At 35.5% G+C, this 72,089-nt stretch overlaps 3 protein-coding genes across 3 annotated transcripts; 1 reads left to right on the plus strand and 2 right to left on the minus strand.

The window, feature by feature from the left end:
- Positions 1–16,708: 16,708 nt before the first annotated feature.
- Positions 16,709–21,440, plus strand: LOC136805201 (uncharacterized). The gene is made up of 4 exons (XM_067061764.1): positions 16,709–16,778; positions 17,541–17,918; positions 19,178–19,370; positions 21,155–21,440. Exons 1-4 carry the CDS (start codon positions 16,709–16,711, stop codon positions 21,189–21,191), a joined length of 678 nt encoding a protein of 225 aa, XP_066917865.1. The 3' UTR covers positions 21,192–21,440.
- A 9,897-nt stretch (positions 21,441–31,337) lies between these two features.
- Positions 31,338–37,748, minus strand: LOC136805202 (uncharacterized). Its single transcript, XM_067061766.1, has 2 exons — positions 37,522–37,748; positions 31,338–33,772 (listed from the first exon to the last, which is right to left on the minus strand). The coding sequence occupies exons 1-2, from the start codon at positions 37,577–37,579 to the stop codon at positions 31,338–31,340; spliced, it is 2,493 nt and encodes an 830-aa protein (XP_066917867.1). The 5' UTR covers positions 37,580–37,748.
- Positions 37,749–38,162: 414 nt separating this feature from the next.
- LOC136805203 (protein Daple-like) lies at positions 38,163–39,305 on the minus strand. Its single transcript, XM_067061767.1, has one exon. The coding sequence runs from the start codon at positions 39,303–39,305 to the stop codon at positions 38,163–38,165; it is 1,143 nt and encodes a 380-aa protein (XP_066917868.1).
- Positions 39,306–72,089: the final 32,784 nt, after the last annotated feature.

Raw genomic sequence — 72,089 nt, forward strand, 5'->3', positions numbered from 1 at the left:
TACTGGTATATATAAAGCTAAAAATATAATAACAACAACTTTTCGTTTTAAAAATATGTACAAAGATAAAAATGTCTTTTTTGTGTATAAAACATTCATTATACCGACTCTAAAGTAGGTTGGAACAAAAGCTAGGACAGGCTCTAGGAAGTAATAATTGTTCGGATTGTAGTAGACTGGAATCGTTTATAATGCGTGTAATACTAATAATATAATAATACCAATACTACTAATAATATACGGGATTTAGTTTGTATAAACGACTGGAAGAATCCGGTGTTCCAGCCTTATAGATACAGGGGCTAGCTACGCAGAAACTTGCGTAGCGAGAAAACAATTTATCAAGCAACAACAAACTCTCAAAACGAAATCAACTCAAATGAAAAACATTCAATACACAAATCCACACATATTCTTTTTTCTCAAGAATTATTTTGAGCAGGCAAAAATTATAATTGCAATATTGACACTTTTCTTTTGTTTGGAGTTAGTGCACAAAGGTTTCTAGACGACTAAAATTGTTCCATTCATTACTTTTTGCTTTATTTCTACTATGTATAAATTAGTCGTCTAGCTTGCTAGACTAGGATTGTAGTGGAAATATGTACCCCAGATGAGGAACAAAGCTAGAAAATGGCAACAAAAATAGGTTGAGTGTACCGGCTGGTAAAATAAAATTGTCAAAGGAATCAAAAACGAGCCTAAGGCGAGAGGAGTAACCAATAAGAAAATAGATTAAGGCGTAAAATTCCTATCAATATTTCTATTAATAATCTCCCTCATTTCATTCCTGCATTCAGCCATGTTCCAGTTAGCAATCAACAAATTTAGTTTGCTAACAAGTTCTGTATCCAACTGATCTCCCGTATTAACTTTAAACGATTTATGTCTGTTAAGGACCAAGTTACATATATCAATATCTTCACGATTGCATATGTTAAGAATTCCTGGAATTATTGAGTATTGGCGGTCAGGTGTCGCTAACAGGCTGAGAAGGTATGCAGATGTTTGATGATTCTTCATTAGCATTGTTAGAAGATTTAGTTTCCTGTTTTCGATGTACGGAATGATGTCTGCAACTCCAAAAAGTTTGTTGAGGTCATTTGTGCCATGTTTCGAGTAACCTAACATGTTTTTGAAGGCCGAGCGACATTGTCGGTTTAGATACTCAAGAAACGATTTAGAAGTGTTAGTGATTTCCATTCCATAGAGAAATTTTGGAAGGACGATTGATTTGAAGATGTTTGCTATGATGTTGGGATGCATTTTCCTGACTCCACTAGAGATGAGAGACGATGTGACGGCCCATAGTTCTTGGATACGATTTTCCTGGTGTTTAGCGAGAGTGATCTTCTTCGATTTAGTGTCCCATAAAAAACCCAGATGTTTTAAGGTTTTTTTGGGGAGATATTGATTTGTCATTCATTGAGATACTTGGATTGTCTATTGGACAATTACCAGATACAATAAATTGTGTTTTTCTATCATTGAACTTTAAGCCAATATTACCGCCTTTTTCCTGACAAAGAGATATCATTTTCTGGAGGTGTTTTAGATTAGGACTCAGGAGGATCAGGTCATCAGCGAAGGCGATAATCGATGTGTTGATGTTAGGTTTTAAGAAGGTTCCAACGTTAAGATTAGTTATCTCCTGAAGGATATCCTCGGTGTAGATGTTATATAGGTATGGGGACAGGATTGACCCCTGTCTGACTCCTTGAGATAGAGAGAATGGCTTGGAAATATTACTGTTGTATTTGATTTTTGCTTCTCCATGACTGTAAAGTTTTATAAGAAATTTTAGCACTGTATTTGGAAGTATGTTTTTCAATTTGAGTTTGTTAAAGAGTTCAAGCCAATTGCACGAATCGAAGGCTTTCTCTGCATCCAGACTACTTTAGGCGTACAAACTTTCGCGAGCAGAAACTTTTGCGATTTTCGCGAATTTTGGCCCTTTTCGCGAAAGTAAATGTATTTAAAAATTCTAGGAAGGGCCATTCGCGAAAATTTATGCTCGCGAAAAATTCTTGACAAAATAGATAATTTGTAAATCTTCAAACTTTGAATAAAATGTAACTTTTATGGCACTTTTTAGCCTGCTATAAGACTAATAAGTCAAATGACATATGTTTCAAGCCAATCCAAGAAGTATTTGTCCCTCTAAGCCATTTTTTCATGTGAAAATTCTCAATTATACGTCTTGATTCGCGAAAGTTTATGCTCGCGAAATATATTTTTCCGTTAAATTCGCGAAAGTAAATGTCGCGAATTTCGCGATTTTTCGTCCTCGCGAAAGTTTCTGCTCGCGAAAGTTTGTACGCCTAAAGTACATATGTATACAGGGGTATTTTGGGTATTATATTTTTGAATAGTTTCATTGATTAAGAATTCAGCATGTAGTGTAGATCCGTCTGATGAGAAACCGTACTGGTGGTCTGCGTGATGTTTTAATTGTGTGCATTTCTGTAAAATTACTTGTTCGATTAATTTGGTTAATATTGGGATTAAGCTGATGCCTCTGTAGTTGTTCGGGTCACTGATTGGTTTCCGGTGGGATTTGATGATAGGGATCAGGTGGGATGTGGCCAGTGATTCAGGAAAGTGTTTCGAGGTTAGAATTCGGTTTATGGTTAGTGAAAGAAATGAGAGATTCTGGTCGGAAGGGTGTGTAAAACCGTGGATAAAATGTTCAGCTTTGATACCAAAAGGGTCGTATGCCTTGTCTTTGTTTAGATTGTCTATTGCAGTTAATAAGTCATTTTCGTTTACTAGAAAGTCGATTTCATCCATTTCTTGTAAATCAGACAATAGACTATCGAGGAGGTCGTTTGTACGAGTATTGTTGATTTGTTCTGTCCTTGGTGTATTGAGCAGTGTATCGAAGTGGTTTTTGAATTCGGTTGTAATGTCTTCAGTATTGGTTTTGTTATTGATCGTATTGATTGTATCGTTGGAGAGATGTTTGTTAGTAGAACAATTCGAAATAAAAAAGTCTTTAAAAAAATTCTAAAAACGAAGATGAAAATGAAGAAGAAAAAAATGAAGATCTAGTAGAGAAGTGCTATAACTTTCATTTTCATTGGAGAGATTCTTTGATCTTAGGAGGTCATCACTGTGAAAAATTTCACTAAAATATTCATTCAAGATAAAGTTATGATACAAAGTTTATAAGTGATGGACCCCAAAAAACGGCAAGCTCGCAATGTATGGGCAGGCGAAATCGTCGGCCTTTTCAATACACGTCAGATCTGAATCTGACGGTATTCCAAAAAACATTAGACGTATTATAGAGTAGTATGGTTGTAACATGATATATGATATACAATTTAAACATATTACATCAGACATTAGGCATAGGTAGTCTGGTGTTATTAAGAGATATTGGCCGTTCTAGGGTTAGGGCTAGGCCAAAATATTTTTCTGGTTTCAATGGTTTTGTATGTACTTCAGTGTTTTTCCTTGTTTTTACAAGACATCAGCAGATTGGCCCGACTACTAGCTAAGCAAGAGAAGGGTTATGTCGAACTATTTGTCTGGTTTCACTGGTTTCATAGGTACTCCAGTGTTTTCACTTGTTTTTACGAGACATTGCCTTTTCCTAGCTAAGCAAGTGGAGCTAAGCAGAACTATTTTCTGGTTTCAATGGTTTTATATGTACTCCAGTGTTTTTGCTTGTTTTTAAGAGCTATTGGTCGTTCTAAGCAAGTAGGGCTAGGCCCAACTATTTTTCTGGTTTCAATGGTTGCATAGGTACTCCAGTGTTTCGCTTGTTTTTAAGAGATATTGGCCTAATAGCTAAAAAAGAAGGGTTAGGTCGAACAATTTATCAGGTTTCAATGGTTTCATAGGTACTCCAGTGTCTTCGCTTGTTTTTAAGAGATATAGGCCGTTCTAAGCAAGTAGTGCTAGCCCGCACTATTTTTCTGGTTTCAATGGTTTCATAGGTACTCAAGTGTTTTCGCTTGTTTTTAAGAGATATAGGCCGTTCTAAGCAAGTAGGGCTAGACCTACCTATTTTTCTGGATTCAATGGTTTCATATGTACTCCAGTGTTTTCCCTTGTTTTTAAAAGATATAGGCCGTTCTAAGCAAGTAGGGCTAGGCCGAACTATTTTTCTAGTTTCAATGGTTTCATATGCACTCCAGTGTTTTTGCTTGTTTTTAAGAGCTATTGGCCGTTCTAAGCAAGTAGGGCTAGGCCCAACTATTTTTCTGGTCTCAATGGTTTCATAGGTACTCCAGTGTTTTCGCTTGTTTTTAAGAGATATTGGCCTAATAGCTAAAAAAGAAGGGTTACGTCGAACAATTTATCAGGTTTCAATGGTTTCATAGGTACTCCAGTGTTTTTGCTTGTTTTTAAGAGCTATTGGCCGTTCTAAGCAAGTAGGGATAGGCCCAACTATTTTTCTGGTTTCAATGGTTTCATAAGTACTCCAGTGTTTTCTTTCTTTTAAGAGATATAGGCCGTTCTAAGCAAGTAGCAAGTAGGGATAGGCCGAACTATTTTTCTGGTTTCAATGGTTTCATAGGTTCTCCAGTGTTTTCGCTTGTTTTTAAGAGCTATTGGCCGTTCTAAGCAAGTAGGGCTACGCCCAACTATTTTTCTGGTTTCAATGGTTTCATAGGTACTCCAGTGTTTTCACTTGTTTTTAAGAGATATTGGCCGTTCTAGCCAAGCAAGTGGAGCTAGGCCGAACTATTTTTCTGGTCCCAATGGTTTCATAGGTTCTCCAGTGTTTTCGCTTGTTTTCAAGAGATATTGGCCGTTCTAAGCAAGTAGGGCTAGACCTACCTATTTTTCTGGTTTCAATGGTTTCATATGTACTCCAGTGTTTTCCCTTGTTTTTAAGAGATATAGGCCGTTCTAAGCAAGTAGGGCTAGGTCGAACTATTTTTCTGGTCCCAATGGTTTCATAGGTTCTCCAGTGTTTTCGCTTGTTTTCAAGAGATATTGGCCGTTCTAAGCAAGTAGGGCTAGGCTGAACTGTTTTTCTTGTTTCAATGGTTTCATGTGTACTCCAGTGGTTTCGCTTGTTTTCATTCTAGCTAAGCAAGAAGGGCTAGGCCCAACTATTTTTCTGGTTTCAATGGTTTCATAGGTACTCCAGTGTTTTCACTTGTTTTTAAGAGATATTGGCCGTTCTAGCCAAGCAAGTGGAGCTAGGCCGAACTATTTTTCTGGTCCCAATGGTTTCATAGGTTCTCCAGTGTTTTCGCTTGTTTTCAAGAGATATTGGCCGTTCTAAGCAAGTAGGGCTAGGCTGAACTGTTTTTCTTGTTTCAATGGTTTCATGTGTACTCCAGTGGTTTCGCTTGTTTTCATTCTAGCTAAGCAAGAAGGGCTAGGCCGAACTATTATTCTGGTTTCAATGGTTTCATATGTACTCCAGTGTTTTCCCTTGTTTTTAAGAGATCGCTTAAAACACAATCTGAGAGAACCCACTAGCTTCTGAATTCAGTCAATCTATATCCGCTTTTATTATTAACATCACTTTGAGTATGCTTGCAATTTTTGGTGATTTCTCATCTTAAGATATCATATTTTGCTAATCCATAATTATTTTGATTAATTTATGTCATTTTGTCATGAAAATAATGATAGGATAATGATCACGCTCGTCTTTCTAAAACCTGCCTTTCTGAGACCTAACGAGCTTCTGATTGATGCAATTTTATATCCAGCCACACTTCTTGCATCACATTCGGTATGCCGAATATTTTTACTATAATTGTCTTTTTAGGCGTCATATTTTGTGATTTTGTCAATATTTTTGTCAATAACTATCATTAAGTCATGTTAAAGTAACAATGGAAAAATAGATTAATTTCCTCTCTTGAAACCACTCTCTCAGAGACCTTACAAGCTTCTGACAGACTCTCAGAGACTATACAAGCTTCTGACAGACTCTCAGAGACCTTACAAGCTACTGACAGATTCAACTTTATATCCTTTCGCACTACTGAGATCACATTGACTATAATGAATATTTTTTATGTATTTGTATTGGTAGGTACTATAATTTATCTTTTTGTTAATATTTTTATCAAAATGTCAACATGGTCTCAGTGATTTGCCAAATTATCACTTGGCTGTATATCAGTGAAAGTTACAAGTGCAAAGAGTTACATGTGTTACGAGTACTGGTAACTAGATATGTAATGTTAGGTTTACCGACCCAGGTTACCTACAATACCGATAAAAACAAAGGAAAACACTGGAGTACCTATGAAACCATTGAAACCAGAAAAAAAGTTCGGCCTAGCCCTACTTGCTTAGAACGGCCAATATCTCTTAAAAACAAGCGAAAACACTGGAGTACCTATGAAACCATTGAAACCAGACAAAAAGTTCGGCCTAGCCCTACTTGCTTAGAACGGCCAATATCTCTTAAAAACAAGCGAAAACACTGGAGTACCTATGAAACCATTGAAACCAGAAAAATAGTTCGACCTAGCCCTTCTTGCTTAGAACGGCCTATATCTCTTAAAAACAAGCGAAACCACTGGAGTACATATGAAACTATTGAAACCAGAAAAATAGTTCGGCCTGCTCCACTTGCTCAGCTAGAACGGCCTATATCTCTTGAAAACAAGCGAAAACACTGGAGTACCTATGAAACCATTGAGACCAGAAAAATAGTTCGGCCTGCTCCACTTGCTCAGCTAGAACGGCCTATATCTCTTGAAAACAAGCGAAAACACTGGAGTACCTATGAAACCATTGAAACCAGAAAAATAGTTGGACCTAACCCTTTTTGCTTAGCTGGAATGAAAAACAAGCGAAAACACTGGAGTACCTATGAAACCATTGAAACCAGAAAAATAGTGAGGCCTAGCCCTACTTGTTTAGAACGGCCTATATCTCTTAAAAACAACCGAATACAGTGGAGTACCTATGAAACCATTGAAACCAGAAAAATAGTCCGGGCCAGCCCTACTTGCTTAGAACGGCCTATATCTCTTAAAAACAAGCGAATACAGTGGAGTACCTATGAAACCATTGAAACCAGAAAAATAGCCCGGGCCAGCCCTACTTGCTTAGGGCGGCCTATATCTCTTAAAAACAAGCGAAAACACTGGAGTACCTATGAAACCATTGAAACCAGAAAAATAGTCCGGGCCAGCCCTACGTGCTTAGAACGGCCTATATCTCTTAAAAACAAGCGAAGACACGGGAGTACCTATGAAACCATTGAAACCAGAAAAATAGTCCGGACCAGCCCTACTTGCTTAGGACGGCCTATATCTCTTAAAAACAAGCGAAAACACTGGAGTACCTATGAAACCATTGAAACCAGAAAAATAGTCCGGACCAGCCCTACTTGCTTAGAACGGCCTATATCTCTTAAAAACAAGCGAAAACACTAGAGTACCTATGAAACCCTTGAAACCTGGTAAATTGTTCGACCTAACCCTTCTTTTTTAGCTATTAGGCCAATATCTTGTAAAAACAAGCGAAAACACTGGAGAACCTATGAAACCATTGAAACCAGAAAAATAGTTCGGCCTAGCCCTACTTGCTTAGAACGGCCAATTTCTTGTAAAACCAAGGGAAAACACTGGAGTACCTATGAAACCATTGAAACCAGAAAAATAGTTCGACCTAACCATTCTTCCTTAGCCAGCAGCAGGGCCAATCTGCCGATGTCTTGTAAAAACAAGTAAAGGGAAAACTGATCCGTCTGATGTAATATGTTTAAATAGTATATTATATATCACGTTACAACCATACTACTCTATAATACGTCTAATGTTTTTTTGAATACCGTCAGATTCAGATCTGACGTGTATTGAAAAGGCCGACGATTTCGCCTGCCCATACATTGCGAGCTTGCCCAAAAAACAGCAGAAAACAGGAGAAAACAGCGGTTTTAGACGTCAATCAGCTTATAACTTTGTTTGATATCTTCAAAAAGACAAAGGAGATGGATGTCCAGTCGTTTATATGTTCATGGTGCAATCAAGCAGCCATTAAAAAGTGCTCACGAAGAATGTTTACAAAGGCTTGGTTACACTTCTTGCACTAGCGTATTTTATTTATTTAGAAAAGCCCTGTTTTTTATCACTTTTTATCTTTGTGAGTGAGTCCACCTTTAGAATATTGGCCGTAGTACGCCCACAGCCAAACGCCCACGCCATAATTTGCGCCCCAACAATTTTCTCGATACATACATACATAGAAAGACTATCGTAATACTTTCGCTAAGGTAAAATTAATAAAGACGTAAATTTTGTTTTTCCTGTTTGTGTAGACTACCTCCTACCACTATGCTTACTCATTAATTGAAAATGAAAAATTACTCATTCTCATGGAATCATTATATAGACACTGGATCCATTGGATTAACAACTGACTGATTTTTAATTTTAATTACTAATTATATGTCGTTATGACGTTTTAAATTGCGAGAAAGATGTATTATGACGTTTTAAATTGCGAGAAAGATGTAAAAAGATGTTATGTATTTAAGAAATTGAATATTGACACCAGAAATGTTTAAACTTCAACCTCGAAAAATCCACCGTGCCACCAAAAGATTTTCATACCACAGTGGAGCTATGAGACTCATGTCTAATATATATCAATCTCAGCTCTTCTCGGAGAAATATAAGAAAGATATTCCCAACTGAAAATTCCGTGTCATTATAAGCATTTTGTTTGATTTTACTCGTTTGATTATGTTTTTCTCACACCACACCATAAATGCATCCACTTGTTATTCTAGCATGTATTTTCTAACTTTTTGCCATCGAAAGTACAAATAGAAAAATATAGCGATCTGAAGAGACTCTATAATAAATCCATGGCTTACTTATAACAGCAGATAGGTCAAACCCTTAAGATGTCAAGACATTCTACTATTCTACCATCAATCATTTATTATTAACAAAAACTACACTACATTATAATAAAAATAAAACGTAAACACGTGCGAATTGCACGTGTAATCTCATTAACATTACAGTCCCGTTTGTCTGCGATTAATCCTGCTAAACGTTTGTAGAATACCATGCATTCTTTTCCCTTTGCTCCATTCGTGGAGAAGACTAGGGGAGTGAATGTTCCATTTTCAACTTGAAGTATTCTTTCGTTGTAATGTCTTTTCTTCTCTTTCTCGTTTGTTTCATAGCACTTTGTAAGCTCTTGGCTTCGGTATCTCTGGGCTTGTAGGTCAAAGACCCTTATGTCAAAAAGTGCCCGTTAACCCCTTGTCCAAAAGCTAACAATGCTTACGTCGAGTCTTGCTTCTTTCGATTGGTTTCCTCTTGTTTCTTCGCCTTCCTGGATTTCTGATAGTATCGGTTCGACTTTACCGTCTTTGCATACTTCTTCTAACATCTCGGCAGTGATATCACGCAGCTCATTATGCCTAAGAGTGACAAAACCTCTTTTTTTACATGACAGAGCATGCGCAACGTCGAAGGTTGCACCACATGCACATTTTGATGGCATCTTGTCGAGTTTCCAACCGTAGCGCAATCGTATAGCATCAGTAAACTCGTTTCTAGAGAGGTCCAATCCATGTTCTTTCAATGGCAAGGTCGTCAGCCAGTTGGATACTCCTTTTTAAAGAGTGAAAGTTAGCGTTTTGGGGAAGAAGTCGTTGCATTTCAAATCTTTCGCAAATTCAAAAACCCACTTTCCCTTGGAAATAATTGACGTTTTTTCGTTTGGGACCCTTGGGGCATAAGCTACCCGTTGACCACAAAAATTTCAAAATTAGCGAATTGACCGTTGACAACATTAGGGGTAAAGGGACCCAATGACGTCACAGTTTTGGTAAAAACTTCAAAATGCGATATCTCGAGTTTGAAACGGAGTTGGGAAGTCGTTGACCCCTCATTGGATCGACAATTTTATGGAGAATAAGATTGGAGGAGTTGTGAGGCTTGAAAGTGACTTTGAAATTTGGCTGAATTTTTAGGTGTTTTCACTTGATGACGTCATCAAAACAGGAAAAATGCAATATCTCGAGATTGGATAGGAGTTAGGAAATGGCTGACCCCTTATTTGATCGGAAATTTTACGTGGAATTAGTTGGAAGGGGTTACGGTGGGTATATAGAGACTTTCAAACATGAAAATATTCAAATTGAGGCTTGTTGCGTCCGATGACGTCATCAAAAACCGAAAAATGTAATATCTTGAGTTTGAGAAGGATTTAAGCAATGGTTGACCCCTCATTGGATCGAAAATCATTGAGAGAATCTTTTGGGTAAATGATTGATTCATTTTAGTAAAGTAAAAATGTTATTACCCATTCGATGACGTCACTTAGGGCCCAAATGACTTCACCAAATATGAAATTTGCGATTTTTCGAGTTTTGATCGGTCTTAAGTGGCAATTTTTTGTTCTTTGGGCTTACAAATCAGATATTTTTACCCTCTCCACAATCCAAAGGGCTTATGATGCGTTCAGCTTATCTTTTCCTCGGCGGGTGCGACGCTGGGTGACGGCTAGTCTATATACTAAAAGTCCAATGTGAGTGAGCCGTGGGGGAGCCATTTTAGATTTTTGAGATGGGGGTTCGAAAGTTACGTGACCGATTGTGTGTTTGGATGGGTGGTTGAAAACGAAAGCGAAAGATATTGGGCATTGTATGGTTTTGGAACCCATGGTTTTGCAGGTAATACAAACATAAATTAAAAATATTTAGCCATATAGAGGCGTAGTGGTATAGTGGTTAACATCCTTGACTCCCGCCTGGGAGACCCGAGTTTGATACCCACCGTGTCTCTACGATTCACTTGGCAAGTGAATATACCTTCGCCCGGGTCAACCTATGCCATGTGAGGGGAATTTGGGTACCATTACTCTGATGCAAGAGTATGGGTGGATTAGACAGATATTTTGACGTGCCGTGGCACTCATAAGGTTCGGCCTTGCGTGAACATCGCTCTCCCAGTGTCGTTCGAGGGTCATGGTATACACCATGGCTTGGCAGTTCGCGTCTGTCAAGTCGCAGTGTCTGTCAGCGCTTTGATTCCTACTCCTTTGTGGGTAAGACCCATCCCGAATGCATTCGGAGGGCTCATATCTATCTATCTATCTATCTATAGAGGTTTTTCATGTTTTATTAAGTTACGTATTTCGACCATGTAAGGGGATCGCCTCTACGGATTGGAATGTTTGCTTTCATAATGGCGGAAATTACATAACTTAACCAAATGAGAAACCTGGCTTCAATGATGAGTAGACCTTTTCCGAACCCCACAGATACCTTTCTTTATAATGTATAAATTTTGTCTTATTGGTCAACAACAGGGAGGACCAAAAAATACGAACGAAGGAGAAGGATCTTGTTATCTGTCTCAATACATCCCTTAAAAAGCCAAATGTCATATCTTTCTGTTTCATTCTCCTTTCTTGTTTTGTTAAGTTACTATTCTGATCTGTTTGTACAGCTTGTGGCACTTCGTGGAGACAATAATTCAATTGAGCTAGAATCTGTCCCAAAACTTGTTAAGTTACTATTATGTTGTGTTTGTACACCCCCTTCCCACTGACCCACTGGAAAAATTGGCCAAAATATCGTTCCCGGTGAAATATTATACTCTAATTTTTGTCAACACTGAAAATAATGTAATAAACAAATCCCTGCAGTTTGTTTGTGGTCCTTTGTGGAAACAAGTACTCAGCTTTCTAAAGTTGTTGAATTTTTCGAAGCATGCCACGTAAAATACGTGTTATTATTGGCTCCAACCCCGTCCCCGTGTATCCCAGGCTTTCTCGTGTAACTTATGGCATGTCCGAAAAGCCATAAGTTTGGCGCAGAAAATTGGGGGCCTTAGACATGTTCATTCATGCCTTTAAAGAAGCGTATTAGAATGTAGAATTCAAAACTGCCTGTTAATAAAATTAATTTTTTCACCCAAAAAAGTTATTAGGCAAAAACCAAAAAATGCTGACGTCAGCCAAACTTGTTTTTTGAATAACTCCAGTTTGGCTGATGGTATAAACATGAAGTTTGGACCAAATTTGCACATCATTAATAGTATCATTTGGAAAATTTTTTTTGAAATTTTGTTGACATCAGCAATTTATTGCAAAATTTCGTTTTTCGCTGATTTCTGCTGACGTTAGCAAAATTTGGAGAAAAAAAATTATGGTATGAATGAACATGTCTAAGGCCCCCAATTTTCTGCGCCAAACTTATGGCTCTTTGGACATGCCATAAGTTCACGAGTTATTTACGTTATTGATTGACGCCAGAGAATACCCTAGTGTTGGTTGTCGCGGGAACTTAAAAAAATTGACGTTACAAAGTTATACTGCAATTTTTGAAAATATAAATATAAGATATTTGGACCAAGTGATATACATCGGGACCGACAGGGGAAGGCGATTGTCGTATCTGACGTCAAAAGTAATTTTATAATTTCACTTTTTTTGCTGATCTGTCCAGTAAGCATGTTACAACAATATAGGTAGTTCTCGGGGCATTTGCGCCCTTCTGTCTGTCTGTCTGTTCCATAAGTTGGCATTCACGCCCTGTGGGCTTCATCGTGTTATTAAAATATCACCTTTAACCTTTACACGCTTTTTTTATAAGAATAGTGTACTTTGGATGTGGGTCAAGTATTCTTAAGAAAGTGCCAAAATTGAGGGTGAAATTTTCTTAACGTATTCTTACTATTTTAGACTTGACTTTTTTACAAACATGAGCAATGAACGATTTGAGAGTTTTGGAGTTTTGAGTGAACCAACGATGTAAAAATAATAGATAACCAACTACCTCTAGAAGGCACTTCTCCCAAGAGAACAACCATTGTTTTCCTATTGAAATGAGCACTCTATTAAAAAGCTCTGTGTGCAGTGCGTGTTATGCTTTTAGCTAGATTTTGACACACTTTTTGATATCCACTGAATTGATAGAAAATTTGAATTGTTATTTACTGCAAATTTTGGAAGATCTCACGTATGAAAAGTGCATGAAGGTTGCATGATACAAAATAAACAGATGAATGTTTATAGAACAATAATATCTAATTAAAAAATTCCTTCTGTGAGGCTGCCTATAGGAAAATACACTTTTTCTAACCCAAATTTCGGAAAAATATACATCACGTGATCGATTCTGTCCAATAGAAGGTTGCAAATGAAGCAGGTTTTTATTTAATTGCACTTTTTACGATGTTAAATGTCATTTATATTTTTTTTCAACCGTAACACGAATGTGTTTTGAAAATCAAGGCAAGTTGGTTATCTAATATTTTTACATCGTTGCTGTATTCTTATCAAATTCTCTGAAACTCAACCCATGAGGTATTCTTAGGGTATTCTTACGATTTGGCCAATTTTCACCCTGATATTCTTATAGAAGATATTCTTATTTAAAAAAAAGCGTGTACACTGTACAAACCTTGAAAGAGCTTTGCAGTGCTGGATGTGCATTTGGAAACTATCAACTTCTAGCAATTAGAACCCCCTCCCCGTTTATTCAAATTTAAAAGATTTCTTCAACATACCCCTCTCGTTTTAATTTTACCATTTAAATATCATGTACGAGCTTTTAAAGGTTTTCTTTTTACATCAATGTTTCCGTTTCATATCAGACACATGTTACATATCAGGACAGTGTCTACCTATTGCTATATTATGCTGATATAAGCAAAAAAAGTGTTTTTCTTTTCCTCTTTCTGACCAATCTTGCTCCACATCCGTGTCAATTCAATATCAAAAAGCTTATAAATTGAAATTGATGAGTAAGTAAGCAAACGATATCACAATTATATAAAAAGAAAACATTTAAAGGTTTCAACAACATCAGTAATTTGTGGTGAAAAAGTGCTCTATACCACGATAGAGCTAAATTCAAAATTTAGCAACAACATTTTTTCTTTTCGTTATTCTGACCATGGATTTATTATACACTGGATATACAAGTACCTGATTTTTGCTGATTTCTCGTGTACTAGCTATGTCCGCAGTAATGATATTATTGTTCACCCTCCTTCGCTCATTAAATGATTTTTCGAAGCATTTTTATTGCATTTCTTATCGAAAATCACTCATCCAATTCCCAAAAGAGACTTAAAACTTTCCTGTGAGAGTCAAATTCTTCTAGTTAATTGCTAATTATAAGTCGTTATGACGTTTCAAGTTGTGAGAAAGATGCAAAAGATGTGTTGTGTATAAGAAATTGAATGTTGACAGCGGAAATTTTCAAACTTCAACCCCAAAAAAACCACTTTGCCACCACGTGCCTCCAAAAGATTTTCATACCACAGTGACACCAAGACACTCAAGTCTAATGTTTGTTACTTTTAGCTCTTGTGGTAACAGTTTTGGAAAGATATTCCCAATTGAAAATTTCGTGTTACTATAAGCATTTTGTTTAATTTTTCTTGTCTAATGATGTTTTTCTCACAATAGATCTCACAAATGTATCCGGCTTGGTATTCTAGCCTTACTTTCAAAGTTTTTTCCCTGCAAAGGTACGAAAAGAAAACGCTAGGGAACTTTTTCAAAATGAGATTAATAAACATTTAAAAAAATCAGATACCTTCGAGCCGCCATGACAGTTGTCCTTTGCGGACAAAGCTAGAACATCAATTGTTTTCTGAAACAAAGGAAATACAATGATCGCTCTCCATCGTTTTATGAGTCGTTTATCCAGTGTATAATAAATCTTTATTCTGACCAATCTTGCTCCACACCCGTGTCAATTCAATGTGAAAAAGCTTGTAAATTAGCAAACGATATCACACTTATTTAAAAACAAAACCTTTAACATATCTTTTTATTGTCTTCAAATTTTAGACGAATGGAAGTAGCGAAGGAAATGGAGCCTTTAGGCGAGGAAAATAATCGGAAAATCCAGAACGAGTGATATATTTCCAGACTGTTTTTTTGGATCGCCGATAAAATAATTGTAATATAAGTATTTTTGTACAAAAGTTTTTTATCGTGCATTTATTTATAGATTTTTTTGTGGAAGAAATACCTATTTTTGAAATTATATCTTTCCTATCTTTCCTATCTTTCCATTGAATGCTGTGTAATTCTCTGAGAAATCATCATGGAGCATCATCCCACATTTATTGTAGCTTTTAGAAAAAAATACAAATTTTTTCAAATGCTTTTAGGGAAAACGACTATGATTGCACACCCCTGTCTCACAGCCCAACTGGAACTTTTTTCCTCAGTGGGGATAAACATTCCTATTGAACTTCCGATGGGGATAGAAATTCTATTGTTTTGAGGTTAAAAAATTCAGTGGGGATGGTTTTGTAATAGAATTTTTAAACATTGAATTTCGAATGGGGATGAAATCAAAGTCATTTTCCCAGTGGGGCTGAAATTCCAGAGTATTTTCCCACTGGGGACGAATTTTTTGCCAGATTTTCCAGTAGGGTTTTAGGGTCCCAGTGGGTCTGTGACACAGGGGTGTGATTATCTGAATCAATCCAAGATAAAATATTCCAGATGGAAGATCTGTCAAAATCCATTTCCTTGACTATATTTTGAGCAGAAAAATTCATAGCATAAGTAAACATCATAAAATCCCTTTGCACAAGCTGCTGCACACGGAAAGACGAAAAAGAAAGACATAAAGACATAGTGGCCTCTACTAGTTGAATCATACACATTCCGCAGAAAGCGGGTCAAGGTAGTATAGAGAGTTATAAAAAAATCAGTCTCAGATTTAGAGACAATTTGAAGAAATGTTCAAAATGGAAAATCTCTTAGCGGTTTTTGGCAGTTATTATAACAAAGGGTCTCGGGTAGCCGCCCAGGGCTGAGAGATATGGAAAGAACGGATGTCAAATTCGTTTTTATTTAATCCATTTTCCTGGCGATCGCGTAAGCATGAAACAGTCTGCAGTTTGTTTTGATTTAAAAAAGAGAGTAAACTTTGTTAAACCTAAACTATAATTTTGGTGAATTTGGGCTAAGGTTCCCTTAAGTTATTTAAAGATTTACTATTAAGGGGCTTTGAATAAATCGATAACGGTCAGGCAATTCTTCAAATTAAAATTGATGTGATCATAAATATCTCACCATAAATATTTTAATATTGATTAATAAGTTTATGAATTAATCAAATTTTTCGGTGCAAGAAAATTCTGGTTGCCCGCTTACTTAAAACCACAGATATCTATCATATTCTTTTACACACTAGATAGGCTAACTACAGATTTCTAATAAAAGTCTGTCAAGTTTAAAAAGTCCGCTATGTTGTTTTCTGTTTACGTTAGATTTTCGAACGTTTCTACTTCAAAACATTCGATTCGAATCCCACTGTTGAGCACCGGTGTTAAAACTGGACACACTTTCTTTTATATGAGAATCCCGATCCAGTCAAGCAGTTAGAGATCAGTGTTTAAAACCACACACTTCAATATGGCGGCAATATCATATGGTTACGATTTTTTTTCTTCGAGAAAATTTTAACAGTACATTGGGGAAGTTTGAAAAATCTAACCAATCAAGAAAACTTTCTAGAAGAATTCAACCAATTATGATACATGTTGCGACCAGAGGAAAATATGATGGCTGGTTGACATTTTTCTTCATTCAAAGTTTGTGAATATACTGAAAATATGGGAGCACAAACCAAAAGGATTGTTAACAAATATTTTTAAGAAATTGAAAATCACTAAAAGCAAAATATTGTGAACCAAGTCAACAACAGTGTGCTCAATATTCTTTAGAAATATAGAATTACACGAGTCACGCTCTCAGTAGTTATACTATACACATCATGGCTAAAGATGTGTGTGGGCGTTTGTGTGTGTTATGGGCGATTTATTTTCTTCCCCCGCCCACCCAAGGTATGTCGTTTTGTTCGTGATTGTGTTAATCTTTTTATCGTTTATTTGACTTTTGAAATATCAGCTTATTTTTCTAGCCCGCCTTTTCTCTTGCACTTTTGCTTATGGCTTCATTTTTTCTTCAAGACAAATTCTCCGGGTGACCTAATTCACTTATTCACTTATTCACTAACTATAGTTTTTAAAGATTATACACTCGGCTGCTTAGCAAAATTTCATTTCAGTCTTAATTTATGGTTATTGATATGCTTAGACTTCGATTTGTTGATTTTCTTTGGGTTCATGGAAATTTCGAATTTTTAAGTCGGAACATTGATTCGGCTCAAAGAATGACGTGTGTAATAATGATGTAATTTGAAAATTGAAAATCGAAAATCTTTGACAGTTTTTGGTCTAACAAAGCTCAAACAACTTTAAAAGTGACACTAAAAAGGTCACAAAAGAAGGTTTAGAAAAGCTACACGAACTTTTTCGCATTTCAGCTTTGAGGTATGCTTAGCATTATATGTTTATTTTTTACCGAATTTGAGCCTAATAATGCTTCTAAATATTATGCTTATAAAAGAAATGAGTGTTAATTGCAAACTATTAATTAGTTTAAATGGCAAACATGCTTCTTGAACATAAAGCTACGTAAATTAGTCTTTTTTTTACATTAATTGCATTTACATCAGTCCAAAACTGGCGAAAATCGCGGACGTTTTTGCTCACGAAAATTGATACGCCTAAAGTATGTTCATTTTAAATATCTTTAAATTTTAGCTTTAGAAATCCACACATCATATCCTGGAGTTTACGAAGCTGGAAAGCCAATTATTCTGCAATGGAATGTGACTTTTTCCTCCAGACTAGATGACATCAATGTCCTTCACTCAACTAAATTAAACCTTTATCTCAGCAGCAGAAATGGAACGAAAATCCATGTTGGAACGCAAAGGGGGGTTAATGAAAACTTCGACGTCTTAACCAAAGATGAAGCTCAAATCTACATCGATGCATCTTCAGTTATTGTGATTATCCATAAGCTAAAATTCAGTGATTTTTACAACTTCACTTTGGAGGCAGTCGAACGAAAGAAAACGCCGCCATTTGAGATCGTCGGCCGACAGGAGAAGGCGATTGTCGTATCTGACGTCAAAAGTAATTTTATAATTTCACTTTTTTTGCTGATCCGTCCAGTCAGCATATTACAACAATATAGGTAGTTCTAGGGAAATTTGCGTCCTTCTGTCTGTCTGTCTGTCTGTCTGTCTGTCTGTCTGTCTGTCTGTCTGTCTGTCTGTCTGTCTGTCTGTCTGTCTGTCTGTCTGTCTGTCTGTCTGTCTGTCTGTCGTCTGTCTGTCTGTCTGTCTGTCTGTCTGTCTGTCTGTCTGTCTGTCTGTCTGTCTGTCTGTCTGTCGTCTGTCTGTCTGTCTGTCTGTCTGTCTGTCTGTCTGTCTGTCTGTCTGTCTGTCTGTCTGTCTGTCTGTCTGTCTGTCTGTCTGTCTGTCTGTCTGTCTGTCTGTCTGTCTGTCTGTCTGTCTGTCTGTCTGTCTGTCTGTCTGTCTGTCTGTCTGTCTGTCTGTCTGTCTGTCTGTCTGTCTGTCTGTCTGTCTGTCTGTCTGTCTGTCTGTCTGTCTGTATGTCTGTCTGTCTGTCTGTCTGTGACTGTCCATCTGTCTGTCTATATGCCTATCTATCTGTCTGTCTGTCTGACTGTCTGTTTATATGTCTGTCTATATGTCTATCTGTCTGTCTGTCTGTCTGTCTGTCTGTCTGTCTGTCTGTCTGTCTGTCTGTCTGTCTGATAAACGATATAAACAATTCACAAATTTCAAAGTTTCATTGTTATCACCTTACCTCTCAAGCATTAATAAAACAAACAAAACTTATTCATTCAAACCAGAAATATTTCCCCCTAAATGGTTAAGCAAGGTGTGTTGCTAGTGGTCCCCAAGAAGGTAAAGGTAAATATATTGATACAGTTGACGCTCTCTTATTGGTGTTTTATTTAATATGCTCCATTATTCGATAATAATGAAAGTCAACGTCAACAAGAAACACCCAAAAACAACGCTCTGTCTGAGATACGGAATGTTACCTAACCGTAACAGACCGAACTTTGCGTTATCTTTTCATCCAGCAAAGAAGAGTTTGGTACAGGCTAAGCGTTTTTATTCTACTTTTTACACTAGGCTCGGATAGTGGCAAAAATTCGAGTATTTGTTTTGGACTATTTCCATCATCATTTGATTTTTACCATTGGTTTTGCTGTATTTTATTATTTTTTTTTTTCTCCTTGAATTGTTTTTGCTAATTTTATTTTATGTTCAAGCTGTCATACATTTTCTTTAGGAAAAGTGGAATTTGGACTTGATCAACAGATCTGTATTGCTTTTTCCTTATTCTTCATTTCTTAGACTTGACATGCGCAGAAGGGTTCAAACTTATATCAAGTGGAAAATTCTGTGAAGAGATGTTTGATTATTCTGAAATGACAACCCTGATATTTATCATTGTGCCAACGTCAGCAGCTCTTTTGGTCATTACCTGCGGTTTTTGTTATTGGAAAAGTAGACAATTAGATCGTCTTGAAGCGTATGCGCTAAAAAGGTAAATCTTTTAATCGCATAAATTCTCGGGAGATTTTATTTCGCGAATAGACGATATCGGGCCTTTTTCACGAATAAACGATATCGGCTTAACGTGAAAACTCAGATTTGACCTCCGAGAATTCCCCACAGTGCTTTGTGCGGAAAAAAAAATTCACGGTGAACTTTTTTCCGCGCAAAGCATTGTGGGCAATTCTCGGAGGTCAAATCTGAGTTTTCACGTTAAGCCGATATCGTCTATTTGATATAATCTTTAAGATCAGATTTTCGGCTTTCGATACCCTGTAAATTTGCTTTTTGTGACAAGTGTATGTTTTTTTATAAGCATAACGTTTATAAGCCTACCGAGACCTGAATTTGTCTAATAAGCATGTAACAAGCATATTACTAAGCTTGCTTTTGAGGTGTGTTATTTCCCTATCTTCTTGTATCAAGGAAAGATTTTGGAAAATCTGAAAAATTAATTTGATAAACATAATTTGAGCCTGAGTCTAAAATATCCCTAAGCATAACTGAGCTTGTTTCCTAAAAAACATATGCTTATTAAAAAAACATGTGTGGGTGATTTCAGGACCATAGTTATCCAGCTGATTCGCAAAATAAATCAAATCCATGCAAAACATGTGAAAATGCTGCGCGGACCTGCCTGAATGATGGAAAGTTCAACTTCAAATCAATTCTCTAGAGGACAGAATAAAGTACAGCAGGGTCAAATTCCGGAAATATGCCGGAAATACTGTTTTTTTTTGGCATTTTCTCGAGATTTTATCATTAGTTTTTTCTGATTTTTTGCACAAAGATGCGTATTAACAATGCCCAAAACATGGCCGATTCCGATTTTTGAGAAAAATTTTTTCCGGGAGAAAATGCCTGAAATATGCCGGAAATCGCCGTTTTCTGGGTTTTTTCCTTATATTTCCAATTTTTTTCACACAGAAACATTATTGATAACAATGCTCACCATCAAGCATGATTCAATTGTCAATAAAGCTGATTTTTGCAACCAAAACTTTCTATTTATTTTTTTCCTTACAACCCTTTCCTCTCCCCCCATCAACAATCAATGATGAATTTTTTGCGTTATGCATTTTCGCTAAACGCTATATTTTCTGACTGATTTTTTTCATTTTTCTCCTCGCATTGCTATCTAACTTTCATCATCAGGTAGGTCCATTCAGCATCTAGCTTGTTTTTTTTGTTTCGCCGTGAAGCCCACTCGAGACTCGAGATATTGAACTTCAAAAAGCGCAAAAACTGGACAAAATAGCTGTTTCTGGCTGAAAAACACGGTTTTCAAGGGTTAATATCTCGAGTTAGGTACAGAAATCACCTATACTTGCAATATATCTCCATATCTCTAATCTTAATTTTTTGAGAACTTTCCAAAAATATACAACATACAGGTCTCTGTTTTCTCAAGCTAAAATTTTCATTAATTTTTGACCCTATGATTTTTGCCTGAGACCATCGTGTTTGTCCGAAAATGACACCAAATTTTGATTCCCCTAAGCCCTTAGCTCTCCAAAAATGTATAACATAAGTGCTTTGACCAAAACGATTTTACAAAATTCCCTCCACTTCCGTTTATTAAACTTTGAAAAAAGAATTGGACCTCCTTTTTATTCGGAGCCCCGACTTTTGGGGACTTTAGAGTAAGTCTTTAAGTGAGATGAATTTGTAAATAAAGTTTTTTAAGGAAAGGGTAGATTTATAAAGGTCTTGAAGGAAACAAAGAAAACCCTCTGCTCGATATGATTTAACTTCTTTTTCGTCCTTTGCTTTCAGGAATAACGGTGAAAATGTAAATATGGTGCATATCTGAAATTTGGAGACTGAGTGGTGGCAACCCGACTCTGAGAAAGCACCTTGTGGGCGAGCGGTCACGGCACGCACGGGGTTCTCACCCTCTATGACGTGCCGTTCCAAGCAACTTTACCGCAACCACTTCGCTGTGACATTACTTCTCGAGACTACAATTCACTGACCGCAATATCAACGCTTTTCAAGCCATTGGATGTATACGGGCATCTGTATGAAAGCCGAGGGCGGACAAGCCACTGTGATTGGTTGAAAAACTCATTTTGGTTGAAACCTTGATTTGAAAATATTCACTTTACAGAAAAAGGTCTGCGTGGTTGGCATATGTATACAAGCGTGTGTTTGAAAGCCGAGGGCGGACAAGCCACTGTGATTGGTTGAAAAACTTTGAAACTTGATTTCAGAATTATTCCATTATTGAAAAAAGTCTGCGTGGCTGGCATATGTATACGGGCAAGCAAGCGCCAATGTGCCGTCAATATTTATAAAGATATCTAAATTGCTTTCAAAGTAGTCAAGATTAACTGAAATTTGCATGATCTGATTAATAAATGGTGGAAAAGTCCATCGAACATCTATATTTTTTGTGAAATTTAAATAGAAACGCCGCTTTTAGGTTAAAAACCCAGTAGGTAGGTAGGGTCGTTTTTTATAAGAGCCAGTAAATTTTGTCAGGAAATTGTAATGTGAGTTACTGTGAGCACAAAGTTTAGCTTTCTCTGAAATTTAACCTGTGGGGACAGACTGTACGAAATTCATCGCGCATGTCTCAATCACATTACATATTATTAGTTTTTTTACAATCCTCCTGAGACTTAATATTCATCATCATCATCATCCTTCGACCGTTAGGTCGGAAATACCGAGTATCTCTCTCTCCACAGCTCACGGTCTGACATAACTGTTTTCAGTTCTTCTAACTCGAGCCCTGTTTCCCGCCTCAAATTGTCGAGGAAAGTTCGCTTCCTTGAGTGTCTAGGACCAGTAGGGCACCACAATAAGATATCTGAAATGATTTCAGATTTTGCTCTGAAACAATAGCCGGAGAAGGTTAGCCTCCTGGAAGAAAGAACAGAAGAGATTCTAGGGAGACCTTGGTAGATTTGGGCAAGGTTGGGATGATCTCTCCAATCAAGATTTTGAACCCTTTTTAGGAGATTGGTATAACACCCATCAAGACTTTTCTCCATAGATTTTGTCATGGTCCAGGTTTCAGAACCATAAAGAAGAATGGGCTCCACAAGACACTTGAAAATTTTCAGCTTGAGGTTATTGTCAAGATCACATTGCCAGATTTTGTTGAGCTTATTACAAGCTTTCCACGCAAGTGCTTTCCTGGTTTTAAAGTCGCTATCAGAACTGTTGATAAGAGAGCCTAAGTAGTTGAAATCGATTACTTTTTTAATGTCAACACCTTTCAAAGAAAATAAAGGGAGAAAGTTTTCAGAGGAGCAAAGATATTCTGTTTTTTTCTCGTTACAGTAAAGACCGACCTGACTTGCTGCAGTTTCTAAAGAATGGAGTAGACTTTCGAGATTTTGAATACTTTCTGCAACAAGTGCGAGATCATCAGCAAAATCCAGATCAGTCACAAACAAGCCAGGATTACGTGTGCCCTGGGGCGTTTTAATTTGAATTCCCTTTTTGTTAAAAGTATCAACAGAAATTCTTAAAACATAATCCAAAACAACTATAAAAAGAAAAGGAGCAAGAGTGTCTCCTTGAAGAACTCCTGCTTGAATATTAAAAATATCTGTATCCCCATCAGGTGATACAACCTTTGCTTTGGAAGAAGTATACAATGCTTGAATAGCATTTATAATTTTCTCAGGGATACCATAGAGACCTAGAATTTGAAACATTTTTTCTCGACTGATCGAGTCGAAGGCCTTTTTGAAATCAACAAAACATATAAAAGCATCTTTATTGAGTTTCCTCATTTCTTCCAGAATTCGTCTGATAGATAAAATTTGAGAGAGTGTGCTCCTGCCCTTCCGGAAACCGTTTTGGTTTCTCCTAAGGAGGGGGTCAAGAATAGGAACAATACGGTTAAATAAAAGTTTGTTATAAATTTTTGCGGCAATTGGCATCAAGGTGATACCTCTGTAGTTTGAGGCTAAGGTCAGATCACCTTTTTTGGGAACTGGAATGATACCCCCTGTTAACCATGCAGAAGGTGGCACAAAATCGTTAAATGTATGGTTACAAAACTCTAGAAGGAGGTCAAGAAAAATAGGGTCTTTCCATAAAACTGTGGGTATATTGTCTAGACCGGAAGATTTATTGATAGAAAATGATTTTAAAGCTATTTTAAGTTCATCTTTAGTATAAAAGACTCTGTTGAAATGTGTAAGAGATCAAACACTTGGTTCAGAGGAAGTTGGTCAGGTCCGAGAAGTGGGGGATTTCCAAGCAGTGACTTGAAATGAGCAAGCCAATTCTCTTTTCTTTTCTCTGGAGATCCTCCTTTGAGCTGGATCGATGGATGATCCTTGCGCCCTGACAGTTCATTGATTGTCTTCCAAGCAGCTGAGTGTTGATTGGAAAAATGAAGATGTGAAATAGAGTCAATTTTACCTTGAATAAAAGATGCTTCAGCTGTTAAATAAGCTTCATCTAAATATTTTTGGGCGTCAGCAAGGCGTTTTGAGGTTCTTCTGGTTGCGCGAGATAGGTGCCTTGCTTTGACTTTATCGTATTCATTGCGTGCTGCGATGACTAGATCATTTTCAGACAGATGTGTTCTTTTGGTTTTAACTTTTTCGGGCAAAAGAGAGAGACAGACATGTTCATTTGCGTCTACCAAAGTTTGGTATTTCTCTTCAATATTGTGATCGGGACGAGAGAGGAGGTCAAATCTATTTTTCACTTCAACCGCATAAATAGAGCGAAGATTAGAACTTGTATAAACTTGTTGCCAATCAATAGATTTCAGAGGGTTGGGTTTGCACTTTTTAGAAGATCTCAAACTTAGACAAATGTGCAGAAACGACTCTGTGGTCTGAGCCAACAGAAGAAAAAGAAAAATATGATTGAGCATTTCTGACACTGTTTTTCCATTTATTTCGGACAAGGACATAGTCTATTTGGGATTTAGTTCCAGAGGGATGTTGGAAAGTCCAGAGCTTATTAGTATTTTTCATAAAAAGTGTATTTGTAGCAACAAGCTGATGTTGTAACATAAAATCAAAGAGTTTATTACCATTTCTATTTGTCGATTTATGGTATGAAAATCTTACATTATCATTCCCTAACTGGGCATTAAAGTCGCCAGCTAATATAAGAAAGTTATGCGCAGGAATAGAAAGGATAGTTTGAGAAAGAATGGAATAGAAACTATCGACATCAACCTGTTCAGAGACTAGTTGGACTGTAACAAGCTACAAAGGTTGTTTTAGGGTTGCTATTAAATTCGGCAACAATAATTCGATTTGAAATTTTACGGAGAGATAAAAGATTTTCTGCTGCTCTAGAAGAGAGTAGCATACCAATACCCCCGATTGTTGTTCCCTGGGAATTTTTCCATGCTGAGGCGGTTACAAGCTTGTTTTTACCAAGATTTGAGTGGAGGAATTCAATGTCTTTGTGTAGAAATCTATGCTCTTGAATACTGAGCACATCGATTTGGAATTTGGAAAAATACGAAAGAAGCTCTTGTTTTCTACTAACAAGAGATAGAGAGCGCACGTTGAAAGTGCTAAAAATGGCTGGATGTTTGCAAACTAGTAGTCTTTGTGTTTTAGGTTTTGTCACAGACTCAATCCTATCACCGTCAACTCTCTCTGGTGAGTTTGGAGAAGACGGTTCATTGGTTTCGCGGGAAACAAGGTTTAAGTTTGAAACTGAGAAAGCAGGGGCTTTAACCCTGGTGCTGTTTAAAGAGTTATTCATGGTATTTCTTTCGATAGCTAAATGTTTCTAATGCTCCGCGCCACTGGATACATCATAGGGAGAATGACAGTAAATACTGTCTAAAGAGGTCAACCACCCCATGAGGCAAAAATAAAACACTGCAAGAAGCCAACCTATGCAGAGTGTGCAGTACCCAACTAACTTGGGCAAAATCCCTTTAGCCTGGAGGCCAAACGGACAGATAGGAGAACCATACTAACGGTTTCTTGTTAAATGCTTCTACCACTATTCACTTTACCTGCAACAAAGTGAGATTTAATGGTTTTCTCCAGGTTTTACAGTAATCCTTCTGTTTTGTGGAACGAAATTTAATGTTAAAACTTGATAAAATACAGTATTTGCGTGATAAAAAGTGAATTCGCAGTTATATAGTTAAAATATAAGTTGTATGTACAGGTTGAAAAATTATACGGTTACTATTCACAGTCAAAAGTCTTAGTCAAATGAGGAGCGTACTGACAATTTTCAACACCAAAGTGATTAACATTGCCTCTATGATTCTTTATAAATAATTGTTAGATAAACATACTACTGTGGACGATTTTCAACACTGAAGTGATTAACATCGCTGTAAGATGATCAATGATGGTATTTGAAATATAAGCGTATGATGGTAAATAACTATTCAATAAATGTCATAAAAATACAGCGATTTTCAACACTAAAGTGATTAACATCGTCTTGGATGAAAAAAATATATATTTGTTTTATCTAAGAATTAATATAGCAGAAAGAAGAAAGGCAAGTGTTGACGTAAACTTGATGGAAAAAAAGGGCACACTGTTAATCTGACTGAACTTTTGAAGATTGGCTCTGCAGGGCAAGGGCGCCAGACTTCCAGAAGGAAGTCATCCTTGGGGAAGACTTAAGTAGTCAACCCGCATACCCAACTTAATATTACTTAATGGGTACATCCTGTACATCCTGTGCCTAAGTTCAGGAGTTGCCATAAAGCCATTATGGTAATAACCGGGAGGGCACATTGCTATACATTGTATTACTTATGGGATAAATTTTCACCAGAATTAAATATCATGAATTTGGTTGTCATCCGCGAAAAATTTTTATATTTAATTCCAAAAAATGTCAAAAGACACTTTTAACATGTTTACAGACAGCAAATAAGCACATTAATGCGTCACAGTAAAAATGCATAGTTTGGCAGTAAATTTAGCAAAAATAGCCCAATTTCGTCTACGAGATTGAGTCCCCGTGGAAATTAATCCCATTAAAGTATCTGTGAAATTGGTATCCCTCAAAAGAACTCTTTTCACTGGCTTAAAAGTATTGAGCTAAAGAAGAAACTCTTGAATGGGAAATGAAGCGGCTTATTTCTCATCTGAAACGCGTGACTTTTATTGAAAGTAAAATTCATCGCCATATTTTATAATGTATACAATTTCAAAACACACGAGGGCGTCAGAGAACCAGATCTTGATTACAATTGTCAATGTCTCGAATCTTTCGTTGAGTCTTTCTTTGAAGATTTTGACAATTTTTGCCTCTACAACATATCTTGGTAATCTATACACCTTTTCGACCAGCCGCCAATTGCCGCGCGAGCATTTTTTTGTCCACTTTATCCTACCAACCTGAAACGCTTTCTCGTGTCTCCACTCCATTTTTCTTTTAATAACATTTGTGCTTCTCTCACTTTTGTCCCTGGGACAAAATCAGCGTGTCTTTTGGTTATTTCCCTCACTTTTTGTCCCATGAAACAAAAGAAGAAACCATGGGACACGCACTTTTTTCTTGTGTTGGTGGGATGGAGCATGCTGCATTGCACCAACGCGAAAAAAGCTCCTCGTGTTCCCAAGCCTTTAGTTAAAAATTAACTTTTTTGAGAGGTAGCTTCAAAAACACCGACTTGATTTTGTCTAAGCCATATTCTTGTTTTTTTAAGGATTTCCAGTCTCAATGTTTGTCTTAAGTATGCTCAATTTAAACGTGGCATTTTGATAGGAAGTTAATTTGGCTAAAAAATCATTACTAAAAAAACTGTTTTTATTATAAAGCCCTGAAATGGCACAAATTTGGAAAATATGGTATGAAAATTGTGTGACGAATTTCGGGTAAATCCGTAAAAATTTGCTAAAACACGCTTTTTCTTTTATAAAAATATACTTCATAAGAATATTTGATTATAAAATTAATCAAAAATTTGAGCATATGCTAAGAATACAACCATCATGGGATTTGGCAACTGAATCTAAATTTAAAGATTCTCCGAATTTGAGCTTTGGGTTCATAAGGGTTGCGAAGCAATCCAGACTCCACCTCAATTCGCAAGTTGCTAGCCAAAATAAGAGACACTCTAAAAATCCCTCTAATAAAGCCGCTATTAGAGACAGGGTCGTAAGAGCCTTAATGCCCCAAACACACCACATAATCCACGGCCGCACAACACCCGCCGTCGCTCGTGCATCGCTCTTTTTTTCCTTCTAGTTATATTCTAGTGTAAATGGTGCCTTAATTAAATCGAATGATATTCGTCAAACGATCAAACATTTTTATTCGAATCACGAATCGTCTGTCGAAATCATCGAAACATGAAAACAAAACAAAAACAAAAATGTACAAAGATGGCTTGTTGGTTCTTAGGCAGTTTTGATTTATTTCTTGACAAATTCGACAAATTTGATTACCTTTGTACTTCTTTATCAAAGAATATCCACTTGGTTTTGCAAGGTAAGTTTTGTTCAATAAAAGAGCACTCCTCCCGGCCCGCGCGACTTGCAAAAACCTCTCATTGGTTGACTTTATTTGATACTTACTACTTGCTGTTAAAAGTCAAGGGATGATGAAGATCCTTTCTGTCACCTTTCAAACTAATTCTTTTCCATTTAACAGAAAAATAAACATTTAAAACCGAAGAACCTCTGCTTAGATTGCTGCCCGCGCGGCAATTTGAGCAACTTCAGATTCTAAGTCCATGTTTCGGCTTCCGGTAATTTTGTTGCTGTTCACTGCTAGGGTACACCATTTTAAAACGGCATTTTTCGCAGTCCTAGCTAACAAACCGAGAAAGTTTTTGTGGCTTCAAGCCAAACCATTCAAGGTCATTTTGATAAAATCATCGGTTTGAAGATGTGATTTATATATCAAATTTTATAGCAAATTTTCGCTTGGGATAGAAGTTAAAGGGTACGTGCACACAATATAGCAAAACTGCTTCGCTCATAAATTCGTTAAATGGTTAAATGGTTTTTTAGCGCAACTGCGTTTTGGAAATTTTTTTTTTTTTTCAAAGCAAGTTAGTAGTGCAGTGGTAGAGCATCCGGCTACGGTGCGCGAGGTTGTGGGTTCAACTCCCAGCCGGGTCATACCAAAGATTCCCAAAATGGTACTTGATGCCTCTCTGCTAGATGCTCAGCAATTAAGAGAAGGATCAAGGGTAAGTGGAGCAATCCAGGGAGAGAGAGTGGCGCCCTCCCCTACCTTCGGGTAGACAGCTATCGAAAGAGGAGCCTTCGGGTCACTTCCGACTGCGGTCGCAGACTTACTTACTTAAAGCAATTTATCTATGAATTACCCCCAGCCATACTTAAAGATTTGAAAATGCCAAATTTTAGCTTGAGGTGTGTATTGCATGTTAGATTCAGGCTCGGTTTTGATTCTAGCCTAAGAATATCGTAAGAGTATTTCAGAATGATTTTGCTCAAAAAGTTAAGAATATTCATGATGAAATGGAAAAACACCATTCTTATAAAGAAAGCGTGAATTTCTCCCTTAAAAAATACTTTGTTCATATAAGTTTTTCTATGATTAGAGTTGTTGAAGTTGTGTTGTGTCATTTCAGGCTTGGAAATCGAGACTTGAGAAATTGAAATTGCATTTTGGGACTATGTAAGTAAGAATAGTTACCCCACATACTCTTAGGTGCCAAATAAACGCCCCCCCCCCTGCTTGTCAAATTTTCGAAAATTTCCATTCCCCCCCTATTCCACCTCCCGGACCTTATTAGGACCCCCCCCCCCCTCCCAGGACCCCCCCCCCCCCCCCCCCCCCCGTTATTATTTTTAAGAATGTTTTCAGCTATCAAAGAGAAGACCCCTTCTTTGACCCCTGATTTTAGCCTATTTAATCTTGTTTTTGGGGGGTTTCAGAAGTGCAATAACCCCCCCCCCCAACCGGCAATTTACGCCCCCCCCCGTTTATTTGGCACCTAAGAGTACACTTTATTTACAAGAACACCCTGATACTAGCTCAGGTTTTTTCAGACGCATGGGCATACGAGCACGTTTTCACATCCGTGACAGGCGTATTAAGTCTCAAATTCAAATTACAAACCTGGATACACGTTTTTATATAAGAATATATTTTATAAGAATATATATGATGAAACTGGGCAAATAAATTGAGAATATACTAAGAATATTGCCATCATAAAATTTGGCAACTGAACCTAAGAATGTTTTGTTAAAGTAAAAAAAATAATAATTGGTGAAAAGCATGTATTTACAAATCGTGAAATACACGTTTTTTTATAAGAATATATCTTATAAGAATATATATGATGAAACTGGGCAAAAAAATAAGAATATACTAAGAATATTGCCATCATAAAATTTGGCAACTAAACCTAAGAATGTTTTGTTAAAGTAAAAAAAATAATAATTGGTGACATGCATGTATTTACAAATCGTGAATACACGTTTTTTTATAAGAATATATCTTATAAGAATATATATGATGAAACCGGGCAAAAAAATTAAAATATACTAAATCTTTGCCATCATAAAATTTGGCAACTAAACCTAAGAATGTTTTGTTAAAGTAAAAAAAATAATAATTGGTGACATGCATGTATTTACAAATCGTGAAATACATGTTTTTCATAAGAATATATCTTATACGAATATATATGATGAAACTGGGCAAAAAAATTAAGAATATACTAAGAATATTGCCATCATAAAATTTGGCAACTGAACCTAAGAATGTTTTGTTAAAGTTAAAAAAAAAATAATTGGTGACATGTATGTATTTACAAATCGTGATATACACGTTTTTTTATAAGAGTAATGTACTTTGACTGAGGATGAACATCATTCTTATTTTTCTATTGTTCTAAACGATATGCTAACTCCGAATCTCACCCTGATATTCTTATAGAAGTTATTCTTATAAAAAAAGCGTGTAACAGAGAAACTGAAAAAAATTTAAAATGAACATAGTCTTTATCGTCTATGTAGCGCCGCCCTCTTATCTAAGATTTCAAATCTAAAAGGAGAGCTCCCACACCCTGAAGAGCGTTGTTAATTACAAATCACATGACTACTGCTACTGGCCATTTTATTTGACCTTAGACAAAAATACCTTATATTACAATAGATGTTCTATCCTTAAAAGTTCACAATACACTTTTTTTATATACGAAAAAAATATTTAAATACATAAAGCTTTGAAGACCAAAATATTAAGAACAAGTTAAGAACATATTTAAGACTTTTTGGACTTTAAAACGTATAAGGAAGTTAAAAGTTATTGATGAGATGATGCCAATTTTCAATGCTAAGAAACCCAAAAAGTAGAATGTTTCCTTTTCTAAAACCAAGATGTTTTTGGAAATAGATTTTTCGAACTTTCAGAAGTGCTTCAAATCTAAAATCTCGAACATATTTAAGAACGTCGCGGTGCTACGGTACGTGATGAATTGTTTTCTATTTTAATCAATAAAATATTAAATGAAAAAAAATGAAATTTCTCCATAAATTTTTAGCTAGGCTATTATATGTATAATTGGAACCTCTAATTAGCGGACACCTTTCGGGGAAATGGGTTAATATTTCCTAATTGGAAGTGTCAGCATTTGAGAGTGTCTTTTTATTAGAGGTTCTACATACAGTGCGGCCTAAAAAAACGGACACATTTTTATAGAAAGAAAATATCCTCAAAAATCATGATCTAGTTGAGCTTAGAAGAGGTATGAGATATTCGATACACGTATTTTGTAAGAACAAACTATATAAGAACATAAGGCTTCGATGACCAAAATCTTAAGAACAAGTTAAGAACACTTTAAGGGTTTTCGAATTTTTTAGGAAAATGGACAAAAATACATAAAAATGGGGAAATTAAGAACATGTTGAGAACATTTATAGGCTTGAAGCTCAAAAAGTTAAGAATATCCAAAGGCTTTAAAAATTTGGATGTTGTTATAAAAAAAACGTGTATTTCAACATAGAATGAAAATTTTATTTCTCTACAATTGTTAAATCAAACAATGATCCAACAATCATCGAAATTCACTCTCAACAAATCGACTATCAATAGTGATTGGTTTGTTGAATGACGTCAAATGGCGTAAAAAGTTTATTACGTTTGTCTCTTCAACATTGCACCGAATTTCAACATGAAACGAAGTTGACTTTTGTAACAAATCTTCTGGTATTTTGTTCAATAAAGAAGGATAACACTTCAAAGTAAGTTTTCCTTGTTCGCATTCAAAGTATGGTGGAGCATATTGTTTGATCATGATCTCTGTCTCGTATTCCTCACCTGATACCAAAGAAATGAGATACTTTTCATCCTCATCATATGATGGATAATATACTTTAAGATAACCAATGTTTTTTATGTTCAAATCGTTTATCATATCGATGATAGTTCTGGCATACGGACTATCTATCCCAATATTTGACAATGTGATTGGTGTGTTGTATGATGACAAGCGCTGAATGAATAATTTCACCTCATCACTACCTTCAATATTTGTTATCATCTGAATTTCAACATTAAACGAAGTTGACTTTTGTAACAAATCTTCTGGTATTTTGTTCACTAAAAAAGGAGGACACTTCAAAGTAAGTTCTCCTTGTTCGCATTCAAAGAATGGTGTAACAAAATCATCACCATTATCCTCATCATCGATCCTGATCTCTGTCTTGCAGATAATAATTTCACCTGATAATAAAGAAATGAGATGCTTTTCATATTCATCATATGATGGATACTCGATCTTAAGTTCAAAAATATTTTTTATGTTCAAATCGTTCATCAAATTGACGATGTTTCGAACATCTTCATAATTTGCTGTGATATTAATCGCTGCTTTCACAAATCGTTTCGAGATAAGGTTGTCACGTGATTCTTTATATAGCGTAAGAAATTCAACGTGATCATTTTCTCCAGTGTCGATGATAAGTGAGTTTTCATCTTCGATCATCGATGACGGCATCTCGATGAAGCTGCCAATAAAGTCTTCAAAGTTTGGCTTACTTTTTCCAAAAATTTTTGGAAATAGATTCTTAATGAAGGAGAGAGACTTGGATCGTGGTTTGTAGGTGTTTTGTAGGTTTTTGAAAAATGCAAGGAAGAGTTCATTCTCGTCCATTTTCAGCATCCGTTGGATTCCCAAAATGGTTGGTTTGCAACTTGATAGTTCTTTATTTTCAAAAAATGGTGTGATATCTTTTGTGATTGAGATATACAATCCTGTCAAATACTCATGGAGTATTAAGTGACGGAATTGAAAAGTCACTTCCGTTGAATTTGATCTCTGGTGCTTTGTAATAAAGCCGGTTTCCTCGAGCGGTATCGGACACCTCAACGATGCGATTTCTGCTTCACTAAAGACCACCTTGTTTTTCATATACGTTGTGACGGATAGATTCATCAAACATAACAATATTTCCGCGACGGTTTTATCTTTGGCAATATCCATCAAGTTTGAGTAAGACTGCAATTGTCTTTTGAGATGGTTTCTAATGAAAATGAGTGTTGTGAAGAAGTGAAGTTCTGTTTGTGTATTAATGGGATTTTTTATCAAATCTTCCCCGAAAACTGTACAGATTATGGATAAAAAGATCGGAACATGCGCCATTATGCGTAAATTGTATGATCGTTCGATGAGTTGATGGACAGAAAGTGCTTTGTATTTACGTTCACCGAAAAAGTTCTGAATATATTTCCAGACGTTCTCATCGTCAAACCCACAAACTTCAATGTTCTTTCGATTGGAATTGATAGGAATTTCTTTCTTCACAAATTCGACAGCTTTTGGTCTTCCGCATGCGATGACTTTATGGTTTGGAAACCAATCTGCTTTAGGATTTATCAGGTTGAAAACGGTTAGATTAAGACTGTCTCTATTTGAAGCTGATGAGCTTTCTGGAAGATATAAGTCTTTTAGTTCGTCCAAGCCATCGATGACTATCAAAACCCTCTCAGAAATCTCCATCAGATCGTCGAATGAAGTCAATTTCATGACTTCAGGATACTTCAGTTCGAAAAGTTCTCGAACGTTTGTAAATTGACTTGAAATTGTGTTCAAATTACGACATGTAAATTTGAAAACAAAGTCAATATTGACTTCTGCATCAAGCTCTCCTTTCGCCCATTTATAAGTCAGCATCTCAAGAAGTGTCGTTTTCCCGATACCTCCAATCCCCCTCACGAAGACCAATTCGTCTTTTTGAGAGAAGATGTTGTTGACTGCCCTTTTTGGTGAGGTCTTGGGAATGTATTGCTGTTCCATTAAAGCAGCACGATCGGGGTTAGACCATTTTTTGTCGAAGGTCGAAGATGGTAGCACAACCAGATCAATAAACACATCTTCTCGCAACACGGAATTTGTATCTTCATCTGCTTGAGATAAAGGTTGCTCCACCAGACAATGGATCAAATCGTTTACATAATGTCTACGTAATCCGTCAGAAGCAGCTTTACGACCTGTAAAATGAAATGATGTTAAAAACTTAAAGCATTCAATCATTTAATCAATCGATCAATCAACCAACCAACCAGCCAACCAACCAACCAACCAACCAACCAACCAATTATACAATCAATCAATTATAAAATCAATCAATTATAAAATCAATCAATCAATCAATTATAAAATCAATCAATCAATCAATTATAAAATCAATCAATTATAAAATCAATAAAAAACAATCAGTCAATAAGTCAAGCAATCAATAAATCAATCAATCGATCAATCAATTAATCAACAAGTCAATAAAAAAATAAATAAATCAATTAATCAATCGATCAATCAATCAATCAATCAATCAATCAAAAATTCAACCAATCAATGTCAATCAATCGATCAATCAATCAATAAGTCGACTAATCAATCATCAGAGGCGTACATAGGGTTGGTCAAGTAGGTCAAGTGACATTGTTCCGAGAAATTAAAAATATGAAAAATTGTGAAACAGGCTTTTTTACTCCTTTTAGTAGCAATAGCATTGTTGCTTGACCAAGATTGGAGAGGCAGATCAAAAACAGGTACAGCACTTTTTTTTAAACTCATTATTTATAGGATAGTGGATGGACTATAACTACAAAAAAAGTTGCCACTAGACTGAATAGAGGTTGACCTGTTTCTGACCCCATGCCACCACGCTACTGTTTGGATGATTTTTTGAAGTCTCTTTAAGAATAAAACAGTTCGGAAAGATTTTAAAGTACCGAAATACCGAAGTTTTACGAGTAAATACCGAAATACCGAAGCATTTTTAGGGAATTTACCGTCACCGGCAGCATTTAAAATACCGGAATATCGTACTTTTTTTCTTAAAATACTGAAATACCGGACAGAAAAAAGGCCGATACCGTGTCATCGTAAACCTTGAACCCCCCCTTTTGAGTTTGATTTGAAAGTCCAAGTTACTTTCACTTCTGAACTTTGATTTTATAGCTTTAATTCTTGTGGATCGATTGCTAAGAATTGATCGTCATGGTATTAAGCATCAGCACCAGTTGTCACTGCTTTAAGTTGAACTAATAATTGTTATTTTTTAGCAAGAATGAAGCATTTGTAAAAGTCTTTTAAAACTTTGTTTTTTACCAGCTTTTTGGTTTTGTGGGCGAAAATGAATATCTTAGAATGATTTGACACCATTTAATTACTTCCTATTCAATTCAAAACATAAAAAATAATTTCAGGGATATAAAGTAGGGGGGGTCCAAAAATGACTTTTTTTTGGAAATTTTGATGTTTAACCATATTTTTTAAATTAATTTTTCATGCTGATTCCGAATTTGAAATCCGTTTTTCCATATCTCTTACCCCTGGGCGGCTACCGGAGACCCTTTTTTCGGAAAACCACCCAAAACCGCTAAAAGTCAATTTTTTTGAAATTTTCCATTTTGAATAGCTTTCTAGTGATGTGATATCTTTTTTAAATCAGTTTTTCATGCTGATTCCGAATCTGAAATTCATTTTGTCATAGCTCTCACCCTTGGCCTAGTATAAGAGGCTATTTTTTTACTAAAATCTTCGAAACTAAGGAAAATTGATAATTTGAAAACGTTTCACTTTGAATGAACTTTGAATGAAAAATTTAATGGTAACTACTTGTTTTAGATTAAGTTTTCATGCTGATTTCAAATTTCAAATTAGTTTCTGCATATCTCCTGCCACTGACCTGCTACGGGGCCGGCTACATGAGGTTCCTTATTCATAAAATATTTAAAAAAATGTGCAAAAATCTATATTATTGAAAGGATGTTTCTAAGCTTTTAGTTCTTTTTGACACTTGGCTTATGTTATACATTCATCGTCATAGGGTGTCTTGAGTACTTTATCTTTATCCAATGAGCTAACCCTTTGTACTGCTGCTATGAATTTATCTGCTCAAATAGTCATGAAGCAAAATTCAACCTGCTTAGAATCTCTTTAAACTACTATCTTGAGCTAGTGAACTCCTTTCAAATACAATAATTCCCTAAATTAATTGAACATTGAAAAGTTGATAATTGTTTTTAGGAAGCCTTAATCATTTAAGGGGTAAGTTAAAATTAAAATCACTAGACTATACAGATAGCTAATATATAGAATTTTTCAAATAATTTTAATTCAAACAAGGCATATAAGAACAGGTTTATAGTGAATCTATTGAAAGATACCAATGTTTAAGAAATATAACCTATTCCTAAAAAGTAACTTCCAAACAAATGGACCAATATGAAAGCATTTACATGGCTGTCTCCCTGGAAAAGAGGGACGTTTTACTACTTAGAAGTTCACAAGATAATTTAGTTTCTCAAAACTTTTTTCTAATTAACTTCTCAAAGAACCCTTGTTTGAACAGATAGTCATATTTGTGGAAGTCCTTAATAATTGACACCAATAATATTGTAATTAAATCAACAGCTTAAGGTCTGATTTATTTTCAAAAACCATTAGTTCTTCAAATCTATTCAAGCAAGTATTTAAGGGATGGATAAAACACTAGCGCCTTTCGATTGGTTCAATAAACAACTATTCGAATGTAGGATCTATCTATTCGATCGGTATAAGGTCTATACATCCCTATGATTTTCATTGTAAACCTTTCAAACAATGGTATACGGCTTGTTAAAGCCAATATCAACTTTTGAATGCCCAATGCAGAGAATCATTGCATTTGCTGGCTCAAGATATTTTTAACAATTTGATTTTTACATCTTTGATTATATTCTAAGCAGACAAATTAAAAGCAGCTCAGTCCATAGGGTTGCATCATTGCATAAAGTACTCAAAACTCTTTGTAACAAGGAGTGTATAACCAGATGTTTTGATAAATGGAATCCAAGTACAAGAATCTCCTTCAAAAATATTCATTTCAGTACATGTTTACGATATTTTCTGAATAAGGAACCTCGTGTAGCCGTAGCAGGCCATGGGTATGAGATATGCAAAAACTGATTTAAAATTCGGAATCAGCATGAAAATCTGATTTAAAACAAGTTGTTATCATTAAATTTTTCATTCAAAGTTCATTCAACTTCAAACATTTTCAAATTATCAATTTTTCTTGAATTCGAAGATTTTAGTAAAAAAACAGCCTACTAAACTAGGCCAAGGGTGAGAGCTATGACAAAATGAATTTCAGATTCGGAATCAGCATGAAAAACTGATTTAAAAAAGATATCACATCACTAGAAAGCTATTCAAAATGGAAAATTTCAAAATAATTTACTTTTAGCGGTTTTGGGCGGTTTTCCGAAAAAAGGGTCTCCGGTAGCCGCCCAGGGGTAAGAGTTATGGAAAAACGGATTTCAAATTCGGAATCAGCATGAAAAATCAATTTAAAAAAGATGGTTAAACTCAAAAAGTGTAATTTTGGACCCCCCCTATATAAAGGCCTTGTTTTTGGGAAACGGACATTGCTCCACATCAGTATCTATTTTTTTACCACAAGCGGTTAATTAGCGTAAAAAGGTAGTCAAAACGTGACGGGTATTCGTTGAGAAAAAAAATTCTTATAATCTGCAAAGTACGAGTGCGATACAAACTTCGTTTAAACAAAAGTGGAATCTTGTATAGAATAACTGAGATAGCGATGAAATGAAAAATGATAAACGCGAGATGCAAGGAAAATAGCCTTTCCAAGAACCAGACTTGAAACCACTCGGCTTCAAAATTTTTGACCTACTTGGCAAAATTCCTAAATACGCCACTGCGAATCAATTATAAAATCAATTAATACCTTTAGTAATCAAAGTTTTCTTTATGATATGGTCAACGAGTTCATATTTCCCCATCATCTGGAGCTCCCTCTTTAGATCGAGCCATGAGATATCTTCCAAACTTTCTGAGAAACTTCTTTGTGAATCGTCATCGGTAATACGAAGTTGTTTGAGAAGTTTTTTGGATTCTTTTTCCGTCAGTTCTTGAGAAATGTATTCCAACACCTCGTCCAAGCAACACGATTCTGTATGAACGTCGATTTATAGGTATATTAGGTCAAATCATGGATAAAGTATTATTAATTATTATCTTTATTTTGGTGGAACTTATTTTCACGGTGCGAGCATGCTAAATTGGTGCATTTTGTGGAACTAATTTTTAAACGCTTCAAATGATTGCTACGTGTTCTAAGTAAGTCCTGAGTTTCAACGTGAGACTTAAAACCTGAGGATCTTAGGATTTAAAAGCTGTTTAGTGTTCGAATTAGGCATGGACTATTTATATAGTCCTATATAGGCTAGAAGCTACTTAAATCCTCCCAAATCGATAATCCAATTTAATAAATTCGAAGTGTTCTAAATTCTCGCCCAAAGTTTAAATTTTGATAGATATCAGGAAGAGCTTCTTCACCTGTAGAAATATAATTCATAAACATTTAAGCTAATTCGGACCTAACTTACCTGAATGATGTTTCATCATTGACAAGTTCTTGCACATGCGTTGCTGTACGTTGGCAATCTCCTCCAATCTTTTGGTCAACGATTTGATTTCCTCCAAACTGAGATTTTGATGAAGTGACAACTGTTGAGCGACGTCATCAAGTTTTTGAGTTGTTGAAATTTGTAAATCTGTAACATCTTGAGATAATGATGCTTGTTGGTTGTCGAGGGATTTGTGTTGATTCTCAAGGGCTGCCTGCTTGTCTGCTAGGGCTGTCTGTTTGGAATCCAGCGCCGTCTGTTTAGTATCCAGGGTTGTCTGTTTAGTATCCAGCGCCGTCTGTTTGGTATCCAGCGCCGTCTGTTTAGTATCCAGGGCCGTATGTTTAGTATCCAGGGCCGTATGTTTAGTATCCAGGGCCGTATGTTGAGTAGCTAGGGCCGTATGTTTCGTATCCAGGGCCGTATGTTTAGTATCCAGGGCCGTATGTTGAGCAGCGAGGGCCATCTGTTGTTTAGAAAGTGTTTCTTGCTTTCTCTCTAGATACAAATACATAGATTTGACAACCTTCTCGTACTTTAGGTCCAATGACATTGTTTTCAGCTGCATTGTGTCGTAAGTGAAGCCAAGATTGTTGATGATTTGCTCTCCTTCCATCCATTTCTGATTAAATTCTGTTTGATTGATTTTATCTGGATCTGTGTGGTGAATGTAATTTCGCCATTCTCTCGCACGAATTACAAATGCACCGATACTCAAGTCAGTTGCAGGTGGATTTTTGTTTTTCCATCCTTTGAGAGGAGCAGGAAGATTGGTAAAATTGATAATCAAAATACAGATGAGTGTAACATCAAATTGAGAAGAGTCGGTTGCGTTTCCAGTAGGAGGTAGTAATGCATCCACCTGATCTTGTTGTAAAACTTTCTTTTTTCCGTTCTTTCCATTCTTCAAGTCATTTATCGTCTTTCGATTGGCAGGTGTCGAGAGTGCTTGATATAGTTTTTGAGGGTCTTGAGGTAGACCATTGTATGAAGGGTCATGGAGTACATGAAGTAGAAATGACTTTAGAGGTCCATGAAGGAAGGTGGCAAGTCGTAACCAGAATTGGATTGCAGTGATTAGAGCAGCGATCGTCAATGTCATGGCAACAACCTCTTAATAAAAGAATTTAGAATGATAAACTAAGTAAAAAATATAAACTCGACTTCCCGTTTTTGCTTTCTACTGTATATACATTTGTTCCATTTTCAAATTTGTAAAACGATAGATATCAAATTTTAGGTATAATTTTAGTAGTAAAGGCTTTATTGTCTTTCACACCCCCTTCTCACAGACCCGGTAGGATTTTTTCATCCAGTGGGGATAAAAACAACGGACTGAAACCATTGAGTTTAAAGCCCGAATGGCTAGAGTTCAATCTCTAACCTTTCTCAGGCAAGAAAAAGTGAAGCCTTAAAAAATTAGCCGCATTTTTGACGACAGATTGAAACTAGCAATTCCTTTGTTTACGATTGATATTTTTTTCGAAACTTAGCAGTAAATTTTAGTTTCAATCTGTCATTTGTGTAAAAACCAGGCGAGCCGCTCAAGGCCGCGCAACTCATTTGTTGGCTTCAAATCCAACCAAGGAGATTGACTTCTAGCCCTTCGGGCTTATATTTCATTGACTGAAACTCGATGGGGATTGATATTACCATAATTTCTATGACAGGGGATTTCGATTCTTTTGTTTTCAAGTCAGAAAACTCAGTGAGGATGAGGATTGGTTTATTTGAGTATTTTCTTTTTCTAGGGGGGGGGGGGAGTTTTAGTTTCTTACCTCACAGACCTGGTAAGATTTTCTCAGCCCGTGAGAAAGGACTGAAAATCGATAGGGTTAATATTCGCATGTTTTTCATGTCTGGGGATTTAAATTCTTTCGTTTTCAAGTCAGAAAATTCACTGGGGATTAGTGAGGATTGGTTTATTGCGCCAGTGGGGACAAAAATTAGAGGATACTTTTACACCGGGACGATATTTTGAGCAATTTTTCCAGTGGGAAAGGTTCCCAGTGGCTCTGTAAGAACACCCCCTTTTCTCCGTATAATTGAAGAAAATTAAAGATTTTAGAGACGTGTGTTGGCCTGTTGCCTAGACACCCTGTTGTCATTGGAAGTGATCAGGAAAATCAACCTAAGTCAGAATATATCTCGAGATATAAACCAAATGAGGCAGAATGATGTCATCATAATGATAAATGTTTTGTTAAATGGTCGGAATTCAAAACCTTTAATTCTTTTGAGGCTCAACGAACAAGTTTCTGAGAGGATAAAGTTTTCAAGCTTTGTTCAATTTCTTTATGTTTGAAATAGCCTGGACGTTTGTTCTGGGTTTAAAAAATATCAGATTGTTTTAATGGTATTTTTTTCAGGTGCACTTATTTTCTTATTTATTGCTTGCTTGTAAAGAACTGATTACTGAAAGCATGGATTATTGCTCCGGCCTAGGAGCCTTTAATTCTCTCTTCCGACAACAACGACGTTCAAGGTCAAGACATTTTTTTTTGTTTATCTAATCCGATGATCTATTCCGATTTAATAAAAACGGATTTCGATAATATTGCGAAAGTATTTAAAAAAAGATGGCTGCCGAAAGTGGGCTTAAGCTGATAGTGATCATTTTCACCAGACGATCTCAATCGAACGGAATCGACGATCGAACCAATCGAACCAAATCGAACGCAATCGACCGATTGAAATTCGATTGTCGAACGCAATCGAATCTCAATCGAATGTTAAAATTCTGGGTAATATTCGATTGTTGTTCGACTGGTTCGATCGCCGATTCCGTTCGATTGAGATCGTCTGGCTTTAGTCTAGCAGCTTCCCAACATCCAAGCTCTCAAACATCACAAGCCGAATGAAATTACTTTCGATTTCCCGTAAAAATTATGCGATGAACAATCCGGGGGTCAATGAATCGACGATCGAACATCAATCGAACGCAATCGAACGCAATCGAACATCAATCGAACGCAATCGAATATCAATCGAATCTGAAAATTGCGGTAATATTCGATTGAGATTCGATTGCGTTCGACAATCGAATTTCAATCGGTCGATTGCGTTCGATTTGGTTCGACTGGTTCGATCGTCGATTCCGTTCGATTGAGATCGTCTGGTTTTCATCATTATTCAAGATGTTTTGGACATGATTTATGAGAAGTTTGATGCATACTGGTCTAACAATGTGGAAAGACTTTGGAGAAATTTTGGCCATGAATCGTCAGCTGCTCGAGTGCTTAAATCTTGCATATGGCTAACTTCAAACTTCTCTGCTCTAGTTTTATGGACGCACAAAACCATAAAACTCTGTAACTTGACAATGGAATGAAACTTTTAAACATCAAACACACATCCATTGGAATTCGAAAGAGAATACTAAAATCACAACATTACAGTGCAAATTTGAAAACGATCTGAGCAGTTTTTGTGGTGTTATGTGTATGGCTGAAAATGATCCTCATCATTTTTTGACTGGGCGACCGTTCCTTTGGTTTTTTCAAACCCGACACAGATATTTTACAAACATTATCACTATGAGAATTCAATAAAGGATACTAAAACACAATTCCTGTGTAAATTTGAATAAGATTGGAAAAATTTTCACAGTATTATGGCTGAAGATAATCGTTTTTACTACTTTGTCGTAATTTCATCGCGGCTGGCAACACTGTTCCTTTTGATTTTTCAAACCCGACACAGATATTTACAAACATATCACTTTGAGAATTCATTAAAGGATACTAAAACACAATTCCTGTGTAAATTTGAACAAGATTGGAGAAATTTTCACAGTATATGGCTGAAAATGATCGTTTTTGGACTTTGTTGTCGTAATAGACCTTTTTTCAAAGAGGCCACCCTGTTGAATAATTATGTAGTCTAGCAGAAAAACAATGATAAAACCATGCATAATTATTACAATATGCATGATACAGTAATTATGCATGGCTCTATCATTGTTTTTATGGCTGGACTACATAATTATTCAACAGGACGTTCTCTTTGAAAAAAGGTCTATTTCATCGCGGCTGGTGACCGTTCCTTTTGATTTTTCAAACCCGACACAGATTTTTTACAAACATATCACTATGAGAATTCAGTAAAAGATACTAAAACACAATTCTTGTGTAAATTTGAACAAGATCGAGAAATTTTCACAGTATTATGGCTGAAAATGATCGTTTTTGAACTTTGTGTCGTACCGTCAGCAACTGCTCCAACTTGGGACGAGTGTACGCAACATGGGACTTGTTGATATCTGGTCTGTATTTTCACTTACTGTAAAATCGAAAGAGAAATCGTGTATTTTTTAATACGCGGTTCATTAAACTCAAATCTAATGACTTTTGAGGTTCGGTGAAATGTTGGTGGAATGGCCGTCCCATGTTGCGTAAGATAGTCCCAAGTTGGAGCAGTTGACGGTAATTTCATCGCGACTGACGACCGTTCCTTTTGATTTTTCAAACCCGACACATATTTTTTACAAACATATCACTATGAGAATTCAGTAAAGGATACAAAAAAACAATTCCTGTGTAAATTTGAACAAGATTGGAGTAATTTTCACAGTGTTATGGCTGAAAATGATCGTTTTTGGACTTTGTCGTAATCTCATTGCGACTGGCGACCGTTCCTTTGATTTTTCAAACCCGACACAGATTTTTTACAAACATATCACTATGAGAATCGAGTAAAGGATACTAAACCACAATTCCTGTGTAAATTTGAACAAGATCGGAGAAATTTTCACAGTGTTATAACTGAAAATGATTCTTTTTGGACTTGTCGTAATTTCATTGGCTGGGGCGACCGTTCCTTTTGAAGATTTTTCAAACCCGAAACAGGTTTTTTTCCAAATATACCACTATTTATTACATACACACTATTGTACCATTTTATTTGGTTTATCCTACTCCCCTAAGTATTATCCCAACAGAAAAAAATAATGCTTAGCTAAAAGCCTGTGGCCTCTAATTTAGGCTATTTTTCTCCCCAAAATTTTATATGGACAATCAAATCAAGAACTTGGAAATATTGACTTCTAAATGTTTATCTCCTTTAGCTCCAATTTTGAACTTTTTAGTCGAGGATGAGTGGGCGGGGGTGGGGTTGGTTCTTTAGGCAAGAAAGGTCATGTGTAATCACTTAGAAGAGCTAAACTTCCAGCTGGTTTATTTATTCGTTAAGATTATTTCTCATACTCTCGGGTGCCTAATAAACGCACAGACCAAAATAAACGTACAGGGGAGAAAATAAAATTGGAATTAATAAACGTATAGGCTGAAATAAACGTACAGGCGAGAAATCAGAGCTAAAATAAATAAACGTACAGGCTGAAATAAACGTACAGGGAATAATCTACCAATTTTTCAAAAGTAGAACATCTAGATCGAAACGACTGACTTAAGTACATGTATCTTATAGATCAATGACAAGTACTAAATAAGCAAAACGTTCGAATTAACTCGCGTAACACTCGAAATCTCCCACGATACGTTCGAATGTAATTAACCGCCTTTCAACATATCTTATTACTTGAACAAAAAAATAACTAATTTTTGCAGTATGAATTGGGCGATATTGGGTGAAAGTAAATAAACGTACAGGAGGGAATAAACGTACAGGCGGGGAAATTCTTCAGAATAAATAAACGTACAGTTCCTAATAAGGTGCGTACAGGCGGGAAATTTGATACAAAAAAATAAACGTACATGTACGTTTATTAGGCACCCGAGAGTACTCGCTCTGCAATAGAATTATTACTTTGCTTTCTGATCTGTTCTGATTAGCAGTTTGTGGGCAACGTTCTAACACAACTAACTCAACAAGCTCATCTTTCACATCTTTTAATCTCTTAAGCCGGAGCTTCCAGCGCAGCTGGTTTATTATAGATACTCTGGATAACATCGAATGTAAAGTATTGTCGCATGGGCCCCGGCGAGCCATTTTGAGTGAGGGGCCAACATTTTGGTTGGGCGACGAAGAAAACTTTTCACTTTTACACCCTCAAAACACCTTAAAACGATTTCTAATTGGGGAGAATATTAGTTTTTGTAGTTTGATTTGGTCTCAACCAGCTTAAAATAGTAACTCTTAAAAACGTTTGACTTGGTCTACCAAAAAGTGGGGGGGGGGGCATGGACCCTCGGTCCCCAGCTGACGGGGCCCATGTGTCGTTCTATTGTTTTAGAAAACAATCGATGTACAGGCTTTGTCCGCAAAGGACAATTGTCATGGTGGCTCGAAGGACTTTGATTATGGGCTCTGACCATAGTGAATTCTCCGTAGTTGCCATTTACAAAATATAGATTTCTGAATGATGTAGCCAAAAAACTATGGCATGTTATACATTTTCTGTTAGGCCAACTATTCCTGAATCTGAAAATTAAAAAATGACAATGAAAAGTTTTGATGAAGAAGAAAATGAAGACTTTTGCGAAAGAACAGCATTTCAACTTTAAAGACCTTATTTTAGGCGAAGAAAAAATACTTTGAAAAGATTTTTGCATTAAAAGGTGTATCTTTAACCAAATTGAAAAAAGATTTTCGGAAAATATTTGTAAAAGCTTCTTCGTCTCAAAATCTTGAAAATAGCGATTTTTTGACCCATTCTTCATCCCAAGTTTTCGTACAAAAAGAGACTTTTGGGATCAATTTACAAAATTTTCTGAACAATTCCAAATAGTTAAATTCTTTGCAGACAATTTAAAAAAAATTCGATGGAAAAACGTTAAGTACTAATTGAAAGATAGCTTTTTTATATAAGAGGGTAATATGACATTTAATTAACGTCTTTTTAAAGTTTGTAACGTCATTTTTGTAATTGAATTATTAATTACTCTTGATAGAATAAATTTCCAAACAACCTGTAAAAGCAATTTTTTGCTAAAAGTGCCAAGGAACCCAAAACAAAAGTTTTATCTTCAAATATCTTAACAAATTTTTGACTATGGTCAGCGCCCTTAAAGAAAGCAAGGTTCGCAATAATGCGACAAAAATATTTTCATTCAAAGTTTGAAGTTTTACTGACTTTCTATTTTGTCAAAAAATTTTCGCGAGCATAAACTTTCGCGAATGGCCCTAGAAATTTTAAAGAAATTTACTTTTGCGAAAAGGGAAAAAAAGTTTTGTACGCCAAAGTAGTTGATTTTGTTGCTTAAGACAGATTATCAGTTAGTATATTTACGGAGGGATTGGGTGCCAATCAAAGTGATAAAAGTTCTATAGTAGCTGTCTTCCTCTCATCTGGATGTTTTGTAGTAAATTGACTCACAACCTTCGAAACGAAACTCAATGTTGGGTCCTGAGTGCAAAGCAGAATTCCATCAATTTTAATTTTAACTATGATGAACTTTTGAAGAATTCTGAATGTGGGTCAGTACATACAGATTATACTTGTTGAAGTCCACAAAAGCCTCAATAAAATTGGAAATAAATTAGGCTGAGAAGAATTCGAATTCATCCAAAATAATACGGATGAAACTGAAAACAAGAAACCCGTGGGTCGTGAAGGCCCAACAACTTAAAATTATGAATATATAGGCAGAAGAAGAGGCCAGCCTTGATGAGGTTGAAAACTAAAATCACCGAGGAATTTAGACTGTTATAGAAGGGTGTTGAAATTAACAAAATTGGTCATGACAGTATTCATAAATTCAGTAAATTCACTGAAGGTTATTTAAAAGCCATTGCCACGTCTATCAAGAGTTATTGATTTAATTCTTATAAAGTATATGCTTATAAGAAAAATAAATATAATCGTATTGTGCGCCATCCCTTGTTCACTTTGTAAGAACTAACTACCGAAAGGTATGTCACCGTCTATCATAAGTTATTGATTTGATTCTTATAAAGTATATGCTTATAAAAAAATAACTATGCTCATATTGTGCCCCATCCCTTGTTTACCTTGTAAGAACTAATTGCCGAAAGGTATATCACCGTCTATCAAGAGTTATTGATTTGATTCTTATAAAGTAAATGCTTATAAGAAAAATGAATATGCTCGTATTGTACGCCATCCCTTGTTTACTCTGTAAGAACTAATTACCGAAAGGTATGTCACTGTCTATCAAGAGTTATGAAATTGAAAAAGAAAATAACGCTGTTATCGCAAAAACTTTTGGCGAACCGAACCACAAACCACAAACCACAGACACTTCTATTTGAAAGGCCCTTTTCGCTACGCTGGGCCAATGAAAACGAGGATGAAGGTGCCAGGCACTCAAATTAAAGGAGAATTAATGTTTGAGATTAGGCATTCCATTTTTTTGCCTGGACAGGAAGAAGATTAAAAATGGAGTTTAATAAAAAAAAGAACTAATTAAAAATCTTGTTTATTTACTTAATTATTTAGCTTTAAAGATTGATCTTTTTCGGCTCTAAGAAGGAGAAAATTACACCCTTCTCTCTATTTTGTGACGTAGGTTGCACAGATGAATAAACATAATGTCTTAAAAGTCTGCAGTAGTAAAAAAGAGAAGAAGCTTGAAAGGAGTTTTTCGCAAGAATCATAATTATTAGAATACTCGTCAGAGCTACTATTTGTAGACGAAGAATCACTGGATCCAGACATTATTCCCACTGCTGAGGTCGATAAATGTTTCATTTCGTGACACACATCTTAGAACTAACTTTTTATGGTGGAAACTCGCGAATTAGTACATTTAGATTCCAAAATAAAAAAGTTTCCACGATATTATCGTGCAAGTAACGAGTAATTAATGATTTTTGGGGGGGGGTCTTCAAATTAAAAAAAGACCTATATCACATTTTCATCATGGACATTCTTATAAAGTGTATTCTTATAAAAAAAAAGCGTGTAACCCCTACCACAAATAGGCCCATAACTTTTGATCTACAGTAGAGAAGTTTGGACTTTGGTGTAATACACTTTTTTTGCTCAGTTTGAAGAGCTCTATCATGTCATATAGGTCTTTTTTAATTTGAAGACCCCCCAAAAATCAAATTTCCAGGCTTTGCAACTTTGCCTGGAAACGCAAAAAATCGCCAATTACTTGTTACTTGCACGATAATATCGTGGAAACTTTTTGATTTTGGAATCTACATATACTAATTCGTAAGTTTCCACCAAAAAAAGTTAGTTCTAAGATGTGTGTCACGAAAATTGTTTTCTAGCCACTTTTTTCGATCTCAGCAGCGGGACTACATGTTTTTCGTACTTTTCACAATCTCAGAAAACTCTTTTCACATTAAAAACTAAAAATACTCTCTCTTTGCTCTCTTTCATTTCTCTCTTTTTTTGAAAATCCAAAAACCTACTCACGCGCATTATACGTCACAAATTTTGTTGCCATGGTGATATACGATATAAGGGAATTTTAAATTGTCTATTATTCGGTATAGAAAAAGTAAACAACTATTAATTATATATTTTTGGAATCGTGTTAATGAGCTCTTTAAGAATATAATCATAAGTTTCATTGAAAATCACACATATTAATTGGCCCAGCCGCGCAGCGCAAGTGGGCCTTTAAAAAGCAACTGAACGAAAAGATTTTGGCTTTGTCGGAGCCTGTGCGCGCAATAGATTAACAAGTCCAGTAGTCCAGGCTAAACCAGCGGCCGATTTAGAATTTTTGCCTCGCCTACCCGCACGATGTTTGACGTACTCTTATATTGGATTGAATTGGTAGTAAAGTCAAATTTCATTCTCTTTATGGCAAAGTATTTTTTAGGTCAGGGAGCAAGTGGGAGCATTTGGATGTTGGAGTTTTATATTTCAAGCTTGACAGAGACTTTTTTCAAGTAAACTTATGTTGTAATTCATTAAATGATAATAAAATGCAGCTCATATGTAAATTTGAATAAGTTTGGAATGTTTTTCATGATGCTACCCGTGAAGATGGTCAGTTTGGATTTTATCGCTCTAAACGGTCGGTGGCTGGATATTTTAAACCCGACAGAGAATTTTTCAGGTAAATTTATGCTGTAACTCATTAAAGGATACTAAAATGCAGCTAAAGTGTAAATTTGAATAAGTTTGGAATGTTTTTCACGATGCTACCCGTGAAAATGATCAATTTTGGATTTATTACTCTAAATAAACTAAAACGGTCGGTGGTTGGATTTTTCAAACCTGACAGAGAATTTTTTCAAGTAAACTTATGCTGTAACTCATTAAAGGATACTAAAATACAGCTCATGTGTAAATTTGAGTAAGTTTGGAATCTCTTTCATGGTGCAACCCGTGAAAATGGACAATTTTGGATCATCGCTCTAAACGGTTGGTGGCTGGATTTTTCAAACCTGAAAGAGAATTTTTTCAAGTAAACTTATGTTTCAATTCATTAAATGAAAAAATGCAGCTCCTGTGTAAATTTGAATAAGTTTGGAATGTTTTTCATGATGCAACCCGTGAAAACGGATAATTTTGGATCTATCGCTCTAAACGGTCGGTGGTTAGATTTTTCAAACCTGACAGAGAATTTTTTCAAGTAAACTTATGCTGTAACTCATTAAAGGATACTAAAATACAGCTCATGTGTAAATTTGAGTAAGTTTGGAATCTCTTTCATGGTGCAACCCGTGAAAATGGACAATTTTGGATCATCGCTCTAAACGGTTGGTGGCTGGATTTTTCAAACCTGAAAGAGAATTTTTTCAAGTAAACTTATGTTTCAATTCATTAAATGATAATAAAATGCAGCTCCTGTGTAAATTTGAATAAGTTTGGAATGTTTTCATGATGCAACCCGTGAAAACGGATAATTTTGGATCTATCGCTCTAAACGGTCGGTGGTTAGATTTTTCAAACCTGACAGAGAATTTTTTCAAGTAAACTTATGCTGTAACTCATTAAAGGATACTAAAATACAGCTCATGTGTAAATTTGAATAAGTTTGGAATGTTTTTCATGGTGCAACCCGTGAAAATGGACAATACACCGTTTAGGAGTGTCGACTGCGCACGCGTCAATCCAATTTTCCATTGTTTTGATTTTAGCCATCACGGAAAATTCACTCTCCCCCGTAAAAAAATGGTAGGTAAACATCTGGTTCTCATAAGGAAACATAGCAGAAAAACGGTAGGTAAAGAACTCCTTTTAATCATAACTTCTTTTCCTCTTGATGAATTTTTGTGAAATTTCCAGGAGAGACTTATAAAATTATTCTTGATATCATGTTCAAATATCTAAATCATTCTCTTTAAAGGAGAGACAAAAATTCGCAATGTTTACATTCCTCTAACCTTTCACAGTACTAAAGTGCGCATTTTTACCTACCATTTTTACCGGGCCTCTGCAATGGAGTACCGTGAAATGGCGAGACTCCTAAACGGTGTATTTTGGATCTATCGCTCTAAACGGTCGGTGTCGGGATTTTTCAAACCTGACAGAGAATTTTTTCAAGTAAACTTATGTTGTAATTCATTAAAGGATACTAAAATACAGCTCATGTGTAAATTTGAATAAGTTTGGAATGTTTTTCATGATGCTACAGGTTAAATCGACATTTCTGAACTTTGACGGTCAACATTTGACATTTGAAGTTTGTGAATTTATTTAAACCGATTTTTTCTTTCATACTAGTAACAAAAACATAAAGCAAATCTATTTATTATATACATATATTGCGAATCATTTATCATTGCTGACCTTCCCCTGACCTTCCAGCGCAGCTGGTTTCTTTTTTTTCATTTTTCACTTTTTTAACTTTTTGAATGTTCAATGTTCCGTATTTCAATCTCTATCGAAAATGTGCATTAGGATTCTAAGACTCGATGTTTCCTTTAAACCCTAAAATTGCAAAAATACGATTCCGCAAACATTGATTCTCTCAAGGTACCCGTTACAGACGACATTTGGTTATTGCCACGTCATCTGGGCCTTCACGCCGCTTCGGCTTCTTGTTCCCCTTTAAACTTCCACATCCCAAGAACACAGTTTGCTTTTAATTAGATACACCCCTGTCTCTGTGCCCCATTGGGTGTTGATTACCCAGTGGGGTGAGAATCAAAAAACCTGAAATTCACTGGGGTGAAAAAAATTCTTTCAAATATTGAGTGGGGTGGCGAAAACTTCCTTGAAATTCACTGGGGTGAGAAAAGAATTTTTTGCATGAGCTAAATTTTGGTTAGCCTGTGTGTTAAACTGTAGACTGCTTGATTTTATCGTGTTTTAACGATAGAAGGTGCTGGCTAACTTTTGGTTTAGTGCTAGTAAAAATCTGCTTCTTACATGCTACTAAATATCACTAGAAATATCATCTTGATCAGGTGGATCTACTCTTACACTGTAACAGGAAATGTAATGAGGTCTGGGAGAAGGGGGCTATAGAGGATCAGTACGTTATACCATTTTTGGAAAAATAATTTCACTGGGGTGGCCAGTGGGGTAGATTCCACATGGCCTCCGTCACCGGGGGGGGGGGGCAGGGGCCATGGCCCCCCAATATTTTGCAAAGTAATTTTTTTTACTTTAAAAGATCTTACATATACCGTTTAGAGGGGTGAAATAAGGGTGAAAAGTCGAAAATTTTCTTCGTCGCCCAACAACATATTTTTTTGGCCCCCTCAAATCCATTCGCACGCCGGGGGCCATGTCCCGCCATAACCTCTGTGACCCAGGCAGGGGTGTTTAGATGAGCTTAAAATCAAAATCACGAAGGCTAAAGTCTATTTTTCATACAAACTCTCTTTATAATTATTATTGACTATATATGTAGTAAATATTCGAATGTCATGTTCGATTTCATTAGTACTTGTAACTATTTTTCATCACCAACGACAAATTATATATATAATAGTTTCATACCATTAGCTATAGGTGCGATGTGTCGTTTAGGTATGTTATGTTGCTTGTGGTATAGTACCAGTAGTCATTGACCTTGATACAGGTGACTGAGATTTCGATTCCCACTCGCAGGGTTTCACTTGGTAAGTGAACGAACGTTTGCCAGGGTCAACCCTAAAATGCAAGGGGAACATAACAATAACCAAAGTTACTCTCGTTGCATCCATTGAAACGTGGAGTTAAGTTATTGTTATTTGTGCTGAAGTATTAATAGCCCCCAGCGGTAAGTCTAATCACAATATCACGAAATTTTTTGTCTTCGATCATGATCACGCAAATTCAGCAAAAAGTTTGGATAATCACGCACTCCTTTAAAAAAGGTCCAAATCACGCATCACGGCTCAAAAACTTTTCCAATCATGATTTCGTTTTAGCCTCTGATCAAGCAATCACAAAAAAAATAATTAAAGTTCACGTAATCACGCTGGAGAATAGTCCTTATCACGCCATCACGAAAACCGCTTGACTGGTCTCTATTAATTAACCATTAACTTGACATCGCGCCTAGCATAAAGTCCATTGACCTATGTAACTAAGTCGAAAAGCAGAGACTTATGCATATTTAGTTAGGAAAAGTGTGTATTTGATATTTCTTGATATCATTTTGATGCTGAAATTTGTAGACATACAGACAAAGTGACTAGGAAAAGGGCTGTTGTTATGCTCAGATATGTAATTATTTTGCGCAAATATGTAACATCGTGAAGTAGGGTAACTTGCATCAGCGAGGGGAAAATTGCATAGACATCAAATGCCTGACCTATCAAAGCAGCAAAATTTCAAAATAGATGCTCCGCTCGTAGCTCTATTCTACCATTTTAGAATGTAATATTTGACACGCGAGTATTATTTGCGAATTACTCGCCGATAGAATCACGGGTAAATGAAACAGCGTGGTTGAATTCTAAAAAATCATGCTAGATCATAAATTTTAAGATGGCGGGAATTCAGATGTTTTTCGTCGATGGCTGCTGGAAGTATAACCTCAAACTTGATGATGATCAATGATATTAAACATAATTATGCATAACATCAGTTTTATGATTAGGAAATACAGATTTTACAACCCGCAAATTTTGTAAATCAGGTTTGTTATGTATGATTTAACTTTGTATCTTAATAATGGCCAGTCAGGTCATGCATGTGAGGGCTCTGCATGTTTCCTTCTACTGATGCAAGCTACCCGATCTCACGGTATCGAGTTGCGCAGATGTGTAATTAAATTTCTGCGCAGATATGTAAAATCTGATCTTTTGGGTTTTTTGCAAAGTTTTTGCAAAATATTGTCTCGATTTTAACAATTATTTTTCAAAGTATAAAATTGTATTGTTCATTGACTAATTCCAAACATTTACTAATTTTAGTTTTTTTGTAAACATCATCTTTATAAGAAACAAACCAATCTATTCTCATCAAAGTGGAATTAGCTTTCGGCGATTGGTTCTATGAAAGCAAGTAAGGGACTGTGCTAAATTAGGAAAGTTTTGTTTTTTTGTAAGCTTCATCTTTATAAGAAACATATCAATATGTTTTTATTAAAGTGAAATTGGTTTTCGGCAATTGGTTGTATCAAAGAAACAAGGGACTGCTAAATTAGGAACTTTTTACTAAAAGCATACTGTATTACTTCGAATAAACGCCCGGGCGTTTATTAAAATTTTTCGATTTTAGGAGGGGCGTTTATTCGAGGGGGCGTTTATTAAATGATTTAGTCTACAGTCGAATATTTAGAGCAAAAATACCCTTTGTTTTAGTTCTTTATCAGGATTTTAGTGCAAAATTTCTTTGGTTCAACGATTTAGATTGCATCGAAAACTGCTCTTGTTACAAGAAAGGACTAAAATCTTCCTTTTCAAATCCACTTAACACTGGTATTGAAGTATTAAATCACAAGTTTCTAATGAACGCCCTTCTCCTAAACGGGTGATTATTTGAAAGGGGCGTTTATTTGAGAGGGTGTTTATTAAATGATTTTTCTTTAAGGAGGGGCGTTTAAAAGAAGGGGGCATTCATTCGAAGTAATACGGTAAAACTTATCAATTAATTACGATCTAATGGCTATAAGCTCCTTAGCCTTTGATAATAGCGAAAAAAAATACTCATAGTAAAATTGAAAGAGAAATACACGGTTTTTTTGTAAGAGCATCCGAAATTTTTGAAGTCTTCGGATGCTCCAAATTTTTGAGTTTTAAGCCTAAGAATGTTCTTAACATGTTCTTATTTTCACTGGTTTTGATCATTTTTGTCCATTTTCCTAAGAGTCCTCAAAGCCTTAAAATGTTCTTAACTTATTCTTAACATTTTGGTCATCGAAGCCTTATGCTCTTATATAATTTGTTCTTATATAAGAAACATGTAAACAATTTTCCTTTTAACTCGCATGCATGTATTTACATTTGAATCACCTTGGTTATTAACCAGGCTGATTGGTTTCCTATTTTTATCTAAAAGAGTATATAAATATTTTCCGACAAACTTGTTTCGCGAGTACTAAATTTTGCTTTTACCACTTTCTTGAATTTTCGTCGTGTATTTGATTTTTTCGATTCACTAAATTGGATATAAGGTGCAAAATTGGTGTCAAAGTTGTAACAAAATATCACTGATCCCTTGAAAAATCATTCTTCCTTCTATCTTAAAAAATTTCACGATTTTGACCTATCATGAAAGTTTTCGCGAAAATTCATGATTAAAATACAGAAGGATCATTTTCACAATATCAAATGATACTTTTTAAGTTGAAAATTAGTTATAGATTGTTTTCTTATAAAGTAGATGCTTAGAACAAAAATAAATATTCCCATTAAAGGCGCAATTTCAAGTTTGCTTTCAAAAAGCCCATCACCGAATGCTAATTATTGTTAGGTCAAAAGTTCAGGATTTTTTTCTGATAAAGTTGATGCTTATAAGAAAAACAAAACGATTTGAAGTCGAAAATTTCGTCTAGAATTTAAACTACATAGGAAAAACAAGAAGTAGAGATTGCAGCTAATTTGAAATCTACTTTACATCGAGCCTTGATGGAACAATTTTATAAGAACAACGAGGCTCAAAATTGCTAAAAAAATAAGACCAATTTAAGAACAATTGTTGTTTAACTTTTAAGAACTAATAAAAAAAGGTAATACCACGGTCTATCAAAAGTTATTGATTTGATTCTTATAAAGTAAATGCTTATAAGAAAAATGAATATGCTCATATTGTGCGCAATCCCTTGTTTACTTCGTAAGAACTAATTACCGAAAAGTATATAACCGTCTATCGAGAGTTATTGATTTCATTGTTATAAAGTAAATGCTTATGAAAAAAATGAATATGCTCATATTATGCGCCATCCCTTGTTAATTTCGCCTAGCGAAAGTATTACGATAGCCTTTCGCGGCGGCGGCGGCGGCGGTGTTGGTGTCATTGGAAAAAAAATTAGAAAACGAAAGTACTCGATACGGTGTTTTCTACCTTTCCTCGATCACACTCACCATGCATAAATATTGTGGTCGTTTTTTTTTTTTTTTTTTTTAAATAATAAATAAAACGTACAATTTTGAAACAATTCAAATAATCAATAATATTATTTGCTCATCTTCATTGTACTTTAAACAAACACTTTATTCTTTTATTATTTTTCTTATGAATGTTCTACTTGACATGCGTAAATGAAATACAGAGAGTCGTTATTATGCGTTTAAAATAAAGAGGATATTTGGTTGAAAAGTTTAGTCAAATGATAAGGACAATATACCTTTCGGATATTAGTTCCTACAGAGTAAGCAAAGGATGGCATAAAATGCGGGAACGTTTTATTTATCAGCCCATTTTTCAGGTGTCCCATTGAAGCATTGTGCCCCCAACGAGTTAGGTCCCCTTGAGAAATTGCTTTGAGTTAGGTACCCCTATTCAGCCGATAATTTTTTTGAATTGACCATTTTTGTTATTTTGTTTTTTTTGTTTTCTGCTAATAAGCTTTGTTGTTATGCCATAAAGATGGTGGCTGTAAATCAAAACAATCACATTAGAAAAATATAGCAAAAGATGGCGTGATGGGAAACGAAAGGAAAATTGGTTGGGAAACTAGGTAAGGGGTAAAAAAAATCAATAATTTGAAATATTTTGAAATATTCGATTTGGAAAATATAACCAGCCCCTAGAACCTCTATCAAGACAGCTAGGTACCCTTAATGAATAGGTAACCCCCAAAGAATTGCAAAATATTAGCCCCCTAAAACCTGGCCTAGGTACCCTTCAGATTTCTGGGGGGGGGCTGAAACCAATGCATAAAGGCATCTACCTTATAAGAATCTAATCAATAACTCTTGAAACACGGTGATATGCCCTTCGGTAATTAGTTTTTACAAAGTAAACAAGGGATGACGCACAATTTGAGCACATTTATTTTTCTTATAAGCATATACTTTATAAAAAAAATCAAATCAATAACTTTTGATAGCTGGGGATATACTTTTAGGTAATTAGTTCTTACAAGGTAGACAGGGGACTACTAGTTGCAGCAGTTTTAATATGGCTCAGCCTCGCTTATTCATTATAAAAAATGACCGTGTCCGAATCATTTCTCATGACTCGACCTAAACCTTTTTTTCTAATCCACCTCGTAATTTTCTTAACAGCTCTTTCAGAGCCAGCATTTTAGCATACTTTTTGCAAATATTTAGCGAAATTTTCGACTTCAAGTCGTCTTATTGTTTACTTTGTAAGAAGTATTTACCAAAAGGTATATTACCGTCTATAAAGAGTTATTCATTTGATTCTTATAAAGTAAATGCTTATAAGAAAAATTATAAATATGCTCATATTGTGCGCCATCCCTTGTTTACTTTGTAAGAACTAATTACCAAAAGGTATATCACCGTCTATCGAGAGTTATTGATTTGGTTCTTATAAAGTATATGCTCATAAGAAAAATAAATGTGCTCATATTGTGTGCCATCGCTTGCTTACTTAGTAAGAACTAATTACCGAAAGGTATATCACGGTCTATCAAGAGTTATTGATTTGATTCTTATAAAGTAAATGCTTATATGAAAATAAATAAAAAATCAAAAACTGTATATGACGTAATCCAAAGAAAACCAGTGAAAATCGTCCGTGGTTATACGAGCGTGTAATTTATAAATTAAATTTAGTGAGTTCGTCCACCGTATCAAGCACTTTCGTTTTCTAATTTTTTTTTCGAGGACACCGCCGCGAAAGGCTATCGTAATACTTTCGCTAGGCGAAATTAATAAATATATCCACAATAGGCAGTATTTCATGTTTGCTTTGAAAGAACCTATCGCCAAAAGCTAAACCTTAATGGTTGAGAAGTTATAGGTCGTTTTCTTATAAAGTTGATGCTTATAAGTAAAAAATATATTTCCATTTTAGGCACAATTCCATGTTTGCTTGGAAAGAACTAATCACCAAAAGCTAATTATTGTTACAATCAGTGTCATAATATTGGCACTTTTGGCTAATTTACAATTTTTCGAAAATTGAAGTTGGAGCGAGAATGTCAATTTTTAGGCCTTCAACTTGATTTCATCGAGTATTTCGATCGGGGAGGGATTTATTGGTTTCTAGGCTATATTTATTTCAAGCCCTACTGGACCATTTTTGAACTTTTGGATCCTAGTGTTAAGTCTAGCGTTAAAACTCAGAGTTAAAACTCTACCCTTCGAACCTACTTTAGAGCACTTACAAATCGATTGTGGTTTCAAAACACCCCGGTGAATTTCCCTTTTGCGCCAAGTATTTTGTCCCTGATTGTAGTTTAAAAGTTATGGATTTTTTTCTGATAAAGCTGATGCTTATAAGAAAATTAAATATTTAAATTTTAGGGGCCATTTCATGTTTGCTTTGAAAAACTAATCGCTGAACGCGAAAACATATTGATTGAAAAGTTATGGATCATTTACTTATAAAAGCTGATGCTTATAACAAAAATAAATATTTTTTATTCTAAGCACAATTGCATGTTTACTTTTAAATAACCAATCGCTGAAAGCTAAACTTGTTGGTTGAAAAAGTATAGATCATTTTTTTTATAAAGCTGATGCTTTATAAGCAAAATAAATATTTCCATTTTAAACAGAATTCAAGATTGCTTTGAAAGAACCAATCATTGAAAGCTAAAACTTAGTGGTTGAAAAGTTGTAGATCATTTTTTTATGAAGTTGGCGCTTATAAAAAAAATAATGATTTCCATTAGAAACACTATTCCATGATTGCTTTGAAAGAACCAATCATCGAAAGCTACAAATTAGTTGTTGAAAAGTTATAGATCATATTATTTTGAAGTTGGTGCTTATAAGAAAAATAAATATTTCTATTAGAAACACTATTCCATTATTGCTTTGAAAGAACCAATCATTAAAAGCTAAAACGTAGTGGTTCAAAAGTTATAGATAATTTTCTCATAAAGCTGATGCTATAACAAAAGTAAATATTCTCATTAGAAACACTATTCCATTATTGCTTTGAAAGAACCAATCATTGAAAGCTAAAACTTATGATTGCTTTGAAAGAACTAATCATTGAAAGCTAGTGGTTGAAAAGGAGATCATTATCTTATAAAGCTGATGCTTATAACAAAAATAAATATTTCCATTTTAAGCGTCATTTCATGACTGCTTTGAAATAACCAATCACCAAAAGCTAATTATTGTTAGTTCAAAAGATATGGATTTAAAAAAAATATTTAAATTTTAAACACAGTTCCATAACTGCTTTCAAAGAACTAATCACCGAAAGCTAAAACGTAGTGTTTGGAAAGATAAAAATCATTTTCTTATAAAATTGGTGCTTATAACAAAAATAAATATTTCCATTTTCAGAAAGCTAAAACGTAGTGGTTGGAAAGATAAAAAACCATTTTCTTTTCATGTTTGCTTTAAAAGAACTAATCACAATATTTTCATTATAAGCACAATTCCATGATTGCTTTGAAAGGTTCAAAAGTTAGGGATCTTTTTCTGATAAAGTGGGTGCTTATAAGAAAAATAATTATTTCCATTTAAGGCGCTATTTCGTGACTTCTTTGAAAGAACCAATCACCAAAACCTTAAACGTAGTGGTTGGAAAGATTAAAATCATTTTCTTATAAAGCTGATGCTTATAACAAAAATAAATATTTCCATTTTACCGAAAGCTAAAACGTAGTGGTTGGAAAGATAAAAAAACATTTTCTTATAAAATTGGTGCTAATAAAAAAGATAAATATTTCCATATAGGCGACATTTAATGTTTGCTTTGAAGGAACTAATCACCAAATGCTAATTTAAAGTTAGTTCAAAAGTTATGGATTTTCTTTCTGATAAAGTTGATGCTTATAAGAAAAATAAAAATTTCAATTTCAAGCACAATTCCATGACTGCTTTGAAAGAACTAATTACCGAAAGCAAAAACTTATTGGTTGAAAAGTTATAGATCATTTTCTTATAAAGTCGGTGCTTGCAAGAAAAATGAATAATTTCATTTTAAGCACAATTTCATGACTGCCCTTGAAAGAACTAATGACTGAACTCTAAAAGGTAGTGGTTGAAAGATATAGATCATTTTCTGATATTATTGGTGCTTATAACAAAAATAACTATTTCCATATTGGGCGTCTTTTCATGATTGCTTTGAAAGAACTAATCACTGAAAGCTAAAACTTAGTTGTTGAAAAGCTAAAAATCATTCTCTTATAAAGTTGGTGTTTATAAGAAAAATAAATATTTCATGTTTGCTTTGAAAGAACCAATCACTGAAAGCTAAAACTTAGTGGTTGAAAAGCTAAAAATCATTTTCTTATATAGTTTTGTTTATAAGAAAAAGAAAATTTAAATTTTAAGCACAATTCCATGATTGATTAGAAAGGATCAATCACTGAAAGCTAAGCTTTGCTGGCGGAAAAGTTATAGATCATTTTCTTATAAAGTTGGTGCTTATAAGAAAAATAAATATTTTCACAATAGGCGCTATTTCATATTTGCTTTGAAAGAACCAGTCACTGAAAGCTAAAACTTAGTGGTTGAAAAGCTAAAAATCATTTTCCTATAAAGTTGTGTTTACAAGAAAAATAAAATATTCAATTTTAAGCACAGATCCACGATTGCTTTGAAAGAACTAATCACCGAAAACTAAAACGTAGTGGTTGGAAAGATAAATATCATTTTCTTATAAAATTGGTGTTTATAACAAAAGTAAATGTTTCCATTTTAGGGGCCCTTTCATGTTTGCTTTGAAAGAACTAATCAAAGTATTTTCATTATAAGCACAATTCCATGATTGTTTTGAAAGATTCAAAAGTTAGGGGTCTTTTTCTGATAAAGTGGGTGCTTATGAGAAAAATAAATATTTCCATTTTAGGCGCTATTTAATGACTTCTTTGAAAGACCCAATCACCAAAACCTTAAACGTAGTTGCTGGAAAGATAAAAATCATTTTCTTATAAAGCTGATGCTTATAGGAAAAATAAATATTTCTATCTAAACACAATTCAATGATTGCTTTGAAAGAACTTATCACCGAAAGCTAAAACTCAGTGGTTGAAAAATTATGGATAATTTTCTTATAAAGCTGATGTTTATAAGAAAAATAAATATTTTCATTTTAAACACAATTCCAATATTTATGAAAATGATCTATAGATTGTGCTGAAAAAATTGCTCAGTGTGGATTGGCAAGTTTTTTCAAGGCAAAATGGAATGGCGCCTAAAATAGAAATATTTATTTTCCCTATAAGCATCAACCAAGGACACGCTATACAAGTGTCCTTGCATCAACTGTGTAAGAAAAAAATCCATAACTTTTGAACTTTCAATTATTAGCATTCGGTGATTAGTTCTTTCCCAGCAAACACAAAATAGCGCCTAATATGGAAATATTTATTTTTCTTATAAGCATCAGCTTTATAAGAAAATGATCTTTAACTTTTCAACCATTGAGTTTTAGCTTTTAGTGATCAGTTCTTTTCAAAGAAAACATGAAAATACTTATTTTTCTTATAAGCACAAACTTTATCAGAAAATTATCCATAATTTTTCAACCCCTGAGTTTTAACTTTCAGTGATTGGTTCTTTGGAAGCAAACATAAAATGACGCCTATAATGGAAATATTTATTTTTCTTATAAGCATTACCTTTATAAGAAAATTATTTTTAACTTTTCAACCATTGAGTTTTAGCTTTCGGTTATTGAATCTTTTAAATAATCATGGAATTGTGCTCATAATGGAAATATTTATTTTTCTTATAGGCATCAGCTTTTCAACCACTAATGATAAGCCCTGTTTTATTTATTGCATTCTATTAATGGTGAAGGTGATGGAAGTCTAAGCATAAATAGGTGTCAGGTATGGAAGTTAGCTCTAATTACCTTTTTATGTTGGGTATCCAATGTTGTAAGTTTTCTACATTGCGATAGACATCAAAAACTATTCCAAACAGCAAAATTAACCTCTAATAAACAGGAAAATAAAAAAATAATCAACTAAGATCAATTTCTTTGCACATACGTGTACGGTTTTTCAAAACATTGCATATAAATGTTGATTCTGAAGCCAAGGGATGGTCAGATAAAAAAACTTTTGGGAGAAAATATTTCTCTGTTGAGTAATTTTACGAGCTTTACGTCCATTCGCTTAAGTTTCTAAGTTCAAAACAATAAAGTTGTTGTTTCATAAAAGGATTTAAAGCTAGAAAGTATGGAATACCATTAATGTAGACTTAAAGAAAATAGAGCTTCTAAATGTTCATTAAGCTGAAAGGAAAAGCATTTTGATGACTAATTAACATTATCATAATCAATAGACTTTATTGATTAGAAACGACTTCAAAAGTTGATGCGAGGGAAAATAGTAATAACAATTAAGCACTTTTTCAATGCAATTATTACTCATTAAAATTAGCAATACCTTCAGGTTATTAGAAAAAGACCCTTTTAAAGCTAATTTTAATCCTTTCATTATACGTCTCCCGTGGTTACATAACATAACATAAATATGTAAACCTGCTATAGAAAGCCTTATGGTGGAAATCTACACGCTTTTTATAAGAATATACCATATAAGAACATAAGCCTTCGATGGCAAAACTATTAAGAACAAGTTAAAAACATCTTAAGGGTTTGTGACTCTAAAATATCTGACAAAAACACTCTTAAAATGGTGAAAATGAGAACATGTTAGGAACGTTTTGAGGCTTTTTTGCAGACTCTAAAACATCCGATTTCTTAGGAAAATTGACAAAAACACTCTTAAAATGGTGAAAATGAGAACATGTTAGGAACGTTTTGAGGCTTTTTTGCAGACTCTAAAACATCCGATTTCTTAAGAAAATTGACAAAAACACTCTTAAAATGGTAAAAATAAGAACATGTTATAAGAACATTTTTAGGCTTTGAAAATCAAAAAGTTAAGAGTATCCGAGGGCTTCCAAAATTTTGGTTGTTCTTATAAGAAACGTGTATTCAAATACCCCTGTGTCACAGACCAGCTGGGAGCCCATCCCCACTGGAAGCCTATCCCCACTTGAAGCTCATCCCCACTGGAAACCCATCCCCACTGGAAGCCCATCCCCACTGGAAGCCCATCCCCACTGGAAGCCCATCCTCACTGGAAGCCCAACCCCACTGGAAGCCCATCCCCACTGGAAGCCCATCCCCACTGGAAGCCCATCCCCACTGGAAAGATTAAGAAAATCTCGTCCCCGGTGTATGGAAAATACCTCAGAATTTGAGCCCCACTAGGAAATTGACTTTTATTTCATCCCCTTTCGAAAATCAAAGTTTAAAAGTTACACTCCAAAACCTTCCCCCAGATTTATTTAACTTGAAACAATGAGCATTTCTTTCCCCATTGGAATTTCAATAGCAATTTATATACCCAAAAAAGTTCCACCGGGGTTGTGAGACAGGGGTGTATTCGAATACATATCACAAACGTTCACTAAAAGTAATCTGAATAAAGACGTAAATTATGTTTTTCCTGTTTGTGTAGACTACCTCCTACCACTAAGCTTACTCATGAAATTAATTGAAAATGAAAATTACTCATTCTCATGGAATTATTATAGACACTAAATCCACTGGATTAACAACTGACTGATTTTTAATTTTAATTACTTAGTAAATGAAGGTAATAAAGATAGATGGAGAGTCAATGCCTTTTGTTCTATTCTGATTTATCATCGGAAGCAAACAGCTGTTTGGTTGCTTTTGGAATAAGATGATTAATTTTGGGTATACTCGTGGGAATATTAAAGATGAATGAAAAGACATTACATTTTTAACAAGTATATTGAAATATAATAGCCTTGTCATGAAAAATTGAAAAAAATAATAAGCACAATACTGTAAACTTCTAGGGGAAGGTGCCCATAAAGCCATCGATAGATTTGAAAAAGAATTACGTGTTACGATTAGGAACCTTGTATCGATCTCGTATCAATCATTTTGTCAGAGTATGAAAACCGCTGCCCACTTAGACGTTAAGATTTTAAGATAAGAAACTTCAGACTTTTTCGTAATAATATTTTTTGTTCACTGGAAGGTATTCTTTCCAAAAATTTTTATTTTTCGATGACGTCATCGTTTTATGACGTCATTTTGCCTTATTACGCGCGCAGCGCGTCTCCTTTGGTATAATGTGCGCGCGGTCGACTAAGTTCCTATATATCACTCAACCACTTTCAAAATTCAAACTTCGTGTATGACTACATGACATCAATTTTCGTATCAATTTTTAAATCCTCAGATCACTCCGATCGCAAGTGAAGGATCCTCAGTGCTTTATATTTTAAATAATGAGATTGCTCCAAAACGAAAATCTTCCAACCCCCGATCGTTTATTGATTTGTAAAAATATTTTCAGAGGGAGGGAAGGCTCCTTATTTTGCTCTATAAAGCCTGATTTTAGCTTATTTTTGGCTTTTTAGAATTAAAATTAGCCAATTAGCCCTCCCCCCCTACTAAGAACCTAATAAGAGTAAGATACAGTTTGTTTGTTGGTTCTCGGTTTTAACCATAGACATTACTGTGGTTTAATTGTGAAGACAAAATTTCAAGGTAAAGAGTTTCATATTCAAGTTAAAATCTTCATACAGTACTCAACAACAACAGACAGGCCTGTTTGAGAAAAATGAAATCAAAAACAGTCGAAAAGATGACTTTCGGAGTAGGGAGTGTCAAAGACAAAGGGAAAGGGGGAAAACGCAACAAAAATATTTTCAGATGAATTTTTAATTTTGAGTTCTTCCATAAAATACATTAAAATCAAATCTGATGAACTAAGAAATTTATAAAATTACTTGACATGATCCAAATATTTTCAGCTTTTGGTATTGTCCGTGTGAAGCCAAACAGTTTTTCATCACTGACTGCATACAAAAAATTTGAGATTCTTGAATGTTTATTGCCAATAAGCGAGATTTCTGATAACATAATAAGGGAAATGTAACTGAATGTAATGTCTTGTATTTAAAAACCATATGACGAGCGATATTCATAAAAGTTCTCTCCCAATTCTCTCGTTTACGACAAAGGTACGTCCTTGACTTTTTAAGCATCTCAACAATTACATCTCAATTATTACGGCTTGACGATAATCAAGAAATTATTCACATTGTTTTACTGTTTCAAAAATGTTGTCTTTTTTAACCATTATTACAACCAACGCGTACGTTTCAATCATAGAAATCCTTTTCTCTGCTTTTCTTTTCCATGCATGCATATCGAGACAAAAACATAGAAAAAGATTCAGTGCTTTCAATCTGATTAATCCAATGATGAAGGGTGGTTTCTTCTCTATCGAAATAATACTGTACATCGTCTCCATTTTCAATTATCAATCTAGAAACTTTCAAATACATCTCTGACTGTCTGAAAAATCTGCAACACCCCTCACTGCGAAACAAAACTTCTGTGATCGAAAAATGCTTCGTCATAGTCAAAGATGCAAACACTAGAAATCGAATATTTTCGTTCGAATCTATAACGTTCGAATTAGATTTTCGAATAAAAACATTCGAAACTACACAGAAAGGCGGAAGTAAAAAGGGCGCTATCAGTATGTAAAGCATAAAAAAGCTGGTAATACGCAGGGAACGAGGTTGATAAAAGGGGTGCTCCACTCTCTCGATCAGCGAGAGGTTCGAAAAATTGACTCTTCGTTCGTGGGACTCCCTTTTGAAAAAAAGTGACCCTGAATGGGACTGAAATGTGTTTTTGCGGCATTTACTTGGGACTCGTGAAGGTGAAAAAAGGTACCCCCGCCCCCCTGTGTCCGTGCTTTTAGAATTTGGGTATTTTGGAATTTCTTTTTACATTCCCTTTGGCAAATGTGTTTTTCAGATATTTTGATCTTTATAGATCCTGAGGCTGTTGTAAAATGCTCGGCCGGGGATAAAAACCAGGTAAATAAAAGTTTTTTCAACTGGGAAAAATGTCGTCGCCGCCTTAATTCTTATAATTTTCGTCACTTTCCCCCGACATATTTACCCAGAAAAGGCACTCTAGTTTTGCCTAACAGATTTCCCGCAAAAAGAACATCCAATTAAAAAGCTGTTGTTTTCACCTTTCACTGGTGCTTCTCAAGACTCTCTCTAAATATTTGTGAGGTTAACTAGCAAATTGGCATAATCACGAAAACGGGCGAAAAATGTAACAGGCTAGTGAGTTTCAACCGATAAAATAACGTATTTTCACTAGCCTTAAATTTTTTGCCGATCGTCGTGATTATCCTGGATATTACCTCAGTATTATTTGCAACGCAAACAGAGTGGAGGAACGTACTTAAGCGTTCTGGATCGCGCGTAACCCCTTTCTCTAAACATTGATTTCCTTTATATCTCCTGATATATTCATTTTCAGATATAGGTTGTGACCTTTTTCTTTATCAGTATTTCATGCTCTTTCGCATGAAACAAAAATTTCTCAATTTTGACGACCTTTTATTTTGGTTGCCATAGTAACTAATGACGTCAGTTTCCATGGCAACCGGTGGTCACACCCGGCCCCACCTCTCAAATTTTGATCTTCTACATTCAAGGAACAATATTTAATCATAAAATCCCTTTGCACAAGCTGCTGCACACGGGAAGCTTTTTCGCGACATAGTGGCCCCTACTAATTCATATAAAGTTATGAATTGATGTTTTTGCTTCCAATAATGGTACATCAAAGAAAAGCCGCTTTTAATAGATTCATAAAAGATTTCAACGACCATTTAGGTCATTACCGAGACGTTTTCTCTCCATCTGTATCTTTATTACCTTCATGCTAAGTATAAGTCGTTATGACGTTTTAAATTGCGAGAAAGATGCAAAAAGATGCTATGTATAAGAAATTGAATATTGACACCAGAAATGTTTAAACTTCAACCTCAAAAGATCCACCGTGTCACCAAAAGGTTTTGTACTCCCTATACTACCAGCAGCGGTTTCGTAGAGATCTGAGATTCAGACTACAAAACTTCCCAATGTACGCCTTTCTTCAGATTTCGTCTCAGATATTAAAAGATCGGTCATCACCTGCACACCATCACCACCCCGCCCTCCGGCCCCTGGGTGGTAACAATAATGCATTCCCGGACAAAAGGTTGTAGACTTTTTAAAAATACATGAAAAATTTCAAAATAAGCTCTGAAAACCCATTTTTACCAGGGCCAATGTTGTTTTTATTGGATTTGGGTGGTAACAATTATCGGTCGTTTAGCTCTATCACTTTTCCAATAATTGCCACCGCAGGAAGCCTAAAGCTTCCGAGGATGGCATTCATAGCTTCGCGCATAAGGAAGTTGGGCAAACATCTCATAATTTTGCGCGCGTTTTTCAGTATTTTAGTTCCGGTTAAATGGTGTACCGGTAACATTCTTAGCTTGACTGTATTTCTATTGTTTTATCATCATTAAAAACACTTTTCCGGATTTGTTTTGATCTGATTACCCATTTTCAAAGCTCTATATGTCTTTTTTTATTACCTCAGGGAGTTGAATTAAGGGAAATTCCTTTTTTGTTGGAAAATTCCCTATTTAAACCACAAGTAGTTATTAACCGCTCTGAGCAACGCAAATTAGAAATTTTTATCCGTTTAAAAACTTGTCGTTTGACTATTACAGTAAAATGGCAGTTTAGTACAGTAGCGTTTAGTATGATATAAACAAACCATTATATACCATTATTTTGGTAATAAATGACAGAAAAACAGTAAATAACTTTATCTTATCTCTATAAGAAGATATCTATGAGATGGACACAAGTTGCTAATATTTGTAGACTAAATTTTGCTTCAGATGAGATGCCATTCTAACAGAAGTAACGGCTATCAGTAACATTTCTTTCCAAATTCAACAACTTATCTGATCGTTCTTCTGCGGTGGCACTTTAATGAAAATTATGGCTAGTTATAAAACAAAACGTCAAAATGAAGTCCCTCTACCGTCCTGAACATCTAAATCGTGTTTAAAAATGAACATTGAAACGGACCTAGATGAATGATCACGCCAAGATGAAGCGTTAATTGCTTTTCGCCATAACACAAATAAATTTCACATTAATTTTGTTCAATTTCACGCCCTCACTCCATCACGCCAACCGTTGGAAGGGGCTCTTTTATGCGAATGGAATGAAATATTCTATTTTTTTCTCTGCTCAAACATTCGTTTGGCAATAATTGTGTTTGAAGGATGGACAATCAAACTTTAATCTATCATTTTGTTTATTTCTTTAGGAGTCAAGACCTGCCCTACTTTGATGCCATCTTAAAACCTAACAATGCATTGCAGCAGGTCATTAAAATATTACCAGGAGAACTGAATGGACCAGAATATATTCAAGGGGATAGAGATGGTAAGTGTTGCTGGCAAGGTTTATGGCTAATATCTTATCAAGAATAATTCAGAGGAAACTATCTGCCAAAACTTAAGGGGCTGACTAAAATATATTAACCCCTAACCAGATATTAATGAATTTGATAACAAGAAAGCCTAAGCCTGGGTAAGGCCCAGCAGTTTCGACAGTGTCAACATATTTTTCCGTTGCAGAGTCGCCATGCAACTCAATTTACAGGAGTGAATTTTTTCAATGTACAGGGTGTCCCTAATTAAAGTATCGAGTTTGAACATGCGATTGAGTAGAAAAGTTTGTGTGTGTTATCGCTAAAATATAAGAACGTTCTCCATCACACAGGCTTATTACAAAAGGTAGTTACAACGTATAAATTAATTGCAATGACAAAGAAAAAAGAGGGAGAGCTTAAAATACAATTTTGTGAACACGCATAAAACTTTCTACTCATAGTTGTGTTTCGACTCGATACTTTAATTAGGGACACCCTGTATAGACTTGAGTCGGGCGAGCAATAAAGATTTAATTACTGATTTTAATTACTACTTGAAGCACTTAACAGACAAAGTCGAAAAGTTCATAAAAAGAGTGCGCTGGAAAGTCTCTTTTTTTGAATTGGACGACGAAGTTGAACAAAAAGAACGTTATGGTTTCAAAACATTAATATGCCCACCAACCCATCCAGATTTAAAGAACTTTGAAAATGATTTGCTGGATTTGATCAAAAATATATCCTTCAAGCAGACACACAACGACTTCCAACGCAAATTACAAGACAATATCCGCACGATTAATGCTTCAAAAAACGCATTCATACCCGCTGATAAATCGCGTAACTTCTATGAACTCAGCAAAGCCGAATACGACAAACTCTACACGGAAAATGTTACAAAAACCTACAAAATCGACGAAAATTCTACCTATGAATCAATCAACACCGAGGCTAAAGATATAGCAAAGAACCTCGACGATAGAGTGGAATGTATGGCAAAGAAACCCGCTTTCATTACTTTAAAAGATCACAAAACGGACTTTGAGAACAACTCTAAATGCCGATTGATAAACCCTGCTAAGTCAGAAATAGGAAAAATAAGTAAAAAACTGTTAGAAAATATAAACAAATCCGTCAGAGAAGCGACTGGAGTCAACCAATGGCACAAATCCGAAGACACCATTGAATGGTTCATAAACATCGAATCGAAAAAGAATTGCTTCTTTGTCCAGTTCGATATTGAAGAATTTTACCCCTCTATAACTAAGGAACTTTTAACAAAATCACTCAACTTCGCTAAACGATACATCGATATCCCAGAGGAACACGAGCAGATCATACTCCATTCATCACTACTACAATCACTACTCTTCACAGATGACAAACCCTGGGTAAAGAAATCTGGCGACCCTGACTTTGACGTGACGATGGGTAGTTTCGATAACGCGGAGATATGCGAACTTGTTGGTTTATTTATTTTGAACACCCTTGGTGACAAATACGGTCGTTCGAAATCTGGTTTATACTGTGATGATGGTCTCAGTTGTTTTCTACGTTCGTTGGGTCTACCACCAGATAAAATCAGAAAGGACTTCATTGAACTCTTCAAACGTGAATTCGATTTAAAAATCACGATAGAATCGAACCTTCAAGTTGTATATTTCCTCGATATTACCTTTAACCTGAAAAATGGAACTTATAAACTATATTCCAAACCGAACAACGATATAATGAACATTAACACAAACTCTAATCGCCCACCAAATGTAAAAAAATACATACCGTCTATGATCTCGAATCGAATTTCAAAAATTTCATCCAGTGAAAAATCTTCAAAAAAGCAGCACCACAATATAACTGTTAAAGGACTCTCAAATGACTTCAAAAGTCATTAGTATATAATTAATAAAATCAATTATTTCATATACGCAACATTAATACATATTTCATTACGTCATCGTCCCTTGAGACTCTTTTCGCCCATAGTCACATTTTCTGTTTTGTCACTCTCACTTCAGTTACACGAGAGCTTTTAGAGAGATAAGACGTATGGTGTTGAGACATGTTTTTGAGTTTGACATTTTGACATCATTTTACTTTGAATTTCAATTCACATTCGAAGTACATTTTCATGGCAGTTTTCACACAGTGACTACACTTGGGCAATCTGGTAAGCATTTATTCTAGTTTTTATGAATTAAGAAAATTTACAAAAATATTTATTCAAAACTTAGATTTTCATTTACTTTCTTCTTTTCATTGGACTTTCATTCCACTCACGCACGTTCGTGCTCAGGCTCTCTGGCTCGTTTAGTCCTTTTCCTTTTCATTGGCCTTGCCTTGTTTTCATTTTGGCTCAGTTCAGTTCATTTTCTGGCCTTCATTTTCCATTTGCACGTTCGTGCCCTGGTTTCATGGTCTTCTCAGCTGTGCACTCGTTTCGCCCGCATTCTCATTCGCACGTTCGTGCTCAGGCTTCTTGGCGGTCACAGCTGTGGTTCTACCTTGTTCACGTTTCGTGCCTTTTTTGTTTGATTATTAGTCATTTTTTCATTAATTAGACATTTTTTTCACTAATTAGTCATTTTTCACTAATTAGCCATTTTCATTAATTAGTCATTTTTTCACTAATTAGTCATTTTCACTAATTAGCATCATCATTCCTAGTTTTCATTTATTTAGTCAAATTGTCAATTTTTCTAAATTATTTCTTTGTATTCATTTCAGTTTGAACACTTCACATCCATATCACAATAATCACGTCGTGTTACAAACATCCCTAGCGGTCCTGCCCTGCTACATTCAAACAGATACTCGAATCACAGACTCTCGATTCAATCAGAAACTCATTCAAACCAATCATGTCGCACCATTAACAATCTTCATGCTGTTACGATCCAAGAAACGTATCGATTACAAAATGTTCAGTGAGGACGGTACAAAGCATCTCAAACCTGATCTCACCGGAGCCACTGCAGGAGTCGTGGCTGATGAGCTTCAACATGTGATCAACTCAATCACCCTCATCCTGGAGGAAATCAAAGACTTCATCATTGAATCTGCTATTGACGGTTTAACACCACCAGAGGAGATCGATGACAACATTTCAAAAATTGGATAAATGAGATCAACTCTACGTCACCTCTTCATCAAAGTGCCGAATGACTCCATCGACAAAACGCTTTTCGAGTCCTACGACACAGCAATCTCTAGCATCCAAATGTACATCACTGATGCAAAGAAAACCAAACGTGATCAACGAGAATTCGTCGAGAATTCATCTAAAGAGGCAAAATCGAAATCAATCGAGTTTTCCATTAAAAATGTTGACCACTCCCTAAAATTAATCGAATCCCAACTCTCCATCGATTTCAATGAAGTAACAGACACTGTCGTCCAATCTGCAAGCAAAGATATTCCTGATATCACGAAGTCAATGGAGAAGATAGCAATCGAACTCAAGGTCCTTATCAGAGACACAACTGGGACAACTAAGGAGCCATCAGTCACAATGCTACAGCAGAAGTATTCACGTTTGATTACTTCTCTTCAAACCTTCTCAACCAACGTCAAAAAGCAGCTTGCCGACAGAGAGATCGATAAACTCTCGACATTCAAAGATTCGATCCTGAAAATCAAACTGCAGAAATTCAGTGGATTCGACTCAAAACTAGACATTTACTCATTCCAAACCGAGTTTGAAAAGCTCCACAAACGCCACACTCCAAGATGCTACATGCCAGACCTTCTTCGCAACAATTATTTAGAGGATCCAGCCCTGTCAATCGTGAAAGCTGAAACAAACATTGACGAAATCTGGAAACGTCTAAAGTCATCATTTGGTAACACAAACATTTTATTGAACAATAAACTGCAAGAGCTATCCAGTTTCGAAAATATCTGGAGGCTTAAAAATCCATCCAAAATTGCTGAAGCTCTTACTAAGATCATCTCGCTCATGAAAGACCTAATGTCATTATCAGAACAACACAACATTGAAGCCAAGCTCTACAACAGTGATGGAATCCAACGTCTCTACAAATTGATTGGTGACTCTAGAACTACTCGATGGTTCGAGTCTATTTGTGACCAAGATTTAGAGGGTAAAGAACTTTGGTTTCAACTGATAGAATTTTTAGAGAGAGACTTAAAAGTTCAACAGCAAAAGCAACTCTTGACATCGCTAGATACTGACAAGCCACCAAGAGGTCAGCATTCGCATCCAAGCATTCGAGATCCTTCAATTCCAATTCCAGACGATCAAACTCAGTGCGCCATTTGTGGTTCAAAGGATCATCCAACAACCATTGGACCAAAGGGAAACAAGCTGATCCAATACTTTGTCTGCAAGGAATTCGCAGATATGTCACCTTCTGAACGCTTTTCCATCCTAAAACGTAAACATTTGTGTCACCAATGTCTCTTCCCTGGTGCCCACGTCGACACTGGCAAGCATCAGGAAGGTAAATGTCAACGTCAATTCATATGCAGACACAAAGATCATGACAACTTCACCATCAAGAAACACGTGCTTGTCTGTGAAGAGCACAAGAGGGATCAAGAAAATGTCAACCAACTCGAGCGATTCAAGCAGAGGTGCATCAGCAAACGTAACAACATGCCAGAGTTCTCCAAAAACATCTCCAACTTCATTGCAATTTCATCATTCCAAACCAGATCACCAAAGGACTCTGTGGACGAATCAGCCATCTTCCAGTTTCAAGAAGTCACCATCAACCATAAACCGTATCTGATTTTCTACGATTCTGGATGTGACGATTTCATCGTTCGTACGTCATCAGTCAAATTATTGGATGCCGAATTGCAGTGCCAAATTCCTATCAACTTGGTGGAGTCGGAGGTGTTACAACTCCAATACGAACAAACGTTTATTCAGTCAAGATCCCAACCCATGACGGATCTGATGCAACATTTGTTGGAATATCACTGGACAAAATCACCTCAACATTTCCAACCTACCATTTGAACGGCCAAGTCGAGCATGACGTCCACGAAGCCTACAAGAAAGTTGGAGGTGATCCATCGCAACTTCCAAAGCTACCACCTACCATTGGAGGAGACGTCGATTTAATGATTGGAATCAGATACCTCCGTTATTTCCCAAAGTTCGTGTTCCAGATGCCTTCAGGATTAACAATTTACCAATCCATATTTCGCAGCTCATGTGGCAGTCGTGGAGTTATTGGTGGTCCTCATCAATTGTTCACCATGATCAACAATGAATTCCACAGGACTGGTAAG

This window comes from Clytia hemisphaerica, unplaced genomic scaffold (genome assembly GCF_902728285.1).
Source record: "Clytia hemisphaerica strain Z4C2 unplaced genomic scaffold, Clytia hemisphaerica genome assembly, whole genome shotgun sequence".
In the NCBI taxonomy this organism is placed as follows: Eukaryota; Metazoa; Cnidaria; class Hydrozoa; order Leptothecata; family Clytiidae; genus Clytia; species Clytia hemisphaerica.

Excerpts from the sequence above, each read along its gene's own strand:
- LOC136805201 (XM_067061764.1), top strand. The coding sequence starts at position 16,709 with ATGGCTAAAGATGTGTGTGGGCGTTTGTGTGTGTTATGGGCGATTTAT. Across the intron at positions 17,919-19,177 it reads TGTCGTATCTGACGTCAAAA|ACTTGACATGCGCAGAAGGG; the intron begins GTAATTTTATAA and ends TTCATTTCTTAG. Across the intron at positions 19,371-21,154 it reads GAAGCGTATGCGCTAAAAAG|GAATAACGGTGAAAATGTAA; the intron begins GTAAATCTTTTA and ends CTTTGCTTTCAG.
- LOC136805202 (XM_067061766.1), bottom strand. The coding sequence starts at position 37,579 with ATGATGGGGAAATATGAACTCGTTGACCATATCATAAAGAAAACTTTG. Across the intron at positions 33,773-37,521 it reads GAAAACTTTGATTACTAAAG|GTCGTAAAGCTGCTTCTGAC; the intron begins GTATTAATTGAT and ends TTCATTTTACAG.
- LOC136805203 (XM_067061767.1), bottom strand. The coding sequence starts at position 39,305 with ATGACATTGACGATCGCTGCTCTAATCACTGCAATCCAATTCTGGTTA.